Source organism: Arvicanthis niloticus, chromosome 27 (genome assembly GCF_011762505.2).
Source record: "Arvicanthis niloticus isolate mArvNil1 chromosome 27, mArvNil1.pat.X, whole genome shotgun sequence".
Taxonomy (NCBI): Eukaryota; Metazoa; Chordata; class Mammalia; order Rodentia; family Muridae; genus Arvicanthis; species Arvicanthis niloticus.
The window spans coordinates 5,719,830-5,791,918 of record NC_133435.1 but is presented as its reverse complement, the minus strand read 5'-3'; the positions used below and the strand labels follow the sequence as shown (position 1 = coordinate 5,791,918).

At 39.4% G+C, this 72,089-nt stretch overlaps 3 protein-coding genes and 1 pseudogene across 15 annotated transcripts in view; 3 read left to right on the top strand and 1 right to left on the bottom strand.

Moving 5' to 3' along the window:
• The first annotated feature begins 3,865 nt into the window (after window positions 1–3,865).
• On the top strand, window positions 3,866–6,700 carry LOC143439526 (high mobility group protein B1 pseudogene; annotated as a pseudogene).
• A 13,410-nt stretch (window positions 6,701–20,110) lies between these two features.
• Window positions 20,111–23,597, bottom strand: Jrkl (JRK like). Its single transcript, XM_076926086.1, has one exon. It carries the CDS (start codon window positions 23,107–23,109, stop codon window positions 21,535–21,537), a length of 1,575 nt encoding a protein of 524 aa, XP_076782201.1. The 5' UTR covers window positions 23,110–23,597; the 3' UTR covers window positions 20,111–21,534.
• Window positions 23,598–24,044: 447 nt separating this feature from the next.
• On the top strand, window positions 24,045–61,393 carry Ccdc82 (coiled-coil domain containing 82). Of its 13 annotated transcripts, none has more exons than XM_076926081.1 (11): window positions 24,049–24,104; window positions 24,943–25,103; window positions 26,740–26,820; window positions 29,318–29,349; window positions 29,528–30,252; window positions 30,681–30,885; window positions 40,099–40,191; window positions 44,695–44,819; window positions 47,429–47,599; window positions 52,044–52,229; window positions 60,042–61,393. In XM_076926081.1, exons 5-11 carry the CDS (start codon window positions 29,542–29,544, stop codon window positions 60,108–60,110), a joined length of 1,560 nt encoding a protein of 519 aa, XP_076782196.1. In that variant the 5' UTR covers window positions 24,049–24,104; window positions 24,943–25,103; window positions 26,740–26,820; window positions 29,318–29,349; window positions 29,528–29,541; the 3' UTR covers window positions 60,111–61,393. The 13 variants fall into 13 exon arrangements, with proteins under 13 accessions (XP_076782199.1, XP_076782196.1, XP_076782195.1 ...); XM_076926080.1 differs by having other exon boundaries at window positions 28,831–29,349; XM_076926084.1 differs by lacking the exon at window positions 26,740–26,820 and having other exon boundaries at window positions 24,045–24,104.
• A 4,850-nt stretch (window positions 61,394–66,243) lies between these two features.
• Maml2 (mastermind like transcriptional coactivator 2) overlaps window positions 66,244–72,089 on the top strand; it is a 322,888-nt gene continuing 317,042 nt past the window's right edge. Inside the window, exon 1 of the mRNA XM_076926071.1 lies at window positions 66,244–67,631. Coding sequence (XP_076782186.1) covers window positions 67,137–67,631 — 495 coding nt within the window. The 5' untranslated portion in view covers window positions 66,244–67,136. The remainder of the gene's footprint in view (window positions 67,632–72,089) is intronic.

Below are 72,089 nucleotides of genomic sequence, written 5' to 3'. Positions count from 1 at the left end.
CTGCTCATTGTAATCACAGAAGATCATTTTCACTGTGAAGTTAAGACGTGTAGCAAAGAAATCAAAGTCAAAGATGATTTTCATAAAAGCCACGATTTCCTATGAAACCATTGTGAATGTTTGCCTCCTGATGGTTTATTTCTAATTGATCAATTATTTCTAATTGATCCATTCCAGTTAAACTACTGCCTCAGTTTCCTTCTTTCCTGATGTAGGTGGATCATAGCTGAAATTTTAAAAATAATGTCTATGTCATTATATTTCTGAACACAATCAGAAATTATCAGAAACAAAATGCTGTAAAAGGCATTCCAGAACTCAGATGAAAAAGATTATTTTATAGTGTAATATTGTGGTTCGTAAAAAGAAAATAAATCACTGCCCAATGGTCAGACTCAATCTCCTCACAGTTTTGAGTATCCAGTTCATCTCTAAAGTATTGGCTGACACTGAACTAATAGCTAAGCAATGCAGAGTGTTGAAAACTTTTATATTTCAACTTTTGAAAGTTTCTGATGATGGTGATTTCAAAATGGCAATGGGAAGGAGCTATGTCCCTTGTTGTTTTTTTTTTTAAAAAAAAAAAAGTGTGCATTTGCTAAGTGAAATCTACATCCCACCCCCTGTTTATAACTTTCAGGTAAGGATTAAAAATCAAGGGATTAAGCGTATGCCTGGGGCCAGAAGAAACTAACTTCTGTTGCCTGGAGACAGAAACTGCAGAGACAGCCCACACTCTAGAGTTAGCATTCAATACATTATCTGTTTGGTTACAAACTAATGAGGCTCCTCAATTAACCCAACAACAACATGAGAGGGTAGCAAAGACTTGTAATTTCTAGGGAAATTCCCAGCCTGGCCAGGAAGGTCCTTAGATTGCTCAGCTTCTTAGCAATTCTCAGAGTCCTATAAACTTGTGGCAGCAGCAGCCAATGTAAATAAAGTTTGTGTAGCTAAAGCTTGTGTAGACTGAGGGAGGATGCTTGGCAGCCGATGACAGAATCTTCTTTACATGGTGAGAATATTTTGCAGTTACGCGGCTGAAGATTACTGAAGTAGCTCAAGCATGTCCCAGAACTCGTGATGCACACAACTGTGATTATCTGTCTCTGTTGTAGGAACTGGGATGCCCAGAGCCCAAGCCTCACAACCCACCGAACTACAGTGGCAGGTGTCAAGTACTGTCCTCTGAAAATGAGTGTGAAGGAGTCATCTACTCCTATGTTCCTACTGTGAACTATTGGGTGAAGAGTCATCTGTCCATCCTTGTGACTGAGAGGAGAAGATAAGTGGAGACATGTAGAGAGGTTATCTTGTGTGTTGTAGCTGCCAATTAAGAAGCCTATAGCCTATGGCTTAGGCAGGAAATGAGGGGCGGGACATCCAGGAAGAGAAAAATTCTGGAATAGAACCAGGTGAGAGATCGATCCGGAAGACAAACCACAGGTAACCAACCAGCCATGTGGCAGAATGTAGATTAAAATAAATGGATTATTTATTGTATCTAGTCAGAGAAGAGTCTAGCTGTGTTGTCAATGTATTTGTAAATATATTTTGAGTCTAAGTCTTATTTCTGAGGGCATGGGGCTGGAAGGAAGAACAAGACCATAACGTCTATAGATAGTGCCCAACTACTGCCCAAACTAACCTGATAGTGGTACCCATTCTGTCTCTTTAAGAAAAGAGGCCCCAAAAGGCCCTGCTTATTAGAAAGCTGCTGCTAGTGAGAAAGGAGGCCTGTTAATAGCAGATAGCAAATGGGAAATCACACCAGCCTGCCATGGGCCCAACAGCTCAGTTCAGATCCACACAAATGAAGGCTGAAAACTATGCAGAAGCAACCATCAGATCGCAGAAGCGCTGTGTGCCCCTGCTGGAGCTCCAGGAGGAGGGTTGGGAAGGAATGTGAAGGCTCCAGTCCCATCCTGCCAAGGGCCCACTACTTTCATGGGTATGAAATATGGGTATGTTTATCCGCATAAGGTATGTTTATAATTTCAAATTAAAAGATGATGCCTTTTCTGTTGCTTTAAAAGCATCTTGTCCTAGGAAAGATATATTCTGCTAGTCAGTATAAGAAATCCAGAGACCACTGGACACAAAAATTAAAAAGTAATACTGTTAAGCTTATTAGCTGTATTGTACTTTAATTATTAGCTTGGCAATACATAATACAAATGCTTTTTGTCAGAGGAGATAAATAAATCAAATAAACACACATGTCATAGAGATAATATGATGTGTTTTTAGATTTTAAAGGACAAATGATTAATGCCATTGAGGTCTAAATGTCATATGTCATCATAGTATCCAACTGGATACACTTACAGACAATGGTATAATTTATAATGGCATGGACTGGGGACTTGCTACCCACAGTGGGGTAGGGTGTCAATGTTACTTTGAGCAACTAGTCTCCTTTAACAAGGGTTCCCACAGGAGAACCGGTTACATCTCACCCTATCTCATGACATTTAAAAACCCAAGGCAAACATATAAACTGATGCACTCTTACTTAGGAATATAATTATACACTAAATGGAAGGGAATTTGAATGAAGTTGAATACAGAAAAGGATACTAAATTGAGAAAGAAAGGTAAAATAAATAAATCCACATATATAATAACCTCCAAAGAAGAGATAAAGAAACAAAATTTAATATAAATGTTTTCAAGGGTATATAGATACTAAATAAATAAACTCATGCCTTTGATCTCAACACTTGGGAAACAAAGGCAGAGAAACATAGGTTCCTGTGAGTTTGAGGCTAGCCTCGTCTAAAGAGCAAATCCAGGTCAGCTCAGGATACACAGAGAAACTATGTCTCAAAAAATAGTAATATTAATTGTTTTAAATTGCTTTAAATTTTTTAATGATTTTAAAATTATCAAAATGAACATGGTTATAAGTTCAATAGTTATAAAGATATGGTATACTTTCTTTGAGAAAGGTCAAAATAGAGCAGACTTAAATTGAAAAGGAATTGCTATATTAAATCTACTTTATACTTTTAATGGCTTCAGATTGGTGGACAAAGGATATGCTGGGTTGGGAGAGAGGCTCAGGGTTTGTGTTAATAGGAAAGAAGAAAAAGCTTTGGATTCATTACAAAATAGTAAGATTCAGATTTAATAGAGAGAAACCCCCATGAAGATCTCAGCTACAGACAGGAAAGCTGGGGTGAATGGTTTTGGTTATTTTATGAGTTATAGTTGTGTTGTCACTTTAGGGGATGACTTCAAATAATTATGACCTTGAATGAAATAGGAAAGTTAGATTCGGGTACTTCTTTCCTTCTCTTTTTTTCTATGTTCCTTTCTTAGGTAAGGGAAAGGGGATGGAAAAGAAAAAGAGGGGGATATAGAATTATGATAAGAAATTAGACAAATAGAAGTAGATTGTTGAACCTATTCTTAAACCAAAAAAAAAAAAATTATAACCATAATCTTACATTGGTAGAGATCTTTGTATTTTGGTGGAAAAAATGTGGTTATATTTTATTACAAGTACAGAATTTTATATATTGATGCAGAACTAAAATTACTTTGATAAATTGGTATAGGTTATTGTATTGCTACAAATTTAAGGTTAATTTTGATGCAGATAATATTTTTCCATTTTTATGTGAAAAAATATGCCTATATAATTCTTAGAAATGCAATATAAAGTCTAGTCCTTTTGAAAGCTGCTATTACAAACTGTTAGGGATAATGAAAATACAAGTGATGAACTATTAGGGATGCTTAAGAAATACAAACTTGGCAGACATTGAAGTACATTGAGCTCCATAGAGACAGCGCCGGGGCAAGCGAGAGCCGGACGGGCACTGGGCGACTCTGCCTCGCGGAGGAAAATCAACTAAACATGGGCAAAGGAGATCCTAAGAAGGAAGCCGAGAGGCAAAATGTCCTCATACGCATTCTTTGTGCAAACCTGCCGGGAGGAGCAAAAGAAGAAGAACGTAGATGCTTCTGTCAACGTCTCAGAGTTCTCCAAGAAGTGCTCAGAGACGTGGAAGACTATGTCTGCTAAAGAAAAGGGGAAATTTGAAGATCTGGCAAAGGCTGGCAAGGCTCGTTATGAAAGAGAAATGAAAACCTACATCCCTCCCAAAAAGGAGACCAAAAAGAAGTTCAAGGACCCTAATGCAGCAAGAGGCCTCCTTCCACCTTTTTCCTGTTCCATTCTGAGTACCACCCAAAAATCAAAGGCGAGCATTCTGGCTTATCCATTGGCGATGTTACAAAGAAACGAGGAGAGATGTGGAACAACAATGCCGCGGATGACAAGCAGCCCTGCGAGACGAAGGCTGCCGAGCTGAAGGAGAAGTGTGAAAAGGATATTGCTGCCTACAGACCTGAAGGAAAACCTGATTCAGCAAAAAAGGGGGTGGTAAGGCTGAAAAGAGCAAGAAAAAGAAGGAAGAGGAAGATGAGGAGGAGGATATATAAGGATATATATATAAGGATATATATATAAGGATATATCTTTTATATAAAAGATAAGAAGAAGAGGAGGAAGAGGAGGAAGAAGAGGGAGAGGAATATGAAGAAGATGATGATGAATAAGTTGGTTCTAGCACATTTTTTCTTGTCTACAAAGCATCTAACCCCCCTGTACACAACTCACTCCTTTTAAAGAAAAATTGAAATATAAGGCTGTGTAAGATTTGTTTTTAAACTGTACTGTGTCTTTTTTTGTATAGTTAACACACTACCAAATGTGTCTTTAGATAGCCCTGTCCTGATGGTATTTTTCAATAGTCACTAACCTTGCCTGGTACAGTCAGGGGTTTGTAAATTGGCATGGAAATTTAAAGCAGGTTCTTGTTGGTGCACAGAACAAATTAGTTATATATGGGGACAGTAGCTTGGTTTTTGTTTTTCTTTTCTTTTGGTTTAATTTTGTTTTTTTTTTTCCATCTTCAGTTGTGTCTGATGCAGCTTATATGGAGATCATTGTTGAATACCACTCTGTAATTGAAAAAAAAAAAATGTGGCTGTTTTGTTAACATTTTTAATGCTTCTAAGTAAATACAATTTTTTATCTAAAAAAGAGAAAGAAATACAAATTTATAGTCAGATAGTCAAACTCATGGTCATACTAGTTTAGTCAATTACAATAAGATGTTTTCAAGGTTATTCAGATAGTAAATAGCTTAAAAATAAGCAATGTTTTACCATTTAGATATACTATAGATAGTTGGTCTTCAGAAACCTCAGAGATCCACAGAATATGGCATTTAAAATTACTTAATTATTAAAAGATCTTTTGACCATAAGACAGGTCTGCTCCTGACAGTACCTTCATTCTACTTCAAAAAAGATGGCGGGCATCAATAGCCTCCATATGAAGTTGCTTCAGTTGTGGCAAGCTATCTATTGAGCAAAAAATGACCATGTTTCAACTACAGACAAATGCTGTCCAGATAGTACAAACGGACACAGGGGAGTAGACTGCTACACTCTGCCTAGACAGGGTAAGCAAGCCTTCATAATTCCTGTTTCACAAAAGGTCTGTCAATATACTGGGCTAGAAAGCTGAAGACAGATGCTCCCATGTTATAAGGACAATACTGAGGTCTATCCAGGCAGCCAGATGTTTCTGTCATTCCAATAATTTTTGGAAGTTGCATCCCAGCACTTTCTGCATAGTCGGGTGATATTTATAACTTCTCAGGTCTCTGATGGGGTTTAAGTAAGTCATAGCCCTACTACAAGCTTAAGTTGTTTAGGATTTAAGAAGATTTTCTAGGTCTAAGAAGATATTTTTCAAATGATAATGCAAATTAGGATAAAAATTTAATTAAGTACAAAACTAAACACACCAAAATAGGATAGATAAAAAAAACATTTTCTAAGATTGCCAAATACTATGGCCTGGACTTATAGTTTTCATAATTTTTATTCAATTTATATCTGAAACCTTTTATTGGACTAAAAAGGGGAAAATAGAGAGAGAATATCTTGTGTATTGTGTGGATGCATCACCTGTCAGTTAAAAAGACTATGGCCTATGGCTTAGGCAGGACAGGGGAGGCAGACATCTGGGAGGAGAAAGAATTTTGCCCTAGAGCCACGCAAGAGATCAGTCCAGGAAGGTGTGAGGAGCCGGGCATGTGGTACCTGAGCACAGGTAACCAGTCATGTGGCAGAATGCAGATTAAAATAAATGGGTTATTTTAGGTTATATCTCAATCAAAGTAGAGCCTACCTATATGGCCAAGATATTTGTAAATATATTTTGAGTCTGAGACTTATTTCTGGGAGCATGGGGCTGGGAGGGAGAACAGGACCATATCTTTTACAGAAACACATTAGACATGGTTGTAACCCACACCTATGAAATGTATTTCCTTTAGAAAAATCAGGTTGTGTGATCAGAAGTTGGAACTAGCTCTAATAGTACATGTTTGTAATCTCAGCCCTCAAGAGGCTGAGTCAGGACAATTCCAAACTTAAAAACGCCTGAATTGAATAACTATGTTTCAAAAAACAAAAGAATCTGCCTTGAAACAAGAAAAAATGAAGATAAATGTAGGAGGAGCAGGAGAAGGAGGAGGAAAAAGAGGAGGAGGAGGAGGAGGAAGAGGAGGAGGAGGAGGGAAAAGAAGAAGAGGAGGAAGAGGAGGAGGAGGAAGAGGAGGAGGAAGAGGAGGAGGAGAAAAAGTGGAGGGCCAGATGCCAGGAGACAAAATAGAGGCCTTTCATGGTACTTGAAGACAATCCTTACCTATGTCACTTTCGAGAATAGCCATTGGAGACCATAGATTAGAAAGACACTTCTGAAATAAATAAAATGTAAATATAAAACACAGAGAGCTCAGGTGATGGCTCAGTCAGCAAAATGCTTGCCACAGAAGTATGAGGATCTGAATCTGTACTCACACATGCACTTTTTTAAAATCCAAGTGCACCAATGGGTACCTTTAATTCCAGCACTGGGGAGATGGAGTCAGGGTCATTCCTTATGGCTAGTCTGGCCATACCCACATGTGCACAAACACATACACACATTAAAATATTTAGAATTAATTTTTAAAATAAAATACATGCCTATACATGTAGATCTATAGAAAGCCATGAGGTTAAAATGAGGACTCCATTTCCAATCCTATAACCCTTTCAAGTCCCCCTTCTATTCCCCAGCTGCAGCCCCTCCCTCTTCTACACTGGGAGGCTGGAATTCCACTGTTTTCAATACCTATGCCTGCTAGACGACATGGGCAGTGACTGGTGGATTGGAAACCTATGGCACTACCCCTAAACTACCCTACTTACTGACAGTCTCACTCTGGAGTATCTGCTAAAGCTGCTCTCTTTGCTTTCTGTGCTTACTAGGTCTTTTGCAACAGGTACAGTAATAGTATCCTTTGCACACCATTTAGAAAAATCATTGTAAAGACATCTGAGGCCTCAGGTGATTCTCTGTTCCTTGGCAGTAAACCAGTACTTGCTTTCTGCCAAGTGCCTCCAAGACCAAGCAAGCCAAGGTCATTTGGATCCAATTGTAAGGCTTGGCATTCTCACGACCATTGACATGATTCCAACACCATCTATATATAAGAAGAGGCTGCCATAGCCGAGGCTTTCCCAATTTCTTAGACTATATCCTCAAGTTGCACTCCTAACTGTAGAAGTTTTCAGTAGATTCCCCAAATTTGTCATATCTTCAATTCTAATTTGGTACCACTTAGTTAAAAGAAAAAAAAAAATCAAAGAACTTCTTAGCTTTTCAATTCTTTCTCTTAAACTGACAAATGTTTACCAGTATTTTTTTTAAGTGATATAGCCTCAAATTCCAAGTTTAATTTTCTTGATGCTTTATCACCCAAAAGGTGGTTTAGGATTTTCTACGAGTTATTTTTATATTTTTAAAATTTTTAATTAAATTTAATTGTGCTGTTCTCTCTAAGAAATTACTTTCATTAAAAGTGAGGAGAGTGGGGTAGAGAGATGGCCAGCGACTAAAGGGCCGCACTGCCTGAAGACCTGAGTTTAATCTCTGAGAAGACAGAGTGGCAGAAAAGAACTGACTATCAAAAGTTGTCCTCTGACTTTCACATACACACACATAAATCACATGCACACACCACACACACATGAACACACACAATGTACACCCCCACATCTATATATACACATACAATGCATAATCCCCAGACACATGAACACCACATGCACACACAATAAACATCTCCCACACACATGTACACATGCACACATACACAATGTACCCAACACCCATACATAACTACACATACACACATACAATGCACACACAGCAAATACCCAGCCACACATGTTCATACATATGCACACACGCAATAAATACCCCCACACACATACACATGCAGACACACATACCTTTTGCACACATTCACACACACAACTTACACACCCACACACACACACACACATGCACATACAATGCCTAACTACTTACTACATATGTCCATACACAATACATACCCAACACTCATATGTACACATGGACTCAATGCCTAACCCTTCACACATACCTGTGTGTACATAAAATAAGTAAAAATTAATAGTTTAAGAAACAAAACAAAATATACACCAAAATATTTTAAATAAATATATATGATCAGCTATTCCCAGTTAACTTGTTAGTATTCTGCTAGCAGCCTTCAGATGAAGATGTAGAACTCTCAGCTCCTCCTGCACCATCCCTGCCTGGATGCTGCCATGTTCCCGTCTTGGTGATAATGGACTGAACCTCTGTGTTGCGCGCGCCTCTCGAGTCCCCTTCGTCTGCGAAAAAGGACACGAGAGACAGTATTCCGGTAGTTACTACAAACGAGGCTTTACTCTGTATCAGCAAACATGGAAGACGCGGAAGGGCTGAAGACAGGAAGAGGCACCGCTTAAATACACCCTAGAGTGACATATTCACTTCTGATTGGCTGTTCACTCATTACCCAATATTACTCCTCGGGATTGGCCAGTGACTTTGGCGGGCTTTCTGCCTTTGCAGCTGCTTAGTTACTTGTTTACTACTGGGAAGACAAGATGCCAGCGCCATCTTGGAATGGCTCATACTGACTGCGGCTCCCAACACCTCTGAACCTGTAAGCCAGCCCCAATTAAATGTTGTCCTTATAAGAGTTGCCTTGGTCATGGAGTCTGTTCATATCAGTAAAACCCTCACTAAGACACTCCCCTTTCCATTGTCTCTGGTCGGTGGTGGGCTAGAAGGGAGGTGAAAGCATTTAGAAACCCTTATTAAAGTAGCTTTTGAAAAATCTAAGCCTACACCTGCTCGTGGGCAGGCCGCCAGCAATCATGTGATCAGTGGGACGTCTAAAGCTGCTGACATCCTCAAACCCTGGGCTAGTCTTTTAGGCTAACTTTCTAGGAAGTGCTTCTAAATTTGGCCAGAATCCCTTGTGAGCAGCAGGAATAGACACTGGTGCCTTATTGCATTAGGCCAGATAGATCTGATTTTCTGTAGAAGTACAAGTGAGATTACAGCTCTTTCTGGTCTCTCCCTGAATTGGCAGAAGTTTTGATGAACTCTTTTTCTTCTAAGGCACACTCTTGCTAAGTAGCATCAAGTGTGCAATCCTGCCTCAGGCTCTCACACGCTAGGATTATCAGTGTGTATAAACACACTCAGCTAGTTAATTCTCTTCATCACCACTTAGGTCTGTCTCTGCTCTATCATATATACACACCAGCATTTCAATTCTAAACATCCCTGGGTAATATGGTTTTTTATAAGTATATTCATATCAGTTTTATTGGTTTAGTGGTTTCCTTGGTTTAGGAGATTTGGTTTAGTTTTTGTTTTTAGATAGGTACTCTTTTTATTGCAATAAGTTTCCCCCTTGTGTTAAAAACAAATTTTTTTCTTATAGAACATATCCTAGTTACAGTTTCCCTTCCCTCTACTACTCCCAGTGCCTCCTCACCTCCCCTCTCATCCATATTCACTCCCAGTCTGTCTCACTAGAAAAGAACAGGCTTCTAAGAGATAACAACAAAACATAATAAAATAAGTCAAAACAAAAGAAACCACATCAAAGTTAGACAAGGCAAAACAACAAAAGCAAAAGAGGCCCAAGAGTAGGCACAAGAATCAGAGACCCACTCTTTTACACACTCAAGAGTCCCATAAAAACACTAAACTGAAAAACAAACTATATACACAGGGGACCTGGTACAGACTGGTGCTTGCTGCTTCAGACTTTGTGAGTTCATATGAACACTGCTCAATTGATTTAGTTCACCAGATATCTTCTGTCCCCTCTGGCTCTTACACTCTATCTGTCTTCTCTTCATACAGGTCACATTAGCTCTGAGGGGAGTGACATGGTGGGAGCATCCCGTTTAGAGCTGTATGTTCCCAGGTCCCCTCTGCTGCATGTGGGGTGGGGGGGAGAGAGAAAGAGACAGAGACAGAGAGAGACTGAGACAAAGACAGACAGACAGACAGACAGACAGACTTCTGTATTTGTTACCATAGCAGAGTGTCATTAAGAGTCACTTTATTGTTAGATTTTTGTTTTAGGGTATCTGGTTTTACCCTAGGTCTCTGGGTTATCTAGTCTCTGGTTCTTGGTCACACATACAGTGACATGTATGAAATCCATCCCATGGAGTGGGTCTTGAATCAAATCAAATCTTGGTTGGTTATTCCTACAAGCTTTGTGCCACTGTTGACCCAGCATATTTTGAGAAAAGGACAGGTTGTAGACCAAATGTTTTGTGGCTAGGTTGGTATTTGTGTTTGTCTTTTGGTAGCCTGCAGAAGTGAGTAGGTACTTTTATTTAAAAAAAAAAAAATAGGATCTATATTTTCATGTTTAAAAGGGCAAAGGCTGCCTGTCTTTGAAGAGAGTTATGAGGCCTGAGCAGCTGAAGCACTGGAAACATATCTGCAGGTGCTGGAGTTTTCCAGCATCTGGGTCCACAGTTTATGGCCAGCTTCCCGATGAAGTGGAACCTCCTGTTTTTATGACTTTTGTTTCTAGCAAAAACTTCAGCGTTGCCAGTTCAAGAAAACAAAGGAAGCAGATAAAACACACTGAACTGAGACTTTCTTGGTGTTAGCTTTCTTCCAGGGGTCAGGTCAGGGGTCATGAGACTGGAAACAGGGCAGCATTGGCATGCCAGAGCACCATTGTCCTCTGACTGGAGTCATGTGGCCTTAACTGGCTGGTTGTTATAATCTGCTCTTCACTGTGGGGTATCTGGCCAGTCTCCTCTTTCTGCTGCTCCTCTTCTCCTCAGTGTTTAAGTTCCCTGCAGGTGTGAGCTACATGTTGAGCACATCCCCGCCAGACCCCTACCCTTACTTTGTTCTGTCCTCCCCATTGTCCCTTTGTCCCTCCAGACGGTTTCACCAAATACATATATGCATACATTAAGTATATGTACACATTAAATGCATACACTATGTCAAAGCCACCTAAACACCACCTTATTTTTAGTATGATTTCTGTATGTGTATATATATATATACATCATATACATATAATATACATATAATATACATATACACCTCCAACTTGAGTTTAGCCTAGAGGCCGGGAACACTTGTTCCTACCTGCTCGGTGACAAAGCTCAGACAGATTACAGAACAAAAATTCATATGGTAAAGAACCAAACCAATGGCTTAAAATCATAAGAACTACGAGACAAAGAGCCCATCTGTATTCTTAAGAGATTGTCTTTTCAAGCTATCACATCTCGTCTAGACAGTCAGAAAGAGCCCGGAGTGACAAAGTTGCTTAAGTTGGCAGTGGTCGGATGGTACCTCAGGTTTCTGCTTTCAATTGTATGAAAGAGTGCATGGAGTGACGAGGAGGGTCTCATTTACAGAAAGAGCCTTGGATTCCAAATATACATTTGAGGAAAGATGGGTCACTCATCTCTGAGTTCTCTGGAGCCACTAAGTATCACACAGGCTCCTTTCTAGTGAAACTCCAGTGCTAGAACTTCAGCGTAAATTTTAAACATAATGGGCTGAGAAACTGCAAGTTTAATTTGCTGTGTGACTACACTCTCTTGTTCCCACAATCATTACATTTGTAAGGTACCCAGAAGGACCTTACATTTAAATACAGGTCTTTTTTTTTTTTTTTTTTTTAGGCAGGCAATGTTCTAATCAACCACAAGATGGCAATCACAGTCCATTTACCATGCTTGGGAGGCTCTGCGTGTCTCAAATGCTCCAGAATTTGTTACTCTGGATTTTCTTTGTCAAAAATTAAGACTTCAATATCATCCGTGCTTTCAGATAAAGTTCAAATAAAACTCAGTAAGACAAAATTTCTGTAAGAAACTGCAGCAAAGATAGCCATTTTTAAGCTTCGGTGATTTTCTGCAGGCTGTGCACACTTCTTTTTAGTGGAGGAAGGGGCATTCTCTCGGGTATGTAACTGGAGGTCTTTTGTGTGGGAATTCTGAAAGCCTCAATATCTGTCACTCCTATGAAATTGTGTCTCCTTCACAAATACAACCTCAGGAGTCAGAGAGCCCACCTATGCTCTCTAGTTAACACTTAATATCTTTATCCTTTATGTTCCTTCTTTTTTTGTGTGCTACTTTTCCATACTAAGAAGAACCTAATGAATATCACCTTTTACAGAAGATGTAAATTACCTATAAAGACTTACTACTGCCTTCTTCAAGCAAGTGATGGTTTTTTTGGGATTTAGCACCCAAGGAGATCTTACCAACGTTAGCAATGACTGCTAAAATATGGGGAAAAATAAACATTTATTTTTCAACCATTTCTTCCATGGAGCTATGTTAAACTCCACAGGCTGTGTACAAGTCACTATTTATTCAGTTCTTGATAGTGTTTTATTGTCCAGAAGTCATCGGGTTTTCTCATCCTCAGACATCTCCAAAGAGGGCGAGGAGCTGGCAAGGTTTAGGCGTCAATGGGGGGGAGGACTCACTGTCATCTGCAGTACTGCCCCACTGCGTAAGATACATGATCCTATTGGTTCCATATATGGTCTGATTGGTTCCAGGTTTGTGCTTTACTGGCTATATCTTCCTATTGAAAGGGGCTAGGATTTTGTCCTACAGGTTCATTGCTGTGAAGAGACACCATTGACCATAGTCACTCTTATAAAGGCAAACCTTTAATTGGGGCTGGCTTAAAGCTTCAGAGGTTCAGTCCATATCATCATGGTTGGAAGACTGGTAGCATCCAGGCATTTTATCCCTCCATTGCTTCTGCTTCCTCCAGTTCAGATGGAGGATGCAATGAATTGGTGTTCATTTGACACCATCATTCGCTAAAAAGAAAAAAAAAAAATCTTCAAACTAGTAAGGCACAAACAAACTCATAATTCAGTATTGTGTCTCATGTTATCCTGCATGGCCCTCTCACACAGGCGACACTGGCCATCCTGTTGGGAAAAGGACCTTTTACAACAGCTGGTTCCCTGTCAGATTACAGGCACCTCTCCATCCCTTTAGTGAGCTGAGTATCACAGTCAATAGCTTTCCTCAATTCCATAAGTATAATATTTAATTGCTCTTCCATTGTCTTTCTATAAACTCATTTGATGTCATCAGAAATCTTCTTACATTGTCCCTTAAGGCACTTACTTTTCTGATCCCATCTTTGATTCTTTAGCATTTATCAAATTTATATACCAGCCATGGTCTTACAGAACTGAAATTCTGATCTGTTTGCTGCTGGTCTCTTCAAAGTCAACTAAAGCCTACATGTTCATGCTGCATTTAGCAGGGGCAGCTGTCTTCATAACTATAAAGTAGACCTCAAAATAATGTTTAAAATCCCAGTTACTTGTGGGCTCAAAGTGTGTCAATACTACTCTGTTTTAATTGTGTGAAAGAAAAAATTTGGCCTATAAAATAATAAAAAGGCTTGCATATATTGGGAAGAAATTAAACTCCCTTTGTTCATGAATGACATGGCAGCTTTAGTAGGAGATTTCAAAGAATTGATTAAAAAGTAACAACTATTAGAAGTTGTGCTTGATTTGTTAATAGTAGGCTTCGAGATACAAGTCAATATTCAAATATTAATTGTTCTCATATATTCCAGAAATGAGTGATTGGTATTTAAATATGGAAACATACCACTTACGGTAGTACTAAAGAAATAAAATAGCAGAAAATAAAACAGGGGGTGGGAAACAGATCAGGAACAGCATGTAGCACCATGGGCCCATCTGCTGTACCACAAAAATAAAAATAAACCTAACAAACTATGTGCAAGACCAGAGAATACAAAGACCTGTAAAAAATTCCAAGGCTCTAAACAGAAGAAAGAGAGATACTATGTTTGTAAGAAAACTGTCCACTCTCCCCAACTGGATATGGAGTCTCAAGAAGATCTCAGTTGTGAATTGTGACACACTCGGGTAATCCCAGTGCTGGGGAGGTTAGGGCAGGAAGACTGCTAGTTCAAGGGCACATGAGATGACAGAACATGACACTGTCTCACAGTGGGGTGCATGAAAAACTTACAGGCTAGAGGGCATATCCAGTTTTCTTGTTACCTTATACGAAGCCCCGATTTAATGTTGCATCAAAGGAACCAATTACTCTCATCCTATATTTTCTATTCTGATACCTTGCAAATTATCTGTGGTTCTCAAAGATGGCTGCATTAAAATATCTGGGAATAAAAAAAAAACAGTTATCCTAGACCAAATTATCATAGATCAAATCCTCTGAAAAGATCCATAATGATATTCTTAAAAGACCTATGAGTGACTCTGTGAGAATAATTGTTCTCGATTTCAGAAAGTGCTAATTGCTCACCAAAATATTTTCTTTCCCCTATTATTGTATGAACCTGTCCATGCAAAGCAGCTGGACTGGCTGGGGAGGTATCCCACTGTCCAGCCCATTCCTAGCCCTGTTTCTATCCTACAAGACTGGTTTCTACCAATACATAGCTGCTGAGGAAAGGAAGGCACAAAAGCAAGACCTGGGGACTTGCCTAGTATACGTGAGATCCTAGTTTAATCCTTATTTCTGGGGAAAAAAAAGAAGCTATTGTGTATTTCTTATATTCTCTTTTACTATGTACTAACTTCACACAAAAAAAATCTAATGGCTTAGAAGATGCAAAATCACAAGATAAAACAGTATGAATTAAGATTCACTTAAAAGTCACATTCTGGCAAAACCTTACACGAAAGAAGAAGAGGGGGAGGGGGAGGGGGAGGGACGGGGAGGGGGAAGGAGAAGGAGGAGGAGGAGGAGGAGGAGGAGGAGGAGGAGGAGGAGGAGGAGGAGGAGGAGGAGGAGAAGGTGCTAAGCTTCTAGCATGTTTGTTTCATTACAAGTTGCACAAATCAAGGAATTACCGTCTTGGAGTGCAATGCTACCATGAGAAAAACCTATTATTAGTGAGCACAAAATTAGAAGAAACAGACACCCCAGAAATAACCACCAGATGGTGGGCAGAAGGAAGTGATTTAATTACAGATATCATTTTCAGTAACTTGAAAAGTAGACCATGTGCCTAAGAAAAGTAGTCCTGAGATGAGACCATTGTGAGCCCTTTGGAACACTTGGCACTGTCTGCAGCACTATTTGTTTGGTGAGAACTACAACACAGAAAAGGTGGTTAGCAGGGTTCAGAGAGGTTGTTAGGAGCCCTACAGTACATAGCATCACCCCTCACAGCTAGCTGGACCACCACTGAGGTTGAGAAGGTCTATCTAGAGTCTGGAGCAATGGCTCAGGGGACAAGCATGGGACCTCAGTTCAGATCCCAAGCAGGCCTGTAAAAAGCCAAACATAATAGCATATGCCTATAACCCCAGTGCTGGGAGACAGAAACAGAAGGATCCCAGGGGTTCACTGGCCAGCCAGTCTTTAAGAAATGGAGAGTTTAAGTTCAGGGAGAGACTCTGTCTCAAAAAACATGTGATAGAAGCAGCTCATTGTTAACCTCTGGCTTTCACAAGCACAGCCACAGCTGAGTATCACACACACACACACACACACACACACACACACACACACACACACACAGATTTGCTCTAGAGGAAGTGACTAGTGTGAGGCAGAATATTAATGTTTATTGTCCCTTCCTGTGTTTGGCAAACGCTTGAAGAAAGGAAAAAGAGATGAACTCAGCAAACAGCTACAGGCAGAAATAAGAGAGCTAGAGAATGTTTCAGAAATTTTGGAACGTTTATAGGTCTTGCAAATAATCCCCTAGCTTGCTGTAGTGCTTTGAATGTTTGGCTCAGGGAGTGGCACTATTTAGAGGTGTTGCCTTAGAGTGGGTGTGTCACTGTGGGCGTGGTCTTTAAGAACCTCTTTCTAGATGCCTGGAAGCTACTCTTTTCCTGTTTGCCTCTCAGCTCCTCCTGTACCATGCCTGCCTGGAAGCTGCCATGTTCCCACCTTGGTGATAATGGACTGAACTTCTGAACCTATAAGCCAGCCCCCAATGAATGGTTTTATAAGAGTAGCCTTGGTCATGGTGTCTGTTCACAACAGTAAAACCCAAACTAAGAAAAGTGCCAACAGTAGGAAGGAAATCTGACTGAAAATGCAAAGCTCTGCTTGGACTTTCTGTGAAACAAAGCAACTCACTCTTGCAGCTCATAATACACTAAGATATTTTTTTCATTCTCCAAACAAGTACTTTTTTTTTTTTTTTTTTTTTTTTTTTTTTTTTTTTTTTTTTTTTTTTTTTTTCCTCCTAGACACTGAGCAACTATCCACAGCTATCCATGGAAATACTATGAGACTCAGTTAACATCAAGGACTATTATTCAATTGTTTACTTCATCCTTCTAGAAGAATTAACCTTATGTCTCTCATACCAAAATGAGTCTTTCATTTGTACTCCTTTAACATGTAAAATCCTGTTCTCCATTGTTATTGTTTCCTCTCTACTGTAAGTCTCTGAATACAGGCAAGCACATGTCACACATATCCTAGAATGCACCGCATATGTAGAATACCATAGTTGCTTGACAATTCTATAATCACTAACATAATATTTCACAAAGCACTGATCCAATAGAGTTTGATGTCTAGACCAAGCCCAGTATTATGAGACAAAAGAAAAAAAAAATCAATCCATGACAATTCTTAAGTCTGTGGCCCAAAAATAAATATTGCATTAGGTGTCAGTGATGAAGTGACTGCCAGATCCCAACTTGTGATGGCATGTAGTAGTGAGACGCTGAGCACTGCGGAACACTGCTTTTAACAAGGCTAACAGAAATATGCCTCTAAGGAGTATAGTTGGTCTTAAAAGTGTCATGTTTTGAACTTTTAAGGTGGTTAGGAGCTGAAGAGTCCACTAAATATTGGGACTCAAAGAGCATCAAGAGTCCTACTTCTCAGCTGAAGTTTTACGTGTGGACTGTTGAAAACTGAATGGCTAGATCATATAGAAAGACAAAGTCAACCAGGAGAAGCAAAAACTAGTAGCACAAAGCAGAGTATGCAGAATAGAAACCAGTTAAGAAATCAATAAGTAAAATCTATCTTGCTTTCTTTACATAGTGAATGTCACACTATTCCAGCTGTTTTATGTGAATTCACATAAAACCAGATTGTCCTTTCAAATGTGTTGCTTTTCCACCCTGACTTTATGATTCTTAAATGACCTCTCTTCTTTTACATACATATATTTTAAAACACTTTATTACTATTATGTATGTGTTTGTGCCTACTTGAGTTTCTGTATATTGTGTGCAGGCAGGAGCCTGAAGAGGCCAAAAGACCACTGGGTCCCTTACAACTGTTGTTGGCAGATGTAGGCCATCATGTGCGTCTTGGGAGCAAACCAGGTCCTCTAAAACAGCAGCAAATGGTCTAACGTTGACATCTCTCCAGCCCCTACTACACTATATTAAATCCCATAGGCCTGCCAGTTTTGTGCATATATTCAACGGATTTTTGAGTCATTAGATTTAAGCTCAAAAAATTCTGTTTTTCTCACTGCCAATTTCCCTGTTCTCCTAAAATCTCAAACCTCTCAGAGAAGTTAACTCATTCCTCATATAACCTCTCAAAGTAAATCTATTTTCCTCAAAGTTTCTGGCTATGAGACATGTAAGAAGCTTTGTGCTCTACACTAGTTTTAAGGAATAGTCAACATGTATCAACAGAAAGATTTGCAGGACAAGAGGGACAAAAGCCTATGGCTCAGCTTTAACAGGCAGTCAAATGGTGTCTTGATTGAGGTAATGAGAACAGGATATGGGAACTAACTTTGAGGGCAGGTGCAGTGTAACTTTTTAAAATTAATTTAATTTTTTTAATACATTGCTGATTTGTATGTATGTATGTATGTATGTATGTATGTATGTATGTATGTATGTCTGTCTATATGAGGGTGCTCATTCCCTGGAACAGGAGTTAGACAGTTGTGAGCTGCCATGTGGATGCTGGAACTTGAACCCATGTCCTCTGTTAGAGTAGCCAGTGCTCTTAACCTTTGAGCCATCTCTCCAGCCCCTCAAACAACTTTTAAAATCATCTCACAACTGTGAGCAATGAGTGATCAAAGGTATTTAACTTGGTACTAATTCAACATTCCCTGTAAGACCAAGCAGCACAAACCAGTAACCCCAGGCCTGGCATGCGGAAATAAACAGATTGTAAAGTGGAAGTCTTCATGGGCCACATTCCCCTGTACATTTTCTTCTTTCCCTTTAACTACAACCTCTACTCTTTCTCCCATACTGTCTTACTGGGAGCTTATTTTGATCTGTTTGGATGTAAATGTTTCCACGCTCCTATGTCTTCAGTAGTAATGTGTTGGGAACCCTGGATACTCAAGTCAGTACCATCTTTTCAGGCACTGGGTCAAAACTTCCAGAGTCTGACCTCATGGTTTATTTTTCTTACACATTAAGCATAGTAAAACTTTAGAAAATTGTCCACATGATAATTATCACAACAAAGCCTTATAGGCATAGCTACATAGAAACTCCTTAGCAGAGCACTTATGATCTTTATAATAAGAATGAGTTCTACTGGCTAATAAACAGAGCTCAGGGTTAGAGGAAGGATCTGTGATAAGCATAAAGATAGACTGCATTGGTAAAGAATGCAAAGGACATGGGCCCCTTTCATAAGGATGGGTTCTATTCATTGAGAGTCAAAAGCTTCTACAGTGCTTAGGATATTGGTGACATTCAGGTAGAGGCTGGTTAATATAATAGCAAAGGATCACTAGGTTGTTTGACTATTTTCACTCTGACATTTTAAGTGACCAGGCATCACTGACAATCCTGATTTCTCCAATGTTGACTCTATGTGGTGCTTCCTACTGTATTGATTTTCACTATCTTTGGCCGAGCAAGACTTCCAATGTTGATATTATGCTGACTCTTCTATTTTCTTCAAGACAGCCCCATGAACTTAAAAGAAATTTGCATGCAAACTGCTCATTTTGCTATTGTTGGCTTTAACTAGATTGGGGTAAGGAATAATTCTCACTGAGGATTGTGACCTGGAAATCAAAAGACAGAAAATCCAAGCTTCAAATGCTGTAACTGATGTAAAAAGATAACAGCAGTACTACAGAATAGAGAGGAAGACAAATCTCATAAAGAAAAAAAGCAATGGTTATCACCAGTGTTCTGGAAAACATAAGAAAATTCACATGTGTGACAAATGATAGAGGGAGACAGTAAATAATAAATTCAGAAGACTGGGAAAGAATAAGAGTTTAGCTAGACTGATTAAAGTTAAACACCTGAGCTTAAATTCTTAACTGGAGCAAGTAAGAATAAGAGACAACATAACAGCTTCCATCTAATTCATATTTAGAGAATTAAATAATAAAATTGCCTAACTTAGAACACAACATTCAAGAATCGGTAGCTGTTAAAATTAAGCATTCTGGACCAATACAGAATTGCTAGCTTACCAGTTTGCAAATTTCAGAGAACAAATAGCTGCAAACCAAAGAAGAGAAGCTTCTCAGTCTAGAGATAATCAAAAAATTGATCCTCAAGGACATAGTGAACCTTTAACTAGATGTTAAAAATTAACGAAGCAGCTCAACAGTAAGGGTGATTTGACCACTAGGTGGCAATGATATCACTGCATTTCACATAAAAAACTAAGTAAATGGGGGGTGGGGGGAAAGAAAGAACAAAGAGGCTTTTATAGTGTGTATATTTTCATTCTATAAAAAATGTTTTATATATGATTTAATTAATAATTGCTCTAATTCAATACCCATGTTTACTTTTAATGTTTTTCTTTCTTTAGGCACTGAATTAAACAATTTTAAAACACTTTTTATCATAAAATAGTACTTGAAAAATCTAGACACACATACATATAACATAAATATAACAGAAATGCAAGATAAAAATCTCTTTAAAAGTTTTAGAATCCCAAGACATCCCAATGACAAAATCAAAATTGTGACCAATTCTGTTTTTTAATGTTTTGAGCTCAGACATCTATAATAAAAATACTTTTCCCTTAAATTATAATTGTAACATATAAAAACTATTTTCATTATCTTAGATAAGCAGAATTAAGAAAATCTGTCAAAATCCTTAGGACAAATTACAGAATTCCTTTTTGTGTCAAAAAAGAAAATAACTGCTTTATCTAGCACTTTCCAGTTATTTGTGCTTTCTTCAAAAAACAGAATACAAACATACAAATTATCTAAAATAAACTTTATTTCTTTCATATCAAATAAAATCAGCTAAGTATGACAAAAGCTTTTCAAGTTATAGCTATTTCTAAAAACTCATTTAAAAAATTAACTTTCAAATTTCAGATGTTCCCAAGTATTAGTGGGAGTTATTATTACATGTAATAATTAAAAAACATTTATGAAAAATTAGGTAAATAAATAATTCTATACTGTTATTCAACTCAAAAATAAAAGACCAGATTATTTTTCTTTGTATAAGTAACTCATTGTTTTCCAAATTTTTAATACCCAGTTTCCTTCAAATGAACTGATACCTCCCAAAAATCAGCTCTGGTTTCTCTCATTTAAAATTACTTCATACATATAATTCATTTCCAGAATTATCTTTTCCATTCACAAAAAAAATGTAAAACAGAAATGATTCTATTTTTTATAATTCATAGATTTTCACCATTGTTATTGAATTTCATTTTTATATTATTATATATCATCCTAAAATCTAATTATTTAATTCTTAGCCAATGCAAATACAAAAGCCAGACAACCATTAATGTGGTTAACGCAAGGAAAGATTGCTATTGCAGTCCTCAAAATTCAAGCAAAAGAATTAAGGAAAGTGCTCAATCTGTTCACTTTTAAAGCTTGAAAATGTAGAGAACGCCACTCCTGGAGATCACTAATTCACAGATGCAAATATATGAGTATGTGTCATTTATATACACACAGAAGTAGTTCTGTTTTTACAAATAAGAGGATAAGACACATAATGAAACACATAATCCTTAAACCACTTTGGATATACTTTCGATATGTACTTCATAGTATTATGTTTAAGAATGTATAATATGAACAGACACCACATTGCAATGTGTCACAAATACAATTATAATAACAATAAAATTCAAATGCTGTTATTGACTTGGGTTTGTCATTTTCTGTTTATTTCTGATGGTGGCTCTAAGTTTACGTATTACCAGTCTGTCTGGTAGGATCATATCACCTTGCTGTTCTAGATAATCTAATAAATTCTCAGTCCATTGGAGAGCAGTTGTGTGATTTATATGTTTCTCTGGAATCAGTTCAATTCCTTCCTCATCATTTTCACTGGATTCATCTGTCTGGCCTTGGGCTCTTCTGATGATTTCACTGTCAGTTAACACTTCATACCCTGGTTCAGTACTGTCAATCTCAAGCCACTTTTCCAAATTTTCAGGAGTCACATTTTCCAGTCCTTTGGTATGCTGTAAAATGGTAGCCACAGTAGCACCAGAAATATCTTCTTCATCAAAGTCCAACTCTTCTTTTTCCTCCATTGCAGGAAGAATCTGTTTCCAAGCTCTGCTAATAGTAACTGGCTTTACTAAGTTCCAAGCCATTGCTATTTCATAAAGTGCATCCAAAAGAGTCAGCTTCTTCCAGAATGATTTCAGGTCATTACCTTCTTCCAAATTGTTATGGAGAAGACCAGCACGATAGTTTCTTTTCATGGTTGCTATGACTCCCTGACCCAAGGGCTGAATCAATGAGGCTACATTAGGTGGTAAATATTTAGCAAATATTTGACCATCATCTGACCTCAGGACATTTTCATTTGGATGTGTTGGGGAATTATCCAGCAAAAGCACTGCTTTTTCCTGCAAGCCTTTAGATCTTAAGTACTCTCGAACCTGAGGCACAAAAATCTTATCAAACCATTGTCGGAAAATGGAGAGATCCATCCATGCACCTTTCTGGCTGAAATAAGAGACAGGCAGGTTTAAGGTGTCAGTTGACTTGAAGGAACGAGGTTTCCTTGCTTTGCCCACAACACAAAGTTTAAGTTTGTGCAAGCCTGTTGCATTGGTGCAACACATAACGGTGATTCTTTCTTCACCTGAGCTGTGCCCAGGGACAGTACATTTACCTTTAATTACTGCAGTCCTGGAAGGTAGGCACTTCCAAAAGAGTCCAGTCTCATCTGCATTGTAGATCTGTTCTGGCTGAAGATTTTCCCGTTCGATAAAATCTCTAAAGTTGTTACAAAAATCTTCCACAGCAGTCTCATCTCCATTTAATCGTTCATTTCTAATGTTAATCTCTCGAATGCTGTGGCGCTGCTTAAAGCGTGTTAACCAGCCAGCAGAAGGGTTAAAATCACCATCCATTCCCAAAGCGTAGAAAAAGAACTCTGCCCGTTTGGCACAAATTGGTCCAGATACGGGATTCCCTTTAGCTCGCTGCTGATTGAACCATTCTAACATTGCTCTGTCTAGTTCCTCATACATGGATGGCTTCATAGACTTTCTCTTGGCCAGAAGACTCGTGGAATCAGAGCTGCTTGCGTAAGTTATGATTTTTTCCTTATTTTTTCTTATATCCCTGACTGTTGTTTCACCGATTCCATAAATCACCGCCAACTGCTTGGAAGAGCCTCCATCTTCAAGTTTCTTTATTATATCAAGTTTATCTTTAATAGTCAATACCACACGCTTCCGCTTCCCTGACATCGTGAGACTCTGGAACTCACTCTTGTGGCGATCCTTAAAGAACACTCGACCTGTTTCAGCCTCTGCAGCCCTGGCGCTAGCTAGGCTAGCAAGGGCAAGGCAGAAGGTGACAAGAAATTTGCGGGGCAGGCTTTACCAGAAGTGGGGTGAGGAGGCCTCACATCCTCGCGGATAATCGGGGCTACAGACTTGTGATTTAGTACTGCCGTGACCGCAGTCCTCACTCCAGCCCAGGCCCGGGGTACAGGCCCTTTACTGCCACACCCCAAAGTTAGCGCAGGGCGGAAGGAAGCTAGGCTCCCCTTCCTCAGGGAGCACGCCTACCGGCTACTCCACCCGCAATCAGGCCGTCGCCCCGGCCCGGCCTGCTCCGTCCTCCCGCCCCGTACGCCCCACGCCGCTCGCCCACCTCCGCGGCTCCCCAACATAGGCGACGCAGCCGCTCCTCCCTCAGAGCGCGCTCCCGGAAGCCGCGCCCCAGATACTGCGCCTCGATCCCTCCCCTGCCCCGCCTGGAGGCGGAACTTCCGGCTTTCCCCGGAAAGTGGGCGGGACGTGGTGCCTAAGGAACCTGGGCGGAGGCGGGGCGGGGAGGAGGCAGAGCGGGCGGGATGCGGGTGGAGGCAGAGGCGGGGCGTGGCAGCGGCAGGGGCGTGGCAGCGGCAGGGGCGTGGCAGCGGCAGGGGCGGGGCAGCGGCAGCGGCGGGGCAGCGGCCGGGGCGGGGCAGCGGCCGGGGCGGGGCAGCGGCAGGGGCAGCGGCGGGGGCGGGGCCGCGGCCGGGGCGGGGCAGCGGCAGGGGCAGCGGCGGGGGCGGGGCCGCGGCCGGGGCGGGGCAGCGGCCGGGGCGGGGCAGCGGCAGGGGCAGCGGCGGGGGCGGGGCCGCGGCCGGGGCGGGGCAGCGGCAGGGGCAGCGACGGGGGCGGGGCCGCGGCAGGGGCGGGGCGGGGAGGAGGCGGGAGCGAAGGCGGAGGCAGAGACAGAGGCGCTTTGAAAGGTGAGAGCTCGAGGGTGGCTGCCTGCGGGTTTCTGGCGGGAATTCTCTCCGGTCTGGTCCCAGTCCGATAATTAGTGTTGTGGTGGGGAGGGGGAAGCCTAGCCTCTCGCAGAGCCTAGGCGGCGTCTTGCGGCTAAAAGAGGAGCGGCCGGCGCCCTCAGTGTTGCGACCCGCCATCTCTTAGATGTGCGTCACGGACGCGGGAAGGGGCCTACCTGCGGGAGCACAGCCATCCACGAGTGTCTCCTCAGATCCTGCCTGCGGGAGCACAGCCATCCACGGCTGTCTCCTCAGACCCTGACTGTAGGAACATAGCCATCCACGGCTGGCCCCTCAGACCCTTGCCTGTCTGTAGGAGCATAGACATCCACGGGTGTCTCCTCAGACCCTTGCCTGTGGGAGCATAGACATCCACGGGTGTCTCCTCAGACCCTTGCCTGTGGGAGCATAGACATCCACGGGTGTCTCCTCAGACCCTTGCCTGTCTGTGGGAGCATAGACATCCACGGGTGTCTCCTCAGACCCTGTCTGTGGGAGCATAGACATCCACGGGTGTCTCCTCAGACCCTGTCTGTGGGAGCATAGACATCCACGGGTGTCTCCTCAGACCCTTGCCTGTGGGAGCATAGACATCCACGGGTGTCTCCTCAGACCCTTGCCTGTGGGAGCATAGACATCCACGGGTGTCTCCTCAGACCCTGCCTGTGGAGCACAGCCCTCCGTAAATGTCTCCTCAGCTGTTTCCTGTTACCCTTATCTGTACACAGACCCTTCTGGGAATTTCTCCACACACCCCTATCTGAGTGCACCACTCATTTCACGTTCCTTGTCTCTCCAGATCCTTATCTGTGGGTACACAGCCCTTCTGTGGCTCATGCACGGTCTTGGTGAAGCTGTAACGAAGGTTCCTGTTTTCTAGCAACAGCTATCCCTCCATTTTGGAGGCCTGAGCATCCACTTCCTGTATCTGGGGAATAAGCCCCACCACCAGAGAGCCAGGTTGGTAATCATGAATGTGATCCCGGTATTCACACCCCAAAGGATCATTTCTTCTCTCTTCCATTTGGCCCTGCTGGATTTAGGGAGCCACAGCCCTCATCACAGATGTTATTGAGTGATCTAGTTATCCTGGATACCAGGCTGGCAGGACCCATTCTACAAAGTATTGAACTATGATGTCAAATGGGAGGCATTGGTTTGCCTCTTTATGTATTTACTTCATCATTTCCTTTTTTTTTTTTTTTTTTCTGACTGTTATGTATGCTGCTCCCTTTACCAGCCAATGGGAGGACTATAACAAATTGACTCAGATCAATGTGGTAAAAATTTAAACAGAATCATGCATGTAGCCCTCAAATCCTTTATTGTGCTGGTTTGGTTTTGATGTCCCAAGTAATTTCATAAGATTGTGAGCTCCTTGGGAGCAGAGACTGCATTTACTTCTTCTAATAGCACCACTGCATGTGCTGGCATTTTGATAAATGTTCAGTAACTCTTTGGTTTATAACATTTTCTCTCCACCATATAAAAGAAAACATAAAAGAAGTATTGATGTTTTTACAGATTTCATGAACTAATTCCTCCTGGTAGAATTTTCAAAAATAGCACAGGATTTGCACTTCAAATCTGAGCTAAGTACTATCATCTTCCTACATTGTTTGTAGAGCAAGTAGGTGACTTCTATGTTGGTTTCTTAGTTATAAAAAGAAAATGTTTCTTCTGATAAGAAATTCAAGTAGCATCAACACAGTATCTTTTGAAAGAAAGATACAAACATGAATTAATATTCTTTGGCAACATGGAAGTTAATATGTGCATCGTACATGATAACTATTAAGCACAGGGTAGTTTTGACCTTCCTTCACTTATTTGATGCTTTCTGATGGCATCTTTGTTTTTCTCTTTGCCTGAAGGTAAGACATCTTAATAAAATCCTCATTTGATTTTTTTTAATTCAGCATAAACAAAACTTACATCCATTTGCATGGATTCTTTATCAGGCGAATTCTAAACATGAAGCTGTCTTACCTATGAACTTGACTTCGTTTTCTTATTTTTCTCCCCAAGATCACTCACCTTTTTTCTCTGCCATTCTTCCCTCCCCAGATAATTTAGTAAAGGTATCCATAATTTTAAAAGAAGAGCTAACCATGTTCAAAATCTCCCATTTAATAACAGGTTTATTTTACCTTATTGATAGAAATGACTATTTTTAAATAGGACAGACGCCCTGGCAAAGGAGCATTTGGCCAAATGAAACTTAATTAAATTAATTAAAGTATACCTTCTAAAATGGTCAAAGTCTGTGGTTTTCCATGGAAATTTTTGTTTTGGACCTTGCCAAGTTTTCTTCCTTTAAATTTTGGTTTTGATGTCATCAAAGAAATGGTAGAGGGAAGTCTGCAGCTTTCCATCTCTTTGCACATGGTTTTCTTGCCTAATGGATAATTTTCAAAAGTTTCTGACTTAACCCATGTGCACTTAAATTCAGTTACATAATTTTTAAAAAGCATGTTTGTTAATGCTCACCATTTTGATGATTATTTTCCAAAACTAAAATTTAGCATGAGTAAGAAATAAAATACTACTTTAAAGTGTTAATTTTTACTACCTGTACACATGATATTACCGGCAGTCTTTGTGTAGCACTGGACGGGGAATCAGAAGACCTGGTTTCTAATCCCTGCTCTGTCACTAGCAAGCTTTGTGATCTTTGGTAAGTCATTTGAACTATGTCCTTGTCGTTAATATTTATATATGAAGATAAATACTATCTTTTTTATCAAGGTTTAAAAATAAATATGACACTATACCGATCAATTTTAAGTATGGATGATTTTTTTTACCATCATTATGTGCAGTCATATATGTCTTCTTAATAATATGTTAGTCTCAGTCATTTCTAATGTTGTCCTAGGAATTACCCAGTTTAAAAAAATGTGCTTTGAGCATGTTCTACTTTTATAAGAACAATCTCATGTATGTAAATTTGTTTTGTATATTAAAATAAAATCATCTTTCACTTTAATATTTCTTACTGTCCATATTTACTTTCATGTATCTAATGAAAACATACCTGTCTTTTTATTGAAGTGTTTTTATTATTTCTCCCAGTTCAAACAGGTTTCCTAGAAAGCCATGATTGTGTACTGCACATATACAAAATTGGCTTATGAAAACTTATATGTGCTTACAAATATTTTTTAAGACTTTCAAATATAAACTGTCTTCTTATTCTGGTGTTTAACAAAAGAAAAATTGTTTTGAAACTGTTGAAGTTAGGTGGAAATATTGGAAAGCATGGGCATACAAAAGGAATGCTTTGAAGACTAATCTAGGGGTGTTTGTAAGGTAATTTTTATTATTTATCCTTATTGTTTTTATCTTTTGGCTTTAATATAACACTTATGTAGATTATAACCAACTATAATTCAAATAGGCCATTTGGTTTACTAATTGGTATATATTACTTACTATTACTGTGATATTAATCATATCCTGTAGCAGATAATATCACAAAGTTACATTTTAGCCTATGCTGTGCAGATCATTTTTAGTGTATATTATTATAATTTCTGTTGTTCTGCTTTTATGTGAGAAGTTACCATTATATGTAGACATAGTACCTTATAACTATACCAGGATTAGTACAATTAAATGAATAATACATTCTTTCCTCTTCCAAGTAGTAATTTTGAAACACTGTAAGCTTGGTCCAGTGATGCCAGCATTGCTTAAAATAATTTTGGTTTTGTAGCTTTGATACTACTCTAACAGTTAGTTACACATTTTAAAAATATTTTCAATGACAGTTAATCTTTATTTTATAAACATTTCTTTTTCTCTAAGCTTCTAACAATCCCTTAGAAGTGAGATGAAGTAGATATTTGAAACTAATGTTTGGAATTAAAAATCATGAGCAGTATGATTATTTTTGGATTATTTTGGATTATTTTGTTTTAAGGTTCTACTATTGTTTTATCCTTTGATATTATTATGAGTAGAAAGACAATAAATATGGGCTATTATAGAATATTGTTATAATAATTTTCGTAAGCTCTTATACATGTATTATGAGGTCATATTACTTTGTGATTCTACTTCTATTCCTTGGCAACCACAAAAGTACATATGTGTTATTAAATTTCTAGTTATCTTACCTGTCAGTAGTTTAATACATGCTTATGATAAATTTAGTGAAATATACTTTATAAAATCACAAACTGACAGCTTTGATTTTTCTTCCTTATACTTTGTTCTGCTTTACCATGAAACTTTTCTTACCATTTTTATTTGACTGTATTATTGGACTTTTAGTAAGTTTCGTTAGATTATTCTGTACATTTTAAGTGTCGTATAACTCCATTTCCACTTTGCTAAGGAATATAGAGGCTATACTCTTATCAGATAGGTTATGTCTCGGCATTGTATTGTCATCTCTTTTTTACATCAATTATTATATTGTAACATTGTTCATATAACTTGATTGAGCTTTTAAATTCATATTCTTTCTGTTCCATATTAAATCTTTGTTTGCCTGAGAATGAATCATCTTTGTACTTTTGTGTATGTGTGTGTTGAACACATATACACAATGTATGTTGGTTTGCTCACCAATGCAGGTATTTGCAGAAACCAGAGATGGATGTAGAGCTATCTTACTCAATTGTTTCTTGACATTTTTTGAAACAACATTTCTCACTAAACCTAGAACTTGCCATTTCAGTTGGACTAACAGGCCAAGGAACCACCTCTTAAGATTCACCTGTCTCTGTCCCCTTCTGGGTTTTCTGTGCACTGCCACAACCAGTTTTCATGTGTGTGATGGAGATCTTAACCCAGGTCCTCATGCTTTCATGGCAGTTTACCCATAAGCCACCCGTAAGCCATATCTTTGTAATTTCATCATTTTCTGTTCTTGTCTCCTTGCTCCTGCCAGAAGCTGTTTATCCCTTTTCAGTGATACTTATTAACTAAGTATAGCATGTTCGTTATCAGCACCAAAGTTTTGTGTGCACAACACTAACTTGTCTGAAATTATTTTGGTGAACTAATTGCCTTACTAATCTTCCTATATCTTGATATTTCTATCACTTTTATTTTTATTATTAACACTGACTACTTCAATTTTTCTTAATTATGTTTGCATGCTTGAGTTTAATACAGTTTTCTAAAGGATACGAGACCATGATTTTTCTATGTATTCTTTTCAGCACAACATAATTAAGAACAGGTGTTCAAAAAGGTAATAGTTGTTCAATTAATTATTTGACTATTAACTGTTCTGTGATTTCTTTAATTCCACTATCTCATGTGATTTTTACCTTTGTAAACAATTTAATGAATCCAAACTAATGTGTACCTTGTATTCATTGCTGTAATCTGGTTGTCACTGTTATGTTCCTAATAACTTTATTTTTTAGAAGCTTAAGTGAAAATGGTACATGTTAGAAGACACGAAACAAGAAAAAATTCTAAAACCGAAGTACCTGAGCAAAAATCTCGAGTTGATTGGCGTCGGACTAAAAGAAGTATCTCACAGTTATTTGATAGTGATGAAGAGCTTGATAGTAATGAGGAACTTGAAAGTGGTGAGGAGCATGATAGTGGGGAAAGTATTGACAGTGATGAAGAGCTTGATATTAGCAAGAAGTCTGGTATGAATGAACTACCAGAAAAGGAAACGGAGCTTAAATTAACCAAAGATGAAAGTCAAGGAAGCAACAGTAAACATCTTAACACCAGTAGTAGTTCAGCAGATGAAGAAAAAATGAACAAATCCAAACATACTGACTTACCAGATGATGACACTCACCCAGATCAAGCAGAGGGTCATCACAACAGACACACTGGACAAATCCTTGAGGAGGATATGGAAGATGAATACATCAAGCCAGGAAAAAGAAAACGGCTGTCCTCCGTGATGTATGACAGCGATGAGAGCGATGGCAGTGATATCCTAGTTAGAAAAGCAAGTGCTAAACACCCACGCAGGGTGGTGGAGGATGAATGTTCTTCATTGGAAATGGAACAAGAAACTCCTGAGAAATCATCAGCTGCTCGAAAGCGAGAATACCAGCAGAAGCTACAGGAACTCTCTGAAAGATCACGCCAGAGACAGAGACGCAATAGTGGTAGAAGTTTTGAGGTGTGTTTTATTTTCTTGGTTTTATTGTTGAATTTTTACCTAAAAGTAGGTTCTATAAACAGTTAAGTACTGACTCTTCTATTTTCAATAAGGCTAGATTTTTAAAATAAGCATCCCTGAATGTTGTAATGTACTATTGCATTTAATAATAACATTTTATTGTTAACCCCACTCTCCTTTTAAAAAAATATTAAAAGACGATTTGTTGTTATTTATGATCATTCCCATTCTTAATTGCTCATATTCTTAATGTTTATTTTAAACATTTTACCAAACATAACCAAAATTTATAGTTTTTCACTTTTCAAAGTTCAGTAGTTAGCTTTAAAATGTGTACATTTTTTTTTCTTTCAGATTTAATTTTAAAAGCCATGCTGGCTATTTTAAAATCACAATATTTACTGAAGCACCTCTTCTCATTTAATTAGGACTCTGTAAAGGACTCTTGTTCAAGCACTGATGATGAGGATGAAGATGAGGATAAGGATGATTATAGAGATGATGAAAATGGAGATGATTACATGATTGATGATTTTGTAGTGCAAGATGAGGAAGGCGATGAAGAGAATAAAAATCAACAAGGAGAGAATCTGACTACATCACAACTGAAATTAGTAAAACAGAATTCTCTTTGTAAGTTAAATATGAAGACAAGGTTTCTGCCTTGTTCAAATCCTTATATAATGCATCAAAACTTACTAATATCATCTTTAAAATCATTGGTTAGGAACTATGATTTTTATGTTTGGGTATTTTAAATTTGACAGTAAAAATTTATTCCAGTGATTTTAGGAATTCATTTCCCTTTTATACTATTAACCCCTAGCAAACAAGCATTTATTTTCATCAGACTAACTTGGTCATTATTTACCACTGTAAATACAATTGTAACACATATATTAATTAATATACCATTAGAAAATGTACTGTATTTTATGGTAACATTTTATGGCAAATAACTGTTTTCCAAAAATGGAGACTGGCATTGTTTTACATACTTTGAAATACTTTTGTAGATTTGTTTTAAATTTATATGTATGTATACTCGTGTGAGTTTATGCACACAGTATGCATACATGCAGGTGTCTGCAGAAGCAAGAGAGCATTGGAATCCGTGGAACTGGAATTAAAGACAGTTTCAAGCTTCCTGATATGGGTACTGGGAACCTGACCCTGTCCTGCAAGAGTAGTAGGCACTGTGAGCTGCTTAGCCACCTCTCCTGCCCCATTAGATATCTTTAATGTTGATCTTACTATAGAAGGCAGCTGGATTCTTGTATCTGAGCTGCTTTCAGTGATGTAATGTGTTGTTTTGTTGAAGTACATGAAACAGTTTTGCCTCACATTAATATGTAGCTAGAAAAGGAAAGAACATTTTTATACTGCTTCCAAAATAATTGTGAATATTCTTATTAGATAATGTTAATATACAAAAATTTGACCAATGATAATATCCTGAAGGTAAGTTGTATGGAAACTGAAACCATATAAAAGAACTTTTAACACTCATAATACAACCCATTGGCAATCTTGCAGTTTATTGGCTATTTTACCCATGCATGATTTTATTACAGGACATTGGTTATTTGGAAAATAATGGTTTGCTGAACTGTATACATACTTCATACTTTCACATGTACCACAGTGTATTTTTAATTAACATCTGTTAATATTTTAGTTGCATGAGAATATTCTTACAATATTGAGAAGCTATTGTATGCAGTTACTACATACAAGTTTTTCAGAACTGTGATTTCTACTTTAAAACTTGGCTTTATTTATTGGCAACCAACACAGTAAATTATAATTAAAGTTTTGACAGGATCACTTCTTCCTTCTTGCGAAAACATTTGACAAATATTATTGAATATCCAAGTTGTCATTATTTTTTGAAGAGAAAATGGTTGTTTCATGACAGATGAAGCTTTACTCCAGTTATAACAGTTGCATAAGTGAATTTTTCTCAGAACCACCATTCTGTTTTGGTATCCAATAGACGTTTTTCCTACAGAGTACTAAAGGATGTCCATATTAAAGATAAATGAGAGTGATCAGTTTTACTGTTTCATCAAGGGTATTCCTAGGCAAATGGATAGTTTTTATCACCAGAGCCTCAGTGTGGAAACTGCGATCATTATTAGTTGTTTGGTGCCAGTGCTCTGCTCTTTGTGAGGGGCAGTTGTTTTGCCAATTGTACTTTTGCACAATCAGTGAAAATATCAGAAAAATGTAGTATTTTAACATTGTTAACTGTGTAGATTTTGCTGATATCTTTAAATAGATGTTAGACAGCATACTTATTCTAAAATTACTGGTTTTTATCAGGGTTTTTGAATCGTCACACAATGAAGCCTACCAAAAATAGAAAATTCTCTCTCTGTCTCTTTCTCTCTCTGTCTCTTCTCTCTAGCTCTCTCTCTCTCTCTCTCTCTCTCTCTCTCTCTCTCTCTCTCTCTCTCTCTCTCTGTGTGTGTGTGTGTGTGTGTGTGTGTGTGTGTGTGTGATTATAAATAAAAGAATTTGAAATGTAGGGGTACATTTGAATATACATATCACCAATTGGATCCCTATAATTGTACATATGTTCAAAGATTATTTTCATGATGTTTTACAGTTCACAGAAACAGGTTGATATATTAAAGAATAGATTCTTCCTAAATAATTATTTTAAGAAGTATAAGATTTTGTATAACAAAATTAAGTATGTGTTTGGCTTATATCCCACCACTTGCAATGAAACAGTAGGCTGAAAAATGATTCCTACTTCAGGAAACTTGGCAAATTAAGGAAGAAAGTGAAGCATTTGCAAGTTAATCTTTAACTTTCTTGAATCAACGAGTACTAGTTCAGTTGCCTCGGGTATTTACATCATAAGAATACTCAATTAGGAGACATATCATCATTATAGATTCTTGTACAAGACCAGTATGTGTAAACTACTTCTAATTCCTTCTCTACCTACTCCTTTCTGCTTACTGTATTTTAATGGCAGTTTGGGAATTAGAGAAATATTAAATGAAAATTAGAGCTGGGATGTTATCATTCACCTCTTACACTGGTTTGATACCTTTGTTACAAATGATGATACAATTGATGATACTGTCTTGATACATTAAACTTATCCATAGTTCATGTTAGAGCCCTCTTTTTGTCTTGTACCTTTGTGAATTTTGACAACTGTCTAATGACATATACCCACCATAATAATGTCGGTGTCCTAAAATGTTCTTTATTTATTTATTGTGGTTTATGGGATGTTCTTGTGACTACTTAGGATACTGGTGGTAGCACTGTTTTGGGGTGGGGTGCTGTGAAACTTTAGGTGGTGGGACATAGCTGGAAAAAGTGAGTTTCTAGGGAGCAGGTCTTAGGAGTTATAGCTAAACTCTGCTTCTGGCTATGGCTCTTGCTCTTGTCATTTTCCCATCACTGCTTCACTGTGATATAAGGAACCTCATTCCTCTGCCTACACAGCTGCAAGCTGTTCTTGCTGTCTGGACTATACCCTGAAACAATTAGCCAAATAAATTCTTCCTTCCTTAGGTTACTCCTTGTCAAGTATTTAATTACAGCAATATGTAAAGTAGTAAATGTACATCTCCATCTTTTCTTTCTAGAACTATAGGAAATCACTATATCAACATGGTTTATAACATTTCCAGAATGTCACAGAATTATTGAGAACACTACAACACATAACTTTTTCTATTGGTTTCCTCACCCAACTGTGAATCTTGAGTTTTTCCCCATGGCTAAACAGGATGCCCATAGCTCACTTATTTTCATTGCTAAGTAAAAATGCATTGTATGGATTTGCCACAGTTTATGCACTCATCTGTTAAAAAACATCTTGCTTCTTTCCATGTTTTGGTAATTATAAATAAAACTAATATCAACATTTGTGTTCAGGATTTTCTGTGGATATAAAACTGTATCTCACTTGAATAAATTCCGGAGTGCTGGCTTTACTTTTAATATTAAATATCTCTACCTCAAGGGTTTGTGTTTCATATTCCATGCAATCTGTTTTATTTTGTGTGTTCTGTACTTGCAGTAGTCTTATTCAACAGGCTGTGTTTCCTCAACTGGTAACAATATTCTTGTTCTTTCTTGAGTTAACATGTTCTATGATCCACTATAGTCTCTTTTTATTTCTGTTTCCTGTATAATAACAGAGTAGCAAACAGCAACTCTGGACAACCTCTGCTTCCTTTTCTTCATTTCTTATGTTAACCCAGTGTTGCTTTGCTGCAATTAGCCACTATCAATTCCTGAATGCTCCTCTTTTATAACTTTTGTATTACCACTGTCCCCTGCCTTTGCTTTGTATTATGGCACTAATCTTTTCCCATATTGCCATTCATCTTTTGTATACCCCAGGACTTCATCAACTGCCTTCATTTTGCTTGTATTTAGGGCAGTTTGCCACTACTTTAGCCTAATATGTAGACAAAAACTCTCTAATATTTAGCTTCAGGCAAGATTTCTCCTGAGTATAAGGTCCACATTTTCATCAACTTGGTGACTATGTTTATATGATTATCTTTTAGACATCTTGAGTTCAATAAGTAGAACACTAAGATATATTATAAAAGAGTTGGAATAGTAAATCTAATATTGTCAGGGTGGTTAGATAACTTCATACATTTATCAGAACTGAACATCAAAAAGAATATTTTTGGCATATAGAAAAAAGCCCAATGAAATAAGTATCTGATTTCTTAAAGAAAAGGCTAAATGGTTAACTGTCTTCCCTCTTTGTTGTATTCCTATCCATTTATCTTTTTCTTTTTAATTTCTTTTTATTTCATTTAAGATAGGATTTTACATTACTGCCTAGGCTGCCCTAGAGCTCACTATATAGCCCATCCTGGAGGCAAACCAGTGGTAATCATCCCATGTTTAGTCTCGAAAAGACTCAAGGTTCTAAGCTTCCATCCCTAGTGCATTAGTCTTTATGACACTTTATAGGAATACATTATAGTTGGGTAGGTAATTTTAAAAAGCATAGTATCTGAACATTTCTGGATTTTATCGACTGCAATAAATGCTAATCATGAAAAGAGTTTTTGTAAATGTCAGAGCTGATAAAACAAAAATTTAGAGTTTATGTGTATGATTAAATAAATAGTTTTAATTTATCAATTCTATGTCCAGTGAGGTTGACAAAATTTAAGCAGTGCTTGATTAACCAAGGAATTAGGTTCTAAAGGTTGTTATAAGTTAATCATATAAATGGAAAATATGTTTTTCATTAACTCAATAGGCTATATGAATACCCCCATGTGGCTTGGGTTAAATTATAACTGAAGTGGTGTTTCAAGATTTATCCTGCTAACTTCTACAATTCATGCTAAGTGCAATTTGAAGCTCCTAATTCAGCATTCAACATACAGTTGAAAATCAAAATTGACCATCAATTGTGGTGCACACCTTTAATCCCAGCACTAGTAGGCAGAAGCTGGTAGATCTCTGAATTCAAGGCAAGCCTGGGCTACATAGCAAGTTCCAGTCCAGCCAGGGCTACATAATGAGATACTGTCTCAAAAATGAGAGTAGGTTATCAATTCAGTAAAGACTAGGGAACAAAAGAGGATATTTGTCATTTTCTCACCACCTGCCATTTGGCTAAGTGGTACATCTACCCCACTTCAGAACAACTAGTTTCTTCCTTCATGATGGTAACATGACAGTCAAGTCTTTATCTCTTCATTAGCCTTGTAAATGTCTGTTTATATTCTCAGACTGCAGTTCTTGTGAAAGATGTGGAAAGAGGTTAAAGGATAGGTATTTGTCCATTGCATATCAGACCTGCATAGTTCACATGCTGGAAATACGGGCATGGGCAGAAGAAACAAGAAAAACACTGTTAAGTGGATAGTAAATGTTGCATGTGCAGACAAAACAGCATAGTAGAGGTAAAAATAAGACATTTCAGACAAGCACTGCATTATTAGAATACTGACATTTCAGAACAGGGAAATAATCAACTTAGTTGCCACCTAGCAATTCATATAATTCTATCAACAAAAAGGAGCCTGAAAACGATATTTGATTGCATTCAATATGCATATTTTTAAAGGTGAAGTTTTTTAAAATCGCCAATAGGAACATTTTTTCTTTACGTAACCATATTTTCAAGTGAGAACCAACATTATTTATAATGAAACACTGGAGACACTTTCTATGAAATGGAAAGAACAGAAAGTTTTCCTACTTCAAATGTTCTTGTGCTAAAATGTAAAAACAAATAAAACTACAGGTCTCTAACATTGGTGGGGGGGGGGGGCGGGCGGAGAGAGAGACTGACTGACTTTAATTTCAATTCCCAGCCCGGATTATGTGTATTCAAGTAGTTTTCACATTATCCCCACTTCTTGTTACTGTTGTGTCCTTTGAATGTAGTAGACACTTAATATATCCTTTGCTGTGCCAAAACAACTCAGTGACTGGAGGAGATAGGGAGGACTAGAGTGGGCTGATGGACAACTGACCCTCAACCTTCATTCTGACCCTCCACTGGGACACCTTTGATTCATTCAGTATGGTTTTAGAAAAGAACAAAAACAATATAAAGTACACTAACCCAGTTATCCATGCTGGGAAAAAAATTCTGCTTAGGATGAGTTTATTGTAAAGTAGATGATGGAGAGCTAGTACTGAAAAGACATTTGCACTGGGGATGATAACATATTTGTATGTCATCATGTGCATATAACCACAATCAATGAATTTCTAACTTAACCAGTGATACAGAAGATAAGGGAAGAATATGAATAGTTTAAGACCAGTATTGCATGTTTACTTTTTTGCTGGAGTTTTCCACCCAGATTCTTCCTTCCCCATGTGCATGCATGGTTAAAGAACTGTTAAAAAGACAGTTTTCCCTCTAGTTCTTTACCCCTCATGGTAAGTGTATGCTTTCACTCCATGAAACAACATGTCAGCAAGGTATGCACTTCTTCCTGGAGAAGTATTAACTTTCTCTTGCTCCTTGGAATATAAATTTAGTGCTAGAGAGGCCAGGTTTGGGAGAGATAACAGAAATAGTGTCATCAGAACCCATTCACAGGACCCATCTCCAGCTCTATGGTATTCTAGGAGGCTCATCCTCCACAGATATCCAAAAGAAGCTATTTTAAAATTAGTAAAAGATCTCAGAAAAGTGACCAAAATAATAATAAGTATACAAATCTCAGTAAATACTTAAATGATAGAATTAAGGAAAATTCTTCCCACACTGATAATAAAATGCAGTTCCTAAGCCCAAATGTACAAACATGGCTGGCTTTGTAGATAGAAAAACACACTTGCTCTGAAATAAGAAAGACAACTTGAGTGAGGAGACACAGATGATCTGAAAGTAATATATACACCACAAGAGGTCTTTCTTCTAAAATTAGCTTTTGGTTCAACTTTACAAAACAATTCTGAAGTTCACTTAGAAGAACAAGTACATGAGAATAAAGTAAACTTTGAAAACATAGTAATTGAAAGGATTTTTCACTCTAAGATATAAAAAGTTATCATTTTGTTGAAATAAATAAAACAAGGCAGAACTGACATGAGAAGAACATCCAGATCAGTAGGAAGGACACATGGTGTTCAAACAAAATCTTAGCATATGTGCATGGGGTTAAGGGATGCAGAAAAATCAACAGCCTACTTAGACATCAGATGGAACATGGAAGAATTGATTGCTACCTGAGAAAAGTAAAATCATGCATAATAAATTTGACATTCTATCCTTTTTCAGATTGAAATGATCATGATAGACTGGAGCCGTGGTCTATAATAGAGTACATGCATAGCATGTAGGAGACCCTGAGTGTAAACCTCAGTTTTACCAAGCAATAAGAGATGAATGGGATGGGGATAGGGATTAACTAAATCTCCAAGACTATGGCACAGATATTTGTTCAGTATAGGAATTAGAACTAGTCCTGAAAGAATCCTGAGCTCCTAGCCTAGTTCTGTCTCTTTTCTGTTTATTTGTGATCTTAGGGATCTTTGTCAGTGAGCACTGTCATTTTTCCTAATAGGTGAGAAATTAGAGTTTTATATTAACCAATTCTCATTTCAATTCTGTGTCTGAAAACTAATACCAAATCTATCACCTATGCAGGGAAAGTAAACAAAAAGACTGGAGAGGAGACAGCTTGAGACTCCTCCTCCAACACTTAGCTATATGACCTTAGGAAAATGTCCATCATCTTTCAGTTATGCCTGCTAAAAATAAACTAAGGGAAGTATCTCTTCTGTTAGCTCTTTAGAAATAAGGCAGTGCACATAAGTGTTTTGAGTGACGTCTGGTATTTACTTCCTCAGCTCTGTTTTTTTCAGTTGGAGATATCAGAACATTATTCCAGCACTGCCCACCCATTCACTCAAATACAGTGAAACCAGAACCTTCTTTCTAGAGGGATTCTTATGAGCATGGCTAGGAGAAAGATAGTGTTGTTAGAAAATAAAACACACAGGAGATGGTAGACCTCTGTCCTTGCCTTTCCTCTTATCCCTGAAGAACTTCTAGAGCCTTTGAAATGTTGCTGCAGCTCTTACAATTTCATGGCCAGTGAATAACACTGGTCATCAGCACTTTCAAGACTAGCATGTTCAGTGAGGGACAGAAAGCTCCATTTCATTTGCCTTATGGTTAAACACAGTCCCAAAGTGAGTGAGTTCAACATTTTTCCAACATGCCTGTTAATAATCCCCAGAAGAGCTTTCCCTTAATATAATTTGAAAGAGTTAGGAGGAGTTTGGATGAATTTAACTCAAAATTATTTACCTAGTTTAGTTAGAGGGATAATTCTTTTGAAGTATTACTGTATTTTACTTTTTGTTAGAAGCTACTGGTGTGTGTGTGTGTGTGTGTGTGTGTTTGTGTGTGTGTGTGTGTGTGTGTGTGTGTGTGTGTATGTGTGTGTGTGTACAGCCTTCCTCTTGGAATTTTCAATGGTGATAGACCCTCTAAAGTCTAAGACCCAGTACAAAGTACTTTAGCAGCTCCATGGAAGGAGCAGAGACTTGAAATTTCCCTGAAGGCCTCGAAAACCTTACATAGTCCTTCCAGCAAACAGAAGTGCAACAGCCTTTCCATGTTCAATTCATTTTGTCAGCTGGAAGAAAAACCCCGATATGTTCATGATTTCTAAAAGTATATCCTACATTTTTTACTCAGGCCCTAGCTAAACATTTTTCACATTTCCAGTCATAGTTCATAGGCACCTCCAGCAGGGTGAATGTTCTTTGATGATCATTTGAATCATGGGAGGAAGAACTTCCTAGAGAATATTTCCATGGCCCATAGTAAAGTCTAGCTCCAGAGTAACAGGAACAGCAGTGCTACCTGGCCTGTCACTATGATGAACTCATGTCTGAGGCTGGGTTACAGAGGATATAATGGCATTATATGGCATAGCGTGGGAAGGAGACGGCATAGCTCTTTAAAGCAGTGTGGAAAAGCCTACATCTGTGACAGCGTAAAGAATAATAGGGTTGTCATGCCCACTGAGGTTTCTGTGAGTAGCAGTTTCCTGGACCATGTCATATGTAGCATATTATAGATTAAAGCAAATTAAAACAGTCTACTTGGGAAGCTCTCTTGCCTTTCTCATTCACTGTAGTTGATAATTAATTTCAAGTGGACATGGATTATTTTGATTTTTCACAGTGTATCTCTCTGTAGTTTAAAGAATTTTCCCTTGGTAAGTCTGGGACCGTTTTAGATTCAGAATGAGTGAACTTTGTGAAACGTCTACCAGTTTCTTAGCAGGGAACCTGTTGTAGTCACTGTATAGTGCTATCTGATATGACCTAATAATTGCTTTAAATTAATTTCAGATTCTTTTAGTGATCATTATACTCACTTTGAAATAGTTGTGAAGGCTCTTCTGATCAATGCTTTTGATGGATCTTTTCTGGAAAGTTTGTATGGTAAGTATTAGTATCACTAAAATGTTTATTGTTGTTATTGTTATTTTTTTTAATTTTCCTAAATAGCTTTTGAAATTAAATGAAACAAAGCCAAGACAAACCATTCTTAAATCTTTCCACTTAAACAGTTTGCTAATATTAATTGAGATATATAGATGGCAAGTATGTGACAAGTCATTGCTCCCAAAGTGTCTACAGGAAATTTTAGAATATCAAATATACACCCCTAAAACATAAGGGTGCCTCAACATTCATGTTATCAGTTCCTCTAAGATTTTGAACTTTACCAACAGACACATGCTGTTTTCTGCTTCTGTGCCTTGGTCCATTCTGTTCTCCATCAGAATGGAATTCTTTTTTGTTAATTGCAGATAGTCTAGGTAACTTATGAAAGCTGTGAATACTTTTCATTGCCTCACTCACGCCAGTCTCATCCTGAGTATGGGTGTACCCATACATGCGAAGTCTTGTAGTGTGTCAAAAGTGAACCTCTACTTTCTTTCCTTACTAGAGTATAAGAAATTAAACTTTAAACATACACAGATCTCCAGCACAGAGTCTGACATTTCATAGATTGTATATGTTGTGCTGAATACCTATGAGTACTTAAGTAAGATTTTATTCATAAGTTATAGAAAAATGTGTTTTGAATGCCATCTATGATCTAGGTATTATCTGAGGATTGGTAATGACTTCAAGACATTAGAGTCCTACCTTGTGTAGCTTGAAATTAATCAGACACTGAGTAAACAAGTAGATAGCATAATATGTGAGCTAAAAACTAGATTGTACCTCTTATGGAAATAAAGAGTACAGATTTGAACAATAAGAAAAGCTAATGTCTCTTAGATAGATGTCAGATAGATAGATAGATAGATAGATAGATAGATAGATAGATAGATACAAACATACATACATACATACATACATACATACATACACAGATAGACAGACAGACAGAGTCTTAGGTAGGGTTTCTACTGCTGAGATAGATCACCATAACCAAAAGCAACTTAAATAGGAAAGAGTTTATTTCAGTTTATAACTCTCAGGTCACACTCCTTCACTGAGGGGAGTTAAGGCAGAAACCTTAATGTAAGAACTGAAGCAAAGCCACAAATACTGAGTACTGGCTTATTTTCCTGGGTTGCTCAATCTGCTTGCTTATACACCCCAGGACTATACCACCTGTCCAGAGGTTGCCTCACCCACAATGGGCTTGTCTCTCCTAAATCAATCACTAATTAAGAAATTATACTACAGACTTGCCTAGGCAAGTCTTATAGAGTAATCTTCTCAACTGAGAATCCCTCTTCCTAAATGATTCTAACTTGTGTCAAGTTGGCATCTAGCCAGAAAAGATAGATTAAACTGTAATATATTATAGCATGTGCAAATGTAGGTATCTGAATAGATTGGTCAAAGAATGTAATAAAGAAGTAGATTTTAAACAGAAACAATGAGTAAGGTAAATATTCGTTTGCTTTATATTTCTGTGATACAAAATACTGACAAAAAGCAATATGGGAAATAAAAGTTTATTTGGTTTATATATACTGGATCACAGCTTATTGAGGGAAGCCAAGGCAGGAACATGGAGGCAGGAACCAAAACAAAGGACATAGAGGAATGCTGCTTACTGGGTTGCTTAGCCTGCTCTCCTATACAACACAAGACTACCTGCCTAGGAATAGCACTACCCACAATGAGTAGGCCTTCCCACTTTCATTATTAATCAAAAAATGCCCTTAGAAATGCCTATAGGCAGTCTGATTAAAGTATTCTCTCAGTTGAGTTTCCTTCTCCCAACATATGACAAACACCAGCCAGGACAATTGACCCCTTATCAGTTTGATACACCAGTATATTACTGTTACACCATATGTTGAATTATATTGTTAATTAATAAATCCCTGCAACAGGTTCACTACCTGCCTCAATGCTTTATGTTCCCGAATGGAAGACACACACACACACAGCCTTTAATTTTAATGTGCCTTATACAGCTCAGTAGCTGGGCCACTCACTGCCTAACCTCCACGTGGTTAATCCTGAGTTATTTCTTACTAATTCTATGTCCTATCTTGGCTGCTCTGGACCCAGAGGGCTGCCCAACTGAGCCATGCTCAGGGTCGCAGTCTCCTGGCTCCTTCACATGGCAGCTATGCCTCCCTGTCCTGTACCCTTCTCAGGCTTGGGGTTTCTCCTCTCCTCCATACTCTCTGGACATGGCAGATCTCCCTTCTCCTTTCTCCTCTTCTCCTGGGAAATTCCAAAAACCTGCCTCTGTCTGCCCTTCCCAGCCGTTGGCTGTTGGCCTTTTTGTTTACCAATCAGAACCAACCAGGGGCAAGTTCCCAGAAGCTGTGTAGAGACACTTGTATAGCAGCGTTAGGGACAAAAATTAGACTACAGGCATCATTAGGCCAAACTCACTACACCATACCTTTCCTTTCTTGTTTATCTACAAGTTCTCATATTAATATCAATATTCCAATAAAGAGTAAATCCTAACTTTTAAAATCCCCACAGTCTGTACAAATTCAAATATTCTTAATTTCAGTCTTTTTAAAACATTAAAAGTCTCTGTCAAAGTTCAAAGCCTCTTTAAAACTGCAAAGTCTCTAAGCTGTGGGCTCCTGTAACATCAAAATCAAAAGACAAGTCAAATATTTTCTTTTTCCAAGAGAGATGAACCAGAGCATATTCACAACCAAATAAAACCAGAACCAAGGTCTACCAGTTTAAAGTTCAGTGGCAGACTTCTGGGACTCATGATCTTCTGGGCTCCAAAGGGGTTGAACAACTCTTATTCTCTGGCTCTGTTATCCTCAGTACACACAACTTGTCTCCGAGGTTCAGGCTGACTATTCTACATTAGCTACTCTCTGTGGTGCTCATCCCATGGTATTGGCTTCGCCAGTATGCTGGAGACTCTGCAATAACAAGTCTGTATCTTTGCCAATAGCCTTTCCTTGGCTCTCTTCAAGGACTCTTACCAGTGCCACATGGTGCTAAGCTTCAGCTTCCCTCTGACTCTTTCATGCCTTCAAAACTAGTATTGCCTCTGTGACTCCTGTTCATTATCCAGTTTGGTTACCTATACAGGGTATACCCTTGGCCCACTGTGGATCATATCTTCTGAGCCTGAAGAAATGCTTCCCAAAAGCTACTGGTCTCCTTTTTACATCTAATTCTTCAGCCCCAGCTGACCAGCACTACAGATTCTTGACTCAAGGCATTATTCAGACAGCCCCAAAAGAGTCTATTCTTACACTGGATCTTCACAAACCAGGCCCCCATTGTCTACATTACTCTCAGCATTCTTATCTTTATCTACATTATCTCAGATTCTTATCAGGATCCCACAGAACAGCCCATTAAGCTCTTGTTTAGCCCAAAGTTTCAAATATCTCCATAATCCTTCCAAAACAACATGGTCAGTTCTATCAAAGAAATATTTTACCAATGCTACCAATTTCTGTGTTAGTCTGTTTTTTTTATTACTACAATAAAATTACTAACCAAAGGCAACTTAGGGGAAAGTGTTTACTGGCTTGTATATACTAGGTCATAGTCCACTGAGGGAAGTCAAGGCAGGAACTCAAGGCAAGAACCTGGAGGCAATAATTCAAACAGAGGTTTACTGGCTTACATTCCATTGTTTGCTAAGCCTACTTTTTTATACAACTCATTATGTATTTAGAGAGTTATGTGTCAAGTTGACAAAACAAAACCAGGACAGTAGTATCTACATCAGTTTTATGCTTAGGGCCATAGGAAGAACAACTAGGAAGACCAATTATCATTATTATGCACTGAGTCAACAGGGAGGGGAGAAGACATCAAAGAAGTAGATAGTGGGAAGGGGGCTCTTAATTCATCATCTAGTCTTTACATTTGTAGTAACTTATTAAAACTTGAGAAATTTGTTAACTAAATTCACGTGGAAATTTCTGAAGAGAGCAGAAAGGTTAGTATCATAGGCCATGACAAATATGTATAAATTGAGAACAAAATACTAATCAAATTAGGAAAGCAAAAATAAGATGTGGTATGCTATGAGGAAATAAGGGGAAAGACAAGGCAAAAAAAAGATGTTTCCATTGTGATGGCAAGATCCATGGGTTGATCCATGGATGGGACCAGCTACAGAGCTCCTTAAAAATGGGATCAGTACTTAAGTGGTCATGCAGATTGGTTTTAAAGGAAGAGTTAAATGTTCTGTGTAAGTTTTTTCATGTGTCTCCTTGTGCTATTGGAGATAGATAGATAGATAGATAGATAGATAGATAGATAGATAGATAGTCTGAGGATTATGAAAGAATGACTGAAACTCTGCCCTGTTCTCTGCCCCTGTGCTTTCATGAAATGAAGCTTTTATTTCATTAAGTATTTTCTAATTTAAAATAGTTTCAGCCATCTTTCTAAAACTCAAACATAGTGTTCAGTTGATTCGGTATTTCAAGTGTTGTTTTGGTTTTGTTCATCTGCTGCTCACAGATGGCACCAGGAAGAAATCCTATGCACAAGATATGTTGACGTCTCTTCATTATTTGGATAATCGCTTTATTCAACCTCGTCTAGAGAGTTTAGTCTCTAGAAGTCGGTGGAAAGAGCAATATAAGGTATATAGTTTGCCTTTAATCTCTGGTACAAACATAGGGACAGTGGCCCTCTCAAGATTCCAATATCCACCAGAGGGAATCATTTTCTGATGCATAGGCCTTCTGCTATATTAAATAATAACATTTTAATCTCTTCTAAATGCTTTAATTATTTTAAGTATCCACACTAATATCTTCAATAATTAAGTGGTTTGAAATGATTTCAGAGCATCTCTAAGGCTTAGCCTATTTTAAAATAAGGAGATTGTCTTATAAGATGCTTCTTCAGAGAAGAAAGTCACATAGACAAAAAAGTTTGAAAAAGCAATGTTTAACTTGAACTGTCTGTGTGTTGAAGCACTTTTCTGAGCACTAATTCATGAATTTATACGTCAGGTTTTCAAGGTGGGAATTTAGACAGCAATATTTCCCAAATTAGTGTGTCCCATGAGGCTGCTTCTTGTGAGATGCCTGTCATTTCTTCTACTGTTTTTAAATATTTTACTGTGTATATATGTTTGAAGGGTATGTAAAAGTATATGATGTGTGTGTGAATGAGGACCTATCCATGCCACAGTCCACAGAGGGCAGGCAAAAACATTCAGGAGCTGTTATTTTCCAAACACTGTAGGCTCCTGGAATCAAACTCGGGTCATCAGACTTATGTGACAACATTTTTACCCATGAGCCATCAATTCAGGTCCCTCTTAGGATATTTAATTTCAATATGGAAACTGACTTACATCATTTTGTAACTTAACATTTTATATTCTAGACATTTGGGGATTTTTAACTTTATTAAATTTTGAATTACTGGATTATATGTTATTTTCCAGATTTGTATTTTAGTGTATCTAATTGACAGAGCATGAACTATGTTATATTAAAAGGCACCCCGACCTTGATATTCAATTTTCTAAGATTAATAAGAAGAAAAGTGGTAAATAATAGACATTCAAAATTTTTAAAATCCCCCTAGCACTTAAATTAACTTCTATACTCCTTTACTTCAGAAAACTGAGTTTCATCAAGAACTCTTCAACTCAAAGTAAGCCTGACGATAGGAAATGCCGCGGTTTGAGGGACTGTCAGGGGCTACAGACTCTAAGATTTCAAGTTCAAAGATGGCTTGAATTTAGAACTACCATATGTATGTTTTTATTTCTAGATTTTTAACACCATTAGATCCCCAATTTATTCCTTAGATACAGAACAATATCTACTTTTAAGGGAAATAGGTGTTTATTTAGGTAAAATGCAGAAAATCATTATATTATTTCCTTTAATATACAGAAAAATGTTACAGTTTTAAAGAACATTTAGCATTTGACAAATGATTTGCATGTGAAATGTATTTCATAAGTCCAAACGAAAAGAACTGTTCTCTCCTTCATTTCACAGTGGAGAAAGTGTACTCTGGATGTAAAGTCCCACAGTTAGTGATTTCACAGGCCAGGATTTAATAGATGCCAAGACTCTTGGGTCTATGTAATGTTATGCATGGCCATACTGGCAAGCTACAGTGAACTTAGAAAACTCACAGTGAAATAACAAGATGCACCGTATTATGAGAGAGATGATCCAGTAAGATCTTAGGGTATACTGAGTTATACTGAAGAAGATAAAGTAACGTGAAGAAAGCTCCCTGATGTGACCTGGAAAAGTGTCTGTGTCACTCCTATGTGAAGAGTGTTCTGCTCACTGTGGTCACTCAGGAAACCAAGCTGTTTGAGCTTTCATCACACTATGCTACACAGCACCACAGAAGCAGGAAGGCAAGAGCAGAGAACAGCAGTCTGGATTTCAGTCTATTACTGACATGCTGCGAAGTTTGAAGACTGTGACAGGTAAATCAGACCAGTGCTGTTGATCACACAATATGAAAAGGACCAGTGTACCATCCATACTGCTGTAGGGAATGAATGTGGATTAAGAACCATGCTAGAATATATTCAGTGTGTTCATTCAAGTGTGATATTAAAATACACTGCTACTACAACAATGGGGACCAGCACAGGCTGGGGCCAAGCAGTTACTCATATACACATGGCTTCATGGCTGACAGAGTTCGCTCCTGCGGACCAGGGTTTCTCAAATGCTTCACTCATTGATAATACTAGATGGTCCATCAGTGCTGGACATGGAACATTAGTAATTGCGAGATGCTTATTTTCACACGACAAAGCAGGTGACTATAGGAGGATTAAGTTATTTCCAGAATGTTTTCAGGAAAATGTGATTTAACTCATGCCCTGAAGAATGAATGTAACTTTTTCAAATTTTAATTACATTAAATGAGCTCCACTTTCACTTACTCTGATATTTTGTTGCTCATTTTCCTACTTTACTTAATAACTCATTGATATTAACTAGAGATGAGACTATGGAAAAGAAGTAAATTAAAGCCTATTGGAAATATTACTTGGTAGTAATTTGTAAGAGATAAATGAAACAAAGAACTATTCTCTCCTTCATTTCACAGTGGAGAAAGTGTACTCACTTGTTTTTCTTCGTCTTTTTTTATTGCCATGATTAATAATTTTTTCAACTTAGAAATACCTTCTTAAAGTAATGAGTTCTAATTTGGAAGCATTTATTTTTGATTTAATTTTCCTGTATTTAATTGTCAGGAGCGGGTTGAAAGCTACTCTAACTTAAGCATCCTTTCGAAGAGTCCCGAAGACTGTGGCTGCCAGGCTTGCGGGTTGCATCGCCACTGTAAATTCTCAGTGCATCTCTCGGGAAAGTTATACAACACCAGGACGATGGAAACAGATGACTTCATGTCACATGACAAGCAGGTATCTTTTACTAATTTCTCTCTCTGCTGTTTAGAAAATTCGGGCTTCATAGCTTGTCCTCTAGATAGTTCTCACAAATAGAGAGAACACTACAAAGAAAAGAATACAAGGAAATATGGTATACTTGATTTTCTGTCTTTTAATATGCCACTGATATTAAACTAAGGGTCTCAGCTTTCTAAGCAAACATACATCCCTAACTTTAGGCTACAATTTTTGAAGATGAAAAATGTGATATAGCTAGCATATTCACCCCCTAATTCAGTGAGGTGAAATCAGTGCATATTCTTCATCTCTGTAAGTCTTATTATAGAATGGGCGTGATAAGGACAGTCACTGGGGCAAGAGAAGAACAAGGCTGCCTATGCTGTTCAAAGAAGAATATGACCTAGGTTAAAACCTTGTGTCAGGTAGCACTCAAATTAGTAGTTTATAGGTAAGTAGTTGAAGATGCCCATTTATCATACAGTGAGAGAATTCAGAGAGAATTCACTATACTTCAATTTAGACAATATCTGGTTTCTCAATGTCTAGAGCAATTATTTTCCTGATTAAGATGCTGTTAAATTTGAGTAAAGAAAAATAATTTCAAGAATAAGTAATTGCTAGGCATGGTGGTACACACCTTTAATCCCAGTACTCAGGAGGCAGAAAGAAGCAAGCATAAGCTGCCTGGTCCACAGTCAGGGCTACACAGAGAAACTGCAGCTCAAACAGACAAACAAACAAACAAGCAAACAAAAAATAAAACCAAAAAATTTTAAAAATATTTAATAGACAAGAGTGGGACAGTATAATGTGAATTCATAAAAAAATGTAGAATCTGTGGTTTTTAATCTTACCTTGTAAGAAGAGTGCATTTGTAAATATATTGAGAACTTCCTCTGGTGACACTGCATGTCTTTGTAGGATATATGTTTTGGATGAGATAGAGACCCGAAGTTGCTAAATCTTCCAATACTAAAGTGGAGGACATATAAAGTACTGGAAATATGATTCCTGAGTACGATTGGGCAACAATTGACCAGATCCCACTAAGCAATACAACAAAGATTGGAAAACTCATTCAGAGATTTTAGTCTTGGCGGTTGGAGTTAAATACTTAAGAAAATGTTCATTCCCAACTTAAGAACATAAAAGCAAAGCTACTTAATATTCAGATTGATAGCTTATAAATTGCCAACATATTTTAAGTCAATTGTTGAAAGACAATATAACCAACATAGCTTAGAAGTTTGAGGGCTTATGAAAAGTAAGATTTCTAGAAGAAGAAGAGTCGGGTGTGCTTTTAAAACACAGGTGACTACATAGCTAGAGTCACTGTAGTTTCTATAACTTTGCCCTGTAAGCATCAATTCAATAAAAGCAAGTGGCATGATCACAATGTTCACTGAAGCATTATTAATAAGGAGTGGAGTGGGGTACAAAATAGTGGAAACCTTCCACGTAAGCCATTAGAATAGTGACATGAGAGTCTGCTACACAAGAATGTGTGGCAGGATATAGTGTCATTCAGATAATATTGTTACTAATAGTTATAGCTGTTTTGAAATGATGCAAGGTAAAATAAATTTTCTTCAGTAAATTTTGTTTTAAAAATAAAATTATTTTATTCTAATTAACTTTCAAATAAACACAACACAGAAACAATTTAAGGAAACCACTAAAACAGGTTTGCTGCTGCTGCTGCTGCTGCTGCTGCTGATGATGATGATGATGATGATGATGATGATGTTTTGTCATAGTATTCAATGGTTTCCATTGAACATATAACCAGAGTCTACCACTATCATGATACCTGGGGCTTCACTAGTCAATCAACTGTGATGATTTGCAGATTTCAGGTTATATTTTTGTAGTTATTAAAAAAAAAAAACACTGTGTGAATTCAGTGTATGTTTCTTTAAATCTTGATTAGTGTTTCTAAAAGGGTGGAGTTATTTTGAATGTGACAAACGGATCAAGTCATTAAAATGAGTCAGAGTTCTATTTATCTTCCCTCCAATCTAAGCACCAGTATTTAAGTAAACAACGTATATTTGTCCAAAAATTTTGTAAGTGCATAAATTTTATTTGAAGGAAGAATTATTTCCTCAGACCCTGCTTCCCGCTTTCCATCCCTGCTACCCCAGCTTGCCTTTCTGTTCAAGTCTTTCAGTAAAGACAATCTGTGTGTGGTGAAGAGGAAAAGAGAAGGAAAGAATCGCTTACCAAAGTTATTTTCTATCCTATTGAAGCACTGTGTCCATGCCTGCACAGAAAGTAAAACATGGATATATTTATATTCTGGGGCTTAAAGAGACTGTCCACACCTCCACACACTGCCCTCGGGTTATTTGGAAAGCAATGTCTCTACTTTTTGATTGTGTCTGCCTATAGTTATATAAAATGAAAGCCTAGAATTAACTCTTCTTGGGGATCTTTTTGAGGGTGCAGTAAAACACTGATTGTTATTGATATTTTTTTTTTTTTGCCTGACTTGCCAGAGACTAGCTTATTTGAAAGAAAGGATATGCTTTGATGGAAGATAGATTTGCCAATTCATGGAATGAGTAGTTTAGTTTCAGCAGTGTTATATTGGATAAGAGGCATTGGACCACAAGAACATTCTCTCCTTGAAGGAGAAAGCAAGTCTTATATCAAACTTAGGAAATGAAAGAAACTTACACACTCATAAGACCCCTTCCCAAAGCTATCGAAGCAGGAACGGTTGCCAGAGTGGAAGGAAACGGTGGTAGGATGGATGATGAGTGAATGGTTGGCTTGACTGTCCAGTGTGCAGGGGACATTAGGAATACCGTTCTTACGAGTGAGTTGTCGTGTCACCCGTGCTGGAATGGCCTTTTCAGTTTTGCACTTGCCTTTGACTCATCTGTGCTCTTGTCTGTAGGTCCAGGAAACCCACTGTATTAGACTTAGGTAACACGATTTTTTTTTGTTCTGCTTTTGAGTGCTCCATCTTGGAGGAATAAATGTTTGTTCATGTCTATTCAGAAGTCACAGGACATGATGAAATGCCTAAATGCTTCACTTACATATCCATCAAACCCAGCTGCTGTCCAGCCTTCACTGTATCCCTTGGATTCCTTTTTGACAGTGTACTCCCGCCTGTTACTTCTCTACACAACATCATTATTTCTGTATTCCTTTGCATTGTGGCTTCATAAAAATATGGCATAGATGACTATTAAAAAATGATGTAGCTTGTACCAAACTGGTGCACTTGAGAATAGAGACAAATTCTTAAATTAGGAAGGCAGTTCTATTCTTAGGTTCTTATATGATATGATCATGTTAAGATGTTTAGAGCTCATTCTGGTGTATTTTTATAAAGTATGAAAAATATGAATTAAGATATATTTAATTTATCAGTAGAGTCATCTTTGCTTCTATTTTAGCTGTATAATAAAACATAACCATCAAAACATGACAGAGAAATGGTCTGGTTGACTGATTTCGCAGATGTGCATCATAGAGTCCTAGAAGCTCACATACAATCAAAGCACACAATAAAATGTTAATATGTCTAATTTATATGCAACACATGAGGTGAAGCCAAAAATTTACATACATACAAAGAACATTTTTACTTTATGTTTGGAAATTGTTTAGTAAACAACTACCAACATTTAACCCTTGTGTAAGAGTGTTCCACTTTTAGTTCTTGTTCAGATTTACAAATTTATCACAATCTGGGCATTTAAAACATAGAACGTGTGTACATGCCATACTCTGCATGCTTTCTCTTGCTTTTCTGTGTGTCCATCAGTACGCCTTACAAGCAATTTCTTTATTCCCAAATTCAGATAACTTTTCAGGACTGCAGGAACCACTGGCAGAGGCTGGGGTGGTGGCTCAATCAATAGAAAACAGCAAGCATGAGGGCTGGAATCAAACTCCACCATCCACTAAAAACAAATAATTAAGTCAAACAAACCTGGCAAGCTTTGCCTAATTGGGAAGCTCCAGGCTAGTGAGACATGCTACCTAAAATAAAAAAGGAGTAGTGGAGCCTGAGGAATGGTGCCTGGCATTGTCTTCTGGCTCATTCACACACAAAGAAACACGGGCTTGATTACTCTCCTGTCTGTGTTGGTTTAGGTGATCCTCCCTCCTTGCTGAGACATCTTGGTAGCAACCTTAGCACCTGTATGCTCACTTGGTAGCATCCTGAGAGTTTTATAGTCATTCATCTTTCTCCTAAGATGCTAAGCTCCCTAACACAGGTAAATTGTCATTGTGCCTCTCGCCACGAGCCCAATACTGGAAGCATAGTAGATGTACAGGTTCTGTTGACTAATTGTACAAGAAAAGATAAAGGGATCATTTATTAAATTTTCAATCAAGTGAAAAATATATGCTTTAGATTCTACCATTAAGGAAAATCTGAAAATCAGAAATTATTTACTTTCTTTGAGGTAATGACATTTATTTCTCAATGTAGGTGTTTATTGTTGGCAGAATATGTGCTAATCGCACCAGAATTTATCATAAACTAAAGCATTTTAAATTCAAACTGTACCAAGACTGCTGTTCCATTGCAAAAACAGAAGAAGTTGAAGATGAACAGGTTAAAGATTCAGTAAAGAGGGTCTTCAGTCAATCAAAAACAAGCGGCTGGATTAGAAAGGTAAGTTTGTAGACCGCCTTGTTCTACAGAGTCTGAAGGCTTAAGTGTGGAAGTGTGGCTGTTCTTATGTGTCCTCTTCTGCTGCCTCTTCCCTCCATGTTTATCATGTTCTGTTCTAAATAGATGCCCTGATGTTCCATGAATTCTCTCACCTCATTGTATAGATCATATTGAACAATAATACTGACAAAAGTCTCTGTCCTTTGTCTTTTATGTATGTAAGCCTTACTTGTATGTTAAGTCACTTTTCCTGATGCTGGATAAAATACTATTGACAGAAGTATCTTAAGAGAAAGGGGGTTATTTTGGCTTACAAGTATGTGCTATAGTCTAACGTGGTAAGGAAGACCTCGAGGCAGCTGGTTTCTTTCAAAATCAAAAAGCAAAGAGAGATTAATTCTTCTGTTTAGCTAGTTTTCTCTTTATGCAGTCCAGGACCCAAGTGGAGAAAATCATGCTGCCCACCTTTAGGGTAGCTCTTCTACCTTAATTAGCCTAGACTATCCCTCGAAGGTGTTCCCAGAGACTTGTCTCCTAGATAATTCTAGGTCCTATCAAACTGGGAATCAACATCAACTATTATATTCCAGGGTACGTTGTCATGTGTGGTGTTGGATGTGGGTTGTAGGGGGAACAAAGTATAGGACCCACCTTTGTTTGTCAGCCCAGAAGCTCTGCTCTGCCCACAGATCCCTTAGAATTAGGTTGTGGAAAGAATCCTCATGATAGGAGTTTTCTGAAACAGGTTTAGTCCTGAGGATATGCAAGAAAAAGCAAATAGAAATTACTCAGGAAATTTGGATCAATAATGTATTTCATCCTGCAAAGAAAAGAACAGAAGAATCTGACTTGATAGCTTTTGTCTGGGTTATAGACTAGGGAATTTGTAAAAAGCAAAGATGAGGCAAGAAAACACAGCAAATAAACTTTTATGAGCAAGAGACAGGGAACAGCTGCACAGGCCCATCTCAGGGCCCATCATGTTCCTTAGAGGGGTTGCTACAAAGAAGGACATCACAGTTTCTTTCTCCTGGACAGTTATTCTCCTACCTCAGCCCACCATCCAGTGACCTTGCCTGCTCTCCTTTCACTCTCTTCAGATTTTCACAGTTTGCTTTGCTTCTTCTACACAAGCTTTTCTCCCCGGCCCATTTATGTTTTTTACTGGCTAGTAATCCTGACTTCATTTTCTGAGACATTGAACTTCTTCAGTGCTTTTTTTGATGCCTTTAATAGATACCAACTCAATAGTGAAATTAGTAAATCTATTGGTATTACCACATTTATAAATATGTTCCTTTCCCCATTTTTATAGTACCTGAGATTGAACCCTCTGCTCTGTGGATGTTAGAAAGGTGCAGTACCACTCAGCTAGAGCTCCAGTCTGTACACTGTGGGTGAACTATATGTAATAATTACATATATTTATATGTGGAGAAATTTCAACTTCTTGCAGGGAAATATTGCAGAGCAAATACTTCCATGTATTTTATAGTATCCTTAACAAAGTTTAGGATCATTAATGGAATATGAAATTAAAACATTCTTAAGGAAAGGAAGTAAAATTATGTTCTCTTAGTTAGGTTTCTATTACTATGGTAAAGCACTATGACCAAAAGCATCTAGGGGAGAAATGGGTTACTTAAGCTTACAATTCTCAGGTTACACTCATCAGTGAGGGACGTCAGAGCAGAAACATGGAGGAAAGAATAGAAGTAGAGGCTATGACGGAGCACTGCTTACTGGCTTATTCTCTGTATTCTCAGCCTGCTTTCTTATACTATGCAGGACTTCTGCCTAGGAACACTACTCACAGTGAGTGGGTCTACGTCATTATTAATCAAGAAAAGTGCTCTATAGACTTGCCTGTAGGCTGGTCTCGTGGAAGCATATTCTCAACTCAGAGTCCCTTTCTGCAAATGACTATAGTTTCTCTCAAGTTGACATAAAACTGCCCAACAGAATCAGTCTCTTGCCAACTTACACACAAATATATAATTATTAAAACAAACTTTTCTTTCTTATTTACCCCCCAAATTGCATGATAATATTAATATCATAATTCTAACTTTTAAGAATTCCATAGTCTTTAAAAATTCAAACAATAAAAGATCAGTTTCCTTAAAATATCTACTTTCTCTAAAGTATCAAAGGTTTTTTTTTTTTAATTCAAGTCTTAACTGTAGGCTTCTGTAAAGTCAAAAATCAGTTACATACTGTTTTACTTAGGGTTTTACTATTGTGAGCAGACACCATGACCAAGGAAACTTGTATAAGGACAACATTTATTTGGGGCTAGCTTACAGGTTCAGAGGTTCAGTCCATTATCATCAAGGTGGGAGTATGGCAGCATCCAAGCAGGCATGGTACAGGAGGAGCTGAGAGTTCTACATTGTCATCTGAAGGCCACTAGGAGAAGACTTGCTTCCAGGCAGCTAGAACGAGAGTCTTAAAGCTCACACCCACCATGACATACTTTCTCCAAAAAGGCCAAACCTACTCTAAAAAGGGCACACCTCCAAGTAGGGCCACTCCCTGGTCCAAGCTTATTCAGATCACCACACATAACTTTTTTACTCCAAGAGGGAACCAAAGTATATCAAACCAAAACAAAACCAGTCTATCAGTGTACAGCTTATTGTCAGGCTCCTGGCACTCATGATCTTCTGGGCTCCAAAGGGCTTGAACAGCCATCTACAGTATACACAGCTTATCTCTTAAGCTCTGGCTATCTCTACCCTAGGCTTGATTCTCTCCTTGGTGGTCATCCCATGCTATTGTCATCTCCAATATGCTGGAGACTCTTCAGTAACAGGGGTGTACCTTTGCCAATAGCCTCTTCTGGGCTCTTCAGGAATGTTTTACTCTGCCACATGGTGCCAAGCCTCACATTCTCTCTATCCTCTCTCTCCCTTAATCCTGGGGCTTCTACTGCAACCAAGGCTGAACCTTCACCAGTAGTGTTTCACAGTACAAAGCCTCAGCTGTGGCTTTGCTCTGCATTGCTCTCAACATTCTAGTCTCCTACGTGTGTGTTACATGACCCCTTCATGTGTTCAGAACCAGTACTATCTGTGTGACTCTTAAACATTACCAAGTTTGGCTACCAACAATAGGTACCCCCTTGGCCCCTTTAGACCATTCTTCTGTGTTCTGGCCCGCAGCAAACGCTTCCTACAAGAGTGCATCTCAATGATGCTGGTCTCAATCACTGTTCTTCAGCACGGATAACCAGTATCCATTGACCCAGCAAGTGAAGGTCTCGTTTCAAAGGATCAGAGCTCTTGATAATCACAAGTGTTTCCTTAGCCCCAGCTAAGCAGGACCATGACTTCTTCATTCACAATATCTAACGGCTCTGACAGAGTCTTTAAGGGACTTGCAAATTTCCTTCTGAAGTGTCACAGCCCAGGTCTTCAGCATCTGCACTGCTCTCAGCATTCATCCAGTTTTCTACACAACAGCTCTCTGGTCTCTGAACACTTAGCAGCTTTTCCAGCCCTAAGTTCAAAGGCCTGAATAATCTAAAAAAAAAAAAAAATCACAAAAATACCCAAGCCTCACAGAAATTTCTATCTTAGCTGCTTCTTATTGCTGTGATGAACACATGACCTAAAGCAACTTGGGGAGAGAAGGGTTTAGTTCATCTTCCAAGTCCACCACAATCCATCACTGAGGGAAGCATAGGCATGAACTCAAGGCAGAAACTGATGCCGAAGACATGGAGGAGCACTAATGTCCAGCTTGCTCTCCATGGTGTGCCTAACTTGATTTCTTATTCTATTCAGGACCATCTGCCAAGAGGCAAGCTGGGCCCTCCACATCACTCTTTAATATTTTTTAAATGCATTACAGAATTGCACACAGGCAGATTTTATGGGGGCATTTTCTCAGGAATTGAGAACTCCTGTTTCAGATGATTCCAGCTTCTGCCAGATGACAGAAAACTAACCTTATATTCTCCATCATGAGTAACATTTAATGTTAGATGTTAAAGGAATACAACTTATGCTTAGAGCAGGGAGCATGTTTTCACAAAAAGGCAGCAAAGAACTTCATTTTTTCTTGAATTTTCAGCTTTAAAAAGATATTTGAACTTAAAAATACTTGCCTATAGACTTTTCCAAAGAGTCCCTAAAAACCAAAGGGTGTGTATCCAGCATAAATACATATATTGCTTTTTTGTGTTTTGATAAAATACCGGAATTTGTCAAATGCTCCGAAGTTTCTCGGCCTGGCTGCCCCTTTGAGTGAGACAGCGCTGTGTATCTGTGGCACAGTGAGACAGCGAGACAGGGCTATGTACTTGTGACACAGGCATACTTTGGCTGTAGTCAGTCACGTCTCTACATTTAGTCTTCCTCTTAGAGTACAGTCTGTGACGCTGGCTGTTCCCATGTCCCAGGATGTCACATTATCCTCTTGTCTTGCTCAAGCTGTTACTCTGCTTCTTGCTTGTGTTTGACACTCTACTTCTTACCTGTCCCCTCTCTTCCAAGCATTTTTCTTCTATTTCAGGATCTCTCAGTATGCTTGGCCAAAGATTAAAGACCTGCCAACCAAACTTCATTCTTCTTTTACCTCCTGCTTATTGTGCTAGAATCTTTTTCTTTCAGTCCAATAGTCAAGAGCTACCAAGTTAGCTTTACTATAAGAAAAGAACACACAAGAAGGAAAGCATAATTAAGCCCAAATCCATAAACATACATGCCATTCTAAAAGACTCTAATATGCCTAATAATTCTCTTTCATTAGGAAGCAAATACACATGAGGATGGTCTTTCCTCGGGGTAGACAATAAGACTTTGGGGATTGGTTGATAGAAACATGGGTACCAGGAAGAGAAGATAGTAAGTCAGAGTGCTAAGGAGATGGCTCAGTAGGTAAAGTGCTTTGCCACACAAGCGTCAGAACCTGAATTTGATCCCCACACCACCTAAGAAAACAGTGCAGTGCTATATGCCTTCTGGGGAAACAGAGACAGAGATAGCCCTGGGGTTTGCTGGCCATCCAAACTGTGAGCACCAGATTCAATCAGAAACCTTGTCTCGAAAACCAGGGTAGAGAACAGCTAAGGAACATATCCCAGATCAACCTCTGCTCTGGCAGACACAGACACACACACACACGCACATGCACGCACATGCACACGTACACGCACACACACATGAATATATACACAAAAGTATCAATTCTGTTTTACAGTTGTATTTAGAATAATTTATAATGTATTACATATATAAGAACTTCAAATTATGAGATAGTTTCCTTAATAAGTCTTCTCATTTCACCTTATTTCAACATATTTGTTCTTTCTTTTTTTCTTCTTCTACACTTTAAGTTGGTATTTCTCAAAATATTACACTTAGCTGGGTAGTGGCATATGCATGCCTTTATTTCCAGCACTTGGGAGGCAGAAGACAGGCAGATCTCTGTGAGTTCCAGAACAGCCTGGTCTACAGAGTAAGTTCCAGGATAGCTAGGGGTACACTGAGAAACCCTATCTTGAAGAAATGTGATTATATAAATATATATAATGTATTCATATATTTACATATATATTACATATTTGTATATTACACATATTATATTTAAATACATTATACTATATATATTTATATAATATGTATATATATATTCTTTTCAATATAAAACACACAAAAGAAAACTCTACCTATGTCAGAGTCATCTAGAACTTTGGGGAAAAAAATGCATAGTTCTTGGCTTTACCAAGACCAGTTGTATGGAACTCCTTGTTGAGGGTATTAAATATCTAACATTTTAAAACTTGACTGACTCTTAAGTAAATTAAAGATGGAGGATGGCAGCTTCAAAGCTTCTGTTGAACTGGATGCTGTGCTCTGGCTCTCTAAGCTCCCTCAGCCCGTCCTTTCCCTTGTGTTGTCTCTTTATGATCCATCTGGGTAGAGAGTTTTAAAGAAACCTGACTACTTTCCCCTACCCCATTCCCCCCCCCCCCGGTACTATATGAGAATGCTCTTCATTATTAAATGGAAGGCCCAGGCTTCCCGAAGGGTCTGATGAGCTTCAGTAGCTGCATCTTCAGGCACAGGGGATGGCAGAGTGGTCCTAATGACCTTTCCTCCCTTTCACTTTCCCTTTGTGCTTTTCATTTTTTCTCAGAATAGCTGTCAGCCCACCCCTGCCATTTAAAACTTTAAACAGCATCCTATAAAGGTTAAAAGCGTGCCTATAATGTTTGCCCTGACGCTGACTAACAGTGGAATGTGAAAGCAAGTTACTTGATCTCTCCAAGTCTGTTGCTCCTCTATAAAATAGGGAGGGACTGAGCAATACTTAGGGCTTCGAACATGTGAATTGTGGCATATTTTAGGGACTGGAATTAGAAAGTAATCAGCTACTACTAACTGGTATCTGTAATATGAACAAGCAAAGATTGTTATTTGCTTCTCTTAGTATACTGACATACATATTAATTTTCCAAAACACATTTTATAAATAATCGAGTATAACAATATAAAGCTAAAATAATCAGCCAGTCTTTTAAGGTGTAGGTTGCACATCATAAAGAATTTTATTTGCATATACTAAAACCAAGAGAACTCTGGAGTGGCCTATGCTAACAATGTTTTCTGTCTTGTTCTCTTCTCCCTTCTTTCTTGAGGATGTGCTGCAATCACAGATCTTAAGGTTATGAAAATGGGCTTCATGACCTTGCCTGGGATGAAAATACAGTATTCATATGCCTCCCATGAATCCTTGTCATCACAGAATTCAGGCCAGTGAGATCTTCTCTCAGAGTTCATAAAGCAGACCAGGAAACCATTAAATAATTGAATGTCCTCAACTGATATAAATACTTGGAGTCTCTGTCTAATTGTGGGCCCATGTGTCATCTCTGCTCCCTGGTCTGCTTCTGAGAGCCCTGCCTGCCATTAGTCTTGTACTCCTTCACCTTGAAACTTCCAGGGCACCTTTAATGCATCTCTTAACATATTCCACCCTATGCTTTTCCCTCCATTTCCATTGCTGCCTCACAGGTTTGAGTCCACATTGCCTAATTTGTTACCACAGATTCCTAACTCACTCCAGACAGCTATAGAATAGCTAACCAACTTTCTGAACATGTACTTCAAATAAGGTCAGCCTCTGCTCCCAAATCTTTGACAGCAACATATTGCCTGTCAAATCTTTACTCAATCCATAACCTAGTTTCTCATGGTTTTTATTCTTCAACCTCAATTTCTTTGGTTCGTTCTCTTTGTCTCAGAACACATCAGATTATTATCAAATTCTATGCTCCCTTGTCATGGTACTGTTGGATGAACTTTTAACCTCCTGAGCTGAGGGGACGGTCACTTTACCACTAATGTTGCCTATCAAATATTTTTGTCTAAAACAACTTAAATGTCACATTTTCCAGGTCACCTCAACTACAGTTTCTCTTCTGTCCCTCACTTCAGTGGTGCTGCTTGCTCTGAGTATCTCGTCTTAGGGGTAGGGAAAGTGTCTTTTCAAAGTTCTACTCCTTCAACAGTCACAGTAGGAAAGTGTTCACATACTACACACCTGTTCCACAAACATCTGCTGGATTAATTATTGAATTATATTCATGCTATGATTCCAATGATAACTTGTAAGATGTATGAAATCAATAACGCTACTACTTGATTTCTTTCCAATGTTTTGTGAGTTAGAAATGCTTCTATTTATAATTAAGTGTTTTTTGTTTCCAGTTACCATAGGATATGTGTTTCATTAGTTATAAAGGTCTGTCTTATTTGCTTTTGTGACTAACTAAAATGACTAATTTTTCTGTTGTTTATGCAGAAATATGATCAACTGCAGGACTATCTCAATTCTGCAGATTATTTTCAAGATGAGAAGTTTGAATTATAGCATGCTTCCTTCAGAGAAGATTTTATAAATTCCTGTAAATGTGAAGATCATGAGTTTTGTTTCTCTGTATTATGAATCATTGGTTGAATGAATATACTATGTATGTCTTTGTGGCAAAATAGCTTGTGTTTATGCTCATCTGAATTTCGTGAAATGCCACAGCAAAGCCTAATCGCAGTTTCATAGATTTACATGGAGAACATCAGCTTTGTGGTTCAGAAGGCCCTCAGTGTGTTTTAGTCATGTAGTGATGCTCTTCTCACACATGACCACCAGTTGAATGTGCTGTCACGTCCTGTCAGTTTAGTAGGCACAGGCTGCCTTACAGTATATTTGGACTGACCTGGAGATGGCTCAGTCAGTATAGTACTTGCCTTATGAACACAAGGACCTGAGTTCAGTTCCCCAGACCATATTTAAAATAAAAGCCAGACATGATGGAATGTACTTGTAATCCCCTTGCCAGGAGGCAAAAATAAGGCACATCCCTGAGGCCTATTGACCAGGCACCAGCCTACTCATCAGTGAGAGACCCTGTCTCGAAAAACAAGGGCTGAGGTGCTTGTAAATGACATCCAAGGCTGTCCTCTGAGCTCAGCATGCATGCAGACACAAGTGTTCATGTGCCCACACATACATCCGTACACTCACGCTCATCCAAGGCTATCCTCTGAGCTCAACATGCATGCAGACACAAGTGTTCATGTGCCCACACGTTCATCCGTACAGTCACGCATGCACCTTCACATTCACAGTATGTATGTATGTGTGTGTATATACATAGTGAGACTCATCTATATGTATTGTGCCCCTTGGCAATATTAAGTAATCTTAAGTAATAAATGTCTAGTTACTGTTTTCTCAATCAGTGAGTCATGGAAGAAGCTTCAGACTACCATGTGTTCATTATCCTAGCCTCAGAATGAGACTATAGCTTATTTACTCCAGGTGGAGAAGCGTTTCCTTCCACTACAGTTTCCCTAATAAATAAATGGATTGTCCCCAGAGTCTTTCAGGAAGAACTTCTTGAGATATATATTTTAATTCTGTATAATGTTCTTGTTTCTGTACAATTTCATCTGCAATATATCAAAGATTGAGATGTATTATGATGTTTTTAACCATAACTTTCTCTATGTGTGTATATATGTATATGTTCTAGTCTGAAGATCTCACAGACAAGTTCAGCCAAAAATCTTTGAAGGCTCATTTTTATGCCTCCATTACTTTGCACATCCTATTTTTTCCATAATGCAATAAAGTAAAATGATTTCAGAGTCTAAGTGTGTATTCTGTATCTTTTAATTCTTAAATATGAGACCTGTTCTTCTGTGGCATTTTATTTTGCTTTGTTTTTCTGGAAGTATTGGTTGAATTTAGCTGGCTTCATGTATTGTGTGATTCATGACATGTGCCTTCATATATGTATTACATAAGACTACATTTTATCAAGTCCTTACATGGAGATGAGTTTGTATTTTCTGAAGTATATTTCTATAATTATTCCTATTGATCTTTCAATCTAGTAAGAGAAAGAAAGGAAGGAAGGAAGAAGGAAGGAAGGAAGGAAGGAAGGAAGGAAGGAAGGAAGGAAGACAGACAAGGATGGAAGGAAGAGAAGGGAAGAAAAAGAAAGGAAGGGGCAGACAGGAGGTGCAAGGATGCTGAGGTGAGGGAGTGAAGCAGACATGTCTGTTACATGTCTACTGCTGTTCAGAGTTCCCTGACACATGGAGCACCAGTCCCTAATTCGCTTCCACAAAACAAAAATGTAGCCAGGTCCAAAAGGTAAAAATGAAAGGGGGCAGTATCTGAAGGAAGCAAAGCAGAATTTGAGGAGAACTGATGGAGTATGGGAGGGTGTCAGGATGGGGGCGACTTGTATAAAAGAAGCCAGAGGGAAAAAAAAAAAAGGAAGATAAGATCCTAAAATATGTCTGGTGACCTGCAAGAAATAATTCTTTCATGAGCTGTTGGGTGTATTAACTGAATTTCCTGATGTGCCTGTTCTCATGTTCAGGAATTTTGTGCCCAACACTCAATCTTGGGATAGGATTAGACCTGCTTAGACTCCAGAATGAGCATTGGGCAGTGGTACATCCCTTTAGTTGAGCCTGCTTGTAGTGCCCCTCACAAAACATTAAAGTAGCAATCCCTGTGCTTAAGAGAGTCTGGGTCTGGAGAGTCCTGGTATCATCCTTCCTAATTATATGATGTGGAAAAAAGTCATCTTGAAAAGTCCTTACCGTCTAAATGAGGAACTGGATAAAGCTAATATGTATTTCCAGGAATGTTTAAGTATTGATGGGGATGATGTATATGAAGTACTGGGCCTTAGGTGGTGATTTTTAAAATAAATAATAATAAAAATGATGTGCATGAGTTGAATGATATCAGTGGTAATGGCAACCAGAAATTAAATGGCTGGTGTGCATACAAGTAAATGTGCATAAAAGGAGGCTGGAGAGATGGTTCAGCAGTTAAGAGCACTTACTACAGAGGACCTGAGTTCAGTTCCTAGCACCCATGTGATGGCTCAGAAACATCTATAGTTCCAGTTCCAGGGGACCCAACACTCTCTTATGGACTAAATCAGCAAACACTGCACACATGTGCACATACACACATTCAGGTAAAATATACATAAATTGGGTGGGAGGGGGAGGGGCAGGGGAGGGGCAGGGGAAACGGGGAACATGATCAGGTATGGGGTCAGTGGACAAGGAGTGAAGCTCCAAGAGCCAGCAGAATGAATGGAAATGTGTAACCTCGGGAGGTGGGAGTTGGGGGACCCTGTAGAATATATCAGAAACCTGGAAGGTGAGAAGGGCCTAAGATGAAATGCTCAACAGTGGGGAGAGGGAACTTGTAGAATCCACCCCCAGTAGAAAGAAAGGGCATCTAGTGGAGGGATGGGGTTGCCATCCCACAGTCAAAAACTCTAACCCAGAATTGTTCCTGTCTAAAAGAACTGCAGGGACAAAATGGAGAAGAGACTGAGAGAAAGGAGGTCCAGTGACAGGCTCAAATTGGAACCCATCTCAAGGCAAGGATCCAAGACCTGACACTATTATTGATGCTTTGATGTACTTACAGACAAGAGCCTAGAATTGCTGCCCTCCGAGAGACCCAACAAGCAGCTGGCTGAGACAGAAGCAGGTGCTTACACCTAACCTATGATCTGAAGTTTGGGGATTCCTGTGGTTGAATTAGGGAAAGGTTGGAAGAAGTTGAGGAGGAGGGTGACCCCATAGAACCAGCAGTCTCAACAAACCTAGACCCCCAAGATCTCTCATATACTGAGCTGGTCCAAGGCCCCTAGCACATATACAGCAGGGGACTGCCTGGTCTGGCCTCAGTGAGAGAAGATGCACCTAACCCCCCAGAGACTTGAGGCCCCAGAGAAGGCCTGGTGGGGAGGGGGTTGTAGGGACATCCTCTTGGAGATGAGGGAGGAGGATTGGGATAAGGAACTGGTGGAGGACAGAACAGGAGGGGGATAATGACTAGACTGTAAAAAGAAATAAAGATAATAAGTACATATTTTTTTTCATTCATACAAAAGACACTCAAGATTCTAGAGTCCAGACGAGTGTCTTGCATACTGGAACGCAGTAGGGAAACTTGTCTGTGGAAGTCTTGCTTCACAAGCTTTTATTTATGCTCCTGTCAAAATTACAAAGGGGTGAGGGCTCAGGAGATGGCTCAGCAGGTGAAAGCACTTGCAATGTGAGCCTATTACCTGGATTCAATCTCTGAAACCCAGGTAAAAGTGAAGGGATAGAACCTGACTCCACACACTTGTCCTCAAACCACATCCACAACTGCGCTCAGATAGCTTAATAGAAAAAAAACAACCCACCCCACACAAACCAGAGTTTGTTACACAGTGTATACATTAATTGGAACAATAGGCTATACTCTAAAACCCTGAACAAATTTATGTCAATTAAGTTTTATTTCAATTTCAAAAATCTATCATTCTGATTTATAATTTATATTACTAGGAGTAGGAACTGCTTGTTTGACCAAGGCCTTCACACTATGAAGACCTGTATTGTCGTGGGCTATTGAGTGAGCACTGTTTTACATTTAAAGACTGCATAGTTTTGTTGTTGTTGTTGTTGTTGTTGTTGTTGTTGTTGTTGTTGTTGTTTTACTGGTTATGATTGCTACATATGACAGAAGTAGACGTTAGTAGAAGCTGCTGCCTACTGAACACTGCTTTAAAAAAATGAAATATATGATGATCCAAAAGCCTTCGCTTTTTAACGATTCCTGATGACTCTGTTTCTATTTTTTTTTTCTCTAACAAATATGGCTTCTTTCTCCACATCAATGGAGAGGAACTTAGCCTTGAAGAAGACAGGGAGAAGGATGTTTTTAAAAAAGGACTAAGGTTAGACAGTAACAAGTAGTTGATTCAAAAACAATCTGAGATACTGCAGAACGATAATTTAAACAGAACTAACGCTGACAGAATAGGGAAAATGTTGGGATTAAAGATATTCAACTCATTAAGTCTAACTCAATATTCCCAAATCCAAAACCCCTGAAATCTGAAATACTTCGGATTCCAGGCCTTTTGAATAAGACATACCCTGTCCTGTCTGAGCACAGCTGTCTTCATTTCCAACTTAAGATCCTGTGACTTGGGAAAGTGTGTGCTAAAGCCCCTGGGAGACGGAACTATGGATAAATCCAGTCTTCAGATATATTATTTTTGTTCGCTTCTACACATAGCTCACATTTGAAGCGAGATCATACTGCTGAAATTCTCGGGTCGCTTAAATGAATGGTGTCTTGTGTCTGGAGACCTCAGATCCAAGCGACTTATAAATTCCAGCACTTGAGTTTTTGATGGTCCTGACTTCTAAAGCTGCGCCTATCTTAGTTTATTCTCTGTAATCGATAAGCACACACAGATTTGTCCAATCTGCTTTTAACAAGCCACGCCATATGAAGATAAGAAGTCAAAACCGATTTTTGTTATGAATGTTCTTGAAATCACGTGGCACATCATATTTGCCAACCAGACAGCTACGAACAATATACCTTGTATTTGGTGAATTTTCAAAGGAAAAAAAATTTTCCTTTCTCGAGGATAATATTAGCCTCATAAAACGTTTCTTCATTCCTAATGATCTATTTGCTCATCACCTCCCAGCCTGTTGCCCAAACTCACTGGCCTTCACCAGTGCGTCCCTTTAGGAGACGGAGGTAGGCTTCCCTCTCTGCACCTCACAGCACCCACTCACCGACTTCCTCACTGTGATAATGAGATTTTCCTCCGTGCTCACCCAGCTCTTGTTGGGGGTGCTCAGTGGTGCCGTTAAGAGCTTATTGAAAACCAAAAATTATGTCCTAAGGAGGGCGGACTGCGGGCCTGGAAGGGGGAAAATACAGTCCCTGACTGGGAGTTTCTTCAGCATTGAGAGCTGCTCAAACACTTATGAGGAGACTGGGGAATTTCCCCAGTCTTCCCCCCACCGCAGCACCCAGGCTGAGGCTGAGCGCCCGAGCCGGCTGTAGAGAGATGCTGTTCCGGAGGGTTTGCCTCTTCAGCCACTGGGAGGCCTCTGCACTCCGTTCCCCGGCGCCTGGCTGCGATTACTCACTGGAGCAGCGGCACCAGCCTTCCACCAGGGAGCCCGAGCTCCCGCCCTCCTCCCCCATCTGCAGCCTGCTGGCTCCCTCTCTCCCTCTGTCTCACTCTCTCTCTCTCTCTCTCTCTTTCTCTCCCTCTCGTATCGCAGCACAATGAAAGCCTGTGTTTCGCCGTGAGTCCGAGGAGCGGGAGTCGGTGTCAGGAAAGCGCTCGGAACAGACCTGAAAGAGAAAGGAAAATACAAGCGACTTTTTTCTTCTTTTTTTTTCCTCCCCCATCTATAAAGCGAAGCATTACAAGAGATAGAGCCACATTGCCTTTGGGAGTCCAGACCCTCTGAGAGCCACTGGTCGGGCATGGAATGTACAAAAGTGGATAGAAAAGTGGCTGGACATGACTCGGTGCAATTTGCTGGAAGTTTGTAAGTTTGACCATCGTTTGTAAATTACTCTCGGAAGACTTTGTCTCTCTTGATACTGTATTAGAATAGAACTGGGGGCGGGCGGGGGGGGTGAGAAATAAGAACGTAAGTTGGAAAGGGGGGAAATGTGTTGAAGGAGCACTCTCAGTAGCCAGCCACTTCAGACTGCTTTCATTTAAGACTCAGAAACCTAACAGGGGATCGGGATTTTTTTTGCCGGTGATTGGATTAGCTTGAAGAAAAGAGCATGGTTCTGAAGTCTAATTACTGACGTTGTTAAGACTGAAAAGCTGTCTTCTGTGGGGAGAAGACAACATCCTTCTGTACCCCCACGAGGAGAAAACACCAACACCGGAGGGAAAGAAAGGGACGGAGAAACCAACGCGGTCTTCCTTGATTTCGCAGTTTGAACATGACTTCAGAAGCCTTGGGAAACAGTCCTGATGTTTGTTTTTTAAGCTGAGTAAAAGTGAAGGCTGCCGGTTCCGTAGCCCCCGGGAGAAATGTGTTTCTCTGCAGAAACACCCCTATAAATAATTTCCCGAAGCAGCTAGGTGAGGGGGAGCCCGGATCTCTATTAATGACTCTTTCCATTCCTTTTTGCTATGTGATTCTGCTTCTTCCTTGACAATCTCTGAATTCTTGAACTGTCCCCCAGACTTTGTGTTTACAAAGTACCTAGAGGTTCTTGTCAGCCTGGTGGGGGAGAAAAAAAAAAATCTACCAACTCTGTCCAACTTCTCCTGAGCTGTCAAACGCAATTAGAGTAAGTTGATCAGGGATTGTTTCCAACTTCCTCTCTGCAATTGGTTTCTAATCTTTCTCCCCACCCTCTTGTTACCGCTCCCCTCCCCCACACCTTCTCCACTGTCTCCCCACCCTCTGAAGACCTCTATTCATGTGGCCCTGAACACTGAAACCAGCTTTGCCTGCAATAGCCAGCACCAGCCTCTTGCACCTCACCATCCCAGAGGCAGTAATCATTGTGTCCAACAAGATGGGGGACACAGCGCCCCCGCAGGCCCCCGCAGGAGGGTTAGGGGGGGCTTCTGGGGCGGGGCTCCTTGGAGGGGGCTCAGTCACCCCGAGAGTGCACAGTGCTATTGTGGAACGCCTGCGGGCTCGCATTGCTGTCTGCCGACAGCACCACCTGAGTTGTGAAGGACGCTATGAACGTGGTAGGGCCGAGAGCTCAGACCGAGAAAGGGAAAGCACCATGCAGCTTCTCAGCCTGGTCCAGCATGGCCAGGGGGCAAGGAAGGTTAGCAAACACGCTAAGGCTACAACCACGACTGCCACCACTACAGCTCCTCCACCGCCCCCTACTGCCCCTCCTGTGGCCTCCCAGGCGGCAGCCACAGCCCCACCACCTCCACCAGACTATCACCATCACCATCAGCAGCACCGGCTGACCAGTAATGATAACAGTGGGATAAACCGAGAGCAGCCAGCTTCGACCCCGGGGGATCAGCGGAACTCGGCCCTGCTTGCGGTAAGGCACCTGGTTTTCTCCTATAACTCTGGCTGTGGTCATGTGGCCTTTTGCGAAGGTGGTGGCTATCTTGGCCTCGTATGGAATGGATGGCCATGCAGAAGGCCAAGATACCAGTCCCTCAAAAACCGCCGGGTATGCATATGTGGTTGTAAGTTCTCACTATCAAAGTCACCAGTGCTCATTGTCATTGTTCTACACCCAAAGGGTGTTCCTCGAGAGGTAAGAGCCTGGGTTCTCCAGAGGCTCAGAGTCCACAGTTTGTGAAAGAATACCTTACAGCTGGGAAACCCTTGAGGGCCCTCCTGCTTTAGTATAGTGTCTCTGATTAGGCCCAGCAAGACAATCTTTACTTGACGGAGAACTTAGCTCAGTTGACCTGTTCATCTTGGCCCATCCTCCTTCCGCTGGAATTAAGGGGAGTCTGTGATTACTATTATATAACAGTGTCCCTACAGTTTTCAACAGAAACATGGGGAAACTACCTCACAGACAGACAAGCAGGAATGCTTGAGCAGAGGACTACCAGGATCCTCAGAGGCTCCTCACCCCAGGCCCCAATTCAGTCTTTTTTCCTGGTCCCTCCACGTAAGCACTTTTATCTCCCAGCACTTGTGGAAGGCACCGAGAGCTATTTGCTGGGGTTCTAGGAAGCACTTTGTCTTCAGTCCCTCCTGGAAACAGCACACACACCAAACCCTAACGCCTGAGTAAGATTCTGACTGGAAGCGCTTCCTCAGAGCCTCAGACAACACCCCACACACATACTCATCCCACAGAGCAAAAAGCTTTGAGTCATCAGTCTTGGTCAGGTGACCCACTGCTTGTGGCCTCCAGGCTTCCCCCAAAGTGCTATGCCATTAGCCTTTCAGTAGAAGTAGGAAGCCAAGCCCACAGGCTTCTCCTGCTAAGCTCCTGGAGTTCTGTGACTGCTCACGGGACAACTGCAGTCTGCCTAAGCCAAGCCTGATGAAAGGCACAGACAGAAAATGGCCATGGGTGGCCCCAAAACATTCAGAAAGCCCCAAGGAAGGAAGGCACTAAGGAGCTCCTGAGGGAAGAGAGGGCCTGTTTCAGCTGTCCTATGACTTCTTCCTGGCTGCTCTTTCCCATGTCCTTTATCTGTGGTGATTCCCGTGGTTCCCAGAAAGCTCTGGGGACTGAGACCGATGCTCTTCTTCCCCAGAGGGCAAATGTTTTTCTTGGGCTACCTAGAGCTGTGACTCTGGGACCCCCAGGTCGAGATGAAAACTAATTATCCATAATTAAACTGCCTTGGGCTTTATCCTTGAATGAAACTATTCAGTTTATACTGGAGTTTCTAGGCCTATATTCCTCTCTCCCACCTGCTCTATCCTCACTTCTCCCTGGAATTCCCAGCTAAGGGGAAGTTTGTCTTCTGAAGGAGAGATGCTGAGGAAGAAAAGGGAGTTAAGAATGAGGTTTGTGTGCATGTGCGTGTCACCAGCATCTGCAGCCAAAAGTAACTAAATGCCTTGATTGTCCCCAGTAAATTTATAATCTGTCTGCAAGTCTCCCAATAATGTGGCTTTGTGTGCTTCAGAGTCTCCTGGTGAGTGCTTCTGGGGATGAGACCAAGAGCCATGTGCCCAGGCCAGCCCCAGAGGGGAAGCCTGATCTCTGCCCTGAGTGCCAAGCCTAGAGAAGTCTGTAGCGTGGACTTTTCCTGTGGCTCTCCCTCCCAGCCTCAGCAAGGAAGGTAGCATTTCCCCTGAGGCCCTCCTTAGTTTTTGCTTCTGTTCAATTGGGAGAAAAGTTGATGAAGTTCTCTTTTACTGGAGTGTTACAGGATGCAAAATGAAACCAACTTCAGTGGTTCTTAAGTAGCCCTGCCTCAGCGGCCCAGAGAAGGGAGGTAATGGTGTCTGGTCTTTCTCCACTAAACAGTTTGCAGTTGCAAAAGCTGAAGGTGTTTGCTCTGCCACCTTTTCTCACAGACTTCTCTCTCTTCCATCGACTAAACATGCATGAAAATAGCCCCTTGCTGGGATACCCTCTGTGAGCTTAGGGATGAAACCAGGAGGTTTGGTGTCCCCTAGGTGAGAAAGGGGGCAGCTCCATTCTCATGCTCACTCCTAGAGTAGAGTGTATGGTATCCCAGGGGTTGCTCTGACACCCTTCTGTAGTTACTGGGAATTCCTGCTGTACTTTAGCTTGTACATGTGGTGCTTTGTTTCTTCCCATGTTACTTTGCTCTGTGAGGCAAATTCTGTATGAAGCTCCTGCTGCTGTTGTCAGGAGAAGGAGCCAGACATTCAAGAGTCTCATCCAGAGGCTCTCACTTTGCTCAAGTATCTCTTGTGTTGAGAGCAATGTTAATAATCTCAAAGGACCTCTGCTGAGATTGTGTGTCAGAATTCTTAATTTTATCGCAGCTATGTACAGAGGCAGATTTAGGTGGTTTGGATGTGTTGAATGTAACACTTTACTGGCTAATGTGTATGCTATAAGTGCCCATGAATGCCCGGTGGAGAAGAGGAAAGTATTGATCACCTAAATTAAAATATGCGTGGTGTACCCTGGTGAAGTTCTCTAACCAGCATGCGCCGTGCAGCAGCGTCTTGGGCATCATCAGTGCTGCCTGCCAAAGGAAGGTGAAGGGACAGCTTCTGCTCAGTGGGATAAGGCTGACTCTGAGGGTGTTCTATGCAAAGAATACATACTGTCTGGGCTCTTTAATAGCTCCAGTATAAAGAACAACGCAAGAATAACCTCTAAGTCAGTTCTAATTCTGTTCACTTGAGAGCCTAATTCTGCTACCCTTACTCAGCCAGTTTCTTCATTTAGCTCCAGTTGAGGGGAAGCCCCGCTTCCGTAGAGACTGCAAACACAGAGCCCCACAGAAGGCTGAGACTGTAGGGCTCTGACACCTTTCTAGCCACTCAGAGAAGACTTTACCACTAAGTCACTTTCTGCTGACTGACGTTATGTTTGAGTCTTTGAATAAGCTGTAAAACTCAATGACCACTGGTTTGTGGAGCTGTTAGGTTAGCACATCCGTGAAAATTATTAATCTTTCCCTCTTGCCTGAGACACGCTCTTTTTCTGTGGCACAGACCATTGTTGGTAGGCTGGGCAGATAAGTGGTCCCAAGCCACCTTCTGCTTCAGACCTTATTTATTCTCTAATGTGCTGTAGAGGAGAGAACACAGATCAGGCCAGGAGCTCATCCCTTGGTTTGGTGCCTGCTTGGTCACTTACCTGCTAGATGATGGAGGGCAAGTCATTGGGTAGTCATCTGTCAGTCAGATATCAGCTCGTGCATGAAAGCACGTGAATTAATGAGTATTTTGGGAATGGGCCTTGGGAAAAAGAGGGAACCAAGACAGAAGCATCCCCGAGCAACGATGCTGCTGAGCATCAGGGATGAAAACTGGCTCCTCCGCGGTTCACAGGGATCTGCTCAGCTTTCACTTGTCTATTTTAAGTGGTAAAATAGCTTTTATTGTAAACAGAAAGACTGGCCTTGTGAAATCAGGGCTGTCAGGATAAAGCCAAAATAGCTGTGTATTTAAGTATCTCTGAAGTCTCACGGCATACTACTCAAAGGGGGCCATGCCGTGAAGTCTTAGGTATCTTTGAAGGGTACCCTTTATATCTCTGTGTAGAGCCAACAAGCTTTGGCAAGGTATGTTCTCAGAGTGTCTAAGGACTATTTAGAGAGGTCATTTACACAAATGGGATGGGAAAGATAAACATCTTGCCAACAGTATTCGAAAATGCCAATTCTTCGTTTAAGAAAGCCACACCAATTCAACAATTGCCAAAGGTCCCAGGTGTCTTAGAAGTTTCCAATTGACCGACTCAGAGTTTCAGGGCTGCACAGGGAGAGAAGGGCACATCTGGAGGTCTGGGGCGACAGATCTACGTGACAAATCTCCTCTCTGGGACTGTGAGAGGACTGTTTACATTATTTATTTATGCAGCCATCATTTCCTTAGGAACCGGCCCATTTTGTCTTGCTTCTCTAGAATGAAGTAATAAAGGCAGAGTTCTTAGCTGCTCAGGGCCTTTCCACCTCACACAAGTAAAATAAGGCAAAACTGCAGGGGAGAAAGAGAGAGAGAGAGAGAGAGAGAGAGAGAGAGAGAGAGAGAGAGAGAGAGAGAGAGAGAGACGAGACACAGAGACTGAGACAGAGACAGAGAGACACAGGTGCTCTTTCAAATACCTTCAGAAAGCGTGTGCTAATGTCAGGGTGATGTCAGGCACACCCAGGTGCTCTGCATTTTCTAAAGCACGTGTTGCTTTCTTGGAAATAATATCATTACTAAGTACTACTCACCAATTCCTATTCAAAATACTCATCAGAATTTTTCTCTAAGTCTAAAACTTTAATGTCTGTGGCTTCCCTATGCCTCTAATTACGTTTAAGTACTAAGGTTAAGTTAAGGTGGGGGAAGGGGGGTGTCAAACATTCTTAGACACAGCAGTTAA

What these genes read in the sequence shown, in the direction of transcription:
- Jrkl (XM_076926086.1), bottom strand. Translation starts at nt 23,109, where the DNA reads ATGTCAGGGAAGCGGAAGCGTGTGGTATTGACTATTAAAGATAAACTT.
- Ccdc82 (XM_076926084.1), top strand. Translation starts at nt 29,542, where the DNA reads ATGGTACATGTTAGAAGACACGAAACAAGAAAAAATTCTAAAACCGAA. An exon ending in ATAGTGGTAGAAGTTTTGAG is followed by an intron (nt 30,253 to 30,680) that starts GTGTGTTTTATT and finishes TCATTTAATTAG; the next exon opens with GACTCTGTAAAGGACTCTTG. An exon ending in AGTAAAACAGAATTCTCTTT is followed by an intron (nt 30,886 to 40,098) that starts GTAAGTTAAATA and finishes AATTAATTTCAG; the next exon opens with ATTCTTTTAGTGATCATTAT.